Source organism: Crinia signifera, chromosome 3, assembly GCF_055691185.1.
Source record: "Crinia signifera chromosome 3, ASM5569118v1, whole genome shotgun sequence".
NCBI classification, from domain to species: Eukaryota; Metazoa; Chordata; class Amphibia; order Anura; family Myobatrachidae; genus Crinia; species Crinia signifera.
The window spans coordinates 37,059,394-37,111,324 of NC_139219.1; the positions used below are offsets into that span (position 1 = coordinate 37,059,394).

Here is a 51,931-nt window from a genome sequence, read left to right on the forward strand (position 1 = left end):
ACTATTGTTACCCACTGCTGCCTGCCAGGACCTGCCGCATTGGTCTGCGGTCCCGTCCTGGCTCTCCTGGCTCCAAGTCCTGCTGCTAATGAAAAATGACACACAGGAGGCCTCCTCTAGCATCCCTAAAAACGGTCTCCTGTATGGGGCAGCCATTTTGTGAGTGGCCCCTTTCATTAGCAGCAGGAAGCAGGAGCCAGGAGAGCCGGGACCGCAGACAAGACAGGAAGCGGACGCAGGAGGGTTAAGCGAGCAGGTGGTGGAGGGGGGGGGGTGTCGCTGCAAACTTTTTTTATTTGGGGGGGGGGTGTTGCTGCCAACATTTTTGGCAGAGGTCACGACACTAACTGCTCAGGGCAGTTTATCTTTTCAGCTAATTGAATCTGTCCCTTAATCGTGAGTGACGGAAACAATGACCATTTGCAGCCCTGATTAAAATGATATAGAAAATAAACTAAACACGGGTCATAGATGTGGAGGTCTAGAAGTTTAATAATACCTAATGATTTGTACATATGAATCTTGCCATATTCATTACAACAGCAGTAAGCCATAAGATGTATTTAATAGAAATATTTAATACAAGGAACCTATCACAAGTCATGTGGTGGACAAGTACCAGTTTGTTAATGCATTATGCTTATTAAAATGCTCTGCGTCACATTGTACATATAGGTAAATAAATGTCATGTACGTATATGTCATACGGGTTCTTCATTACCGTTATTATTGCATCTAATATATTTGCTATTAGTACATTAGAGGAGACAATTGTCACTATCAAAATACTGGTTGTTCATTGGGCCTAATTGAGCACGGATCGCTAACCAGAGCAAACGCAGTAGACTGCGAACAAAGAGCCACCACCCAGAAGGAAAGAGAGATGGCCGTTGCAAAATTGGGTACTTGTGTATTAGCAGGGCGCACAATTAGCATACATACGCTAGTGTAGGGAAATCGCATCGCGTGGGCCGTTTTAGTGCCGTGCCATGTGATGCGATTTTCCTATGTAATTTATTCAATGCTCTCTTGGCCCCGGCGGATCGCATCGCATGCGATCGCACCTCACGCAAAATCGCATGCGATTTTCTAGGCTGCGATGCCATTAAATTTACTATACACTTGTAGGCCATGCAATGAGGTTTTAGGCACCCCCCCTCTATCCACGCCACCCTGAAGCGTGGCGGAACATGTCCTCCCAACCTTTTCATACCCCCACTATCCACGGCGGTGTGCAGTTGATTTTATATAGTGTGGTGAGCGCAGCGAGCTCCCAAGCCCGAAGCATGGCAATCGCAGCGGATTATTTTACATGTATTCCGTGTCCGCTCACCACGCTTCGGGCTCGGTGGCACGCTGCGCTCGCCACACTATATAAAGTCAACTCCACGCCGACGTGGATAGTGGGGGAATGAAAAGGTCGGGAGGATGCGTTCCACCACCGCTCGCCACACTTCGGGGTGGCGTGGATAGTGGGGGGAGCGGGGTGCCTAAAACCTCAATGCATGTCATACTCTACAAGTGTATAGTAAATTTAATGGCATCACACCCTAGCAAATCGCATGCAGTTTTGCGTTAGGTGCGATCGCATGCATTGCGATTCGCCGGGGCCAAGAGAGCAGTGAATAAATTACATAGGAAAATCGCTTTGCACGCCACTAAAACGGCCCATGCGGTGCGATGCGATTTTCTTGCTCAGAATCCCCAATAAGCAATTTGCTTAGTGGCCGCCCTGCTAATACACAAGTACCCAAAATTGCAAATGCATCGCAAATCAATGTGCAGATCCATCGGAACATCGGAGAGCACCTTCCATCTGAGCAAATGTGAGGCAATCTGAGGATTCCAATAACCTGCGACTGAAAGAGGCTGGACGCGGTCAGCGATGATGTCAGAGGCCCGCCCTAAATAGGCCCAATGCCTCTAAGTCAGACATCCCAAACCTTGGTCAAGGCACACAGAGGGCCAGATGTAGCAAGCTTCTAAAAGTGATAAAATGGAGAGTGATTAAACAGCCAGCCAGTCAGCTCCTAACTGCCATGTTACAGGCTGGGTTTGAAAAATGACAGGTTGGAGCTGATTGGCTGGTGGTTTATCACTCTCCATTTTATCACTTTGAAGCTTTATACATCTGGCCCTATATGCAGATGGCTCACAGACAATGTGTAGGTAGACTGTCAATAGACCAAAACCAAAATGACGACATACACTAGGTCAGTGATGGCTAACCTTCACTGACACTCCAGCTGTTGAACTATACATCCCAGCATGCCCTGCATCAGTTTTAGCATTGCCAAAGAGCAAAACTGTAGCAGGGCATGCTGTGATGTGTAGTTCAGCAACATCTGGAGTGTCAAGGTTAGCCATCACTGCACTAGGTCAACACAAACAAAAGATTGACACCAGACACACATTTTTTTAATTGTTTTGACTTTTTCATGATTTGTCATCCACTTGGACTCCGATAGGGAAGTGACCTGAAACATGGCAAGGAAGCCTTGTTAGGACACGTGCTACGATAATTGGATGTCCACGTGCAGACATTTACACAAAAAAAACCCTGAAAAACTCATGTCGACATTTTCAAGTGTTCCATGTTGACATTTTGCTTGTGTAGACCTTTTGTCAATGTAGACACCTTTGGTGTTGAAATATTGACTGTCTACCTAGAGTCTAGGTATGTCCACATTATGGCCCTCCAACTGTTGTGAAACTACAAGTCCCATCATGCCTTGCCACAGTTTCACTATTAGGGAAATCTAAAACTATGGCAATCTAATCCACACCCCTTCAGCACAGATGATTAAATCAAAATAATTGAGGTACTAATAAAATCACCTGTGCTCAAGCATGGATATCATTAAAACCTGCACTGTTAAGAGGGAGTTCAATAAAGCGTGACATAGGGGGTTATTCTAGTTCACTCTTTCTGACAAAATCCTTCTTAGATGGACAAAACCATGTGCACTGCGGGTGGGGCAGATGTAACTTGTGCAGAGAGAATTAGATTTGGGTGGGGTTTTTCTTCAAAGTGAGATCTATATTGAAGTGTAAAATCATGCAGTCAGTATTTTCCCTGCACAGAAACAAAATAACTCACCCAAATCTAATTCTCTCTGCACATGTTACATCTGCCCCTCTGCAGTGCACATGGTTTTGTCCATCTATGAAGGATTTTGTCAGAAAGAATGAACTAGAATAAACCCCATAGTGAGGTAAAAATCCTTGATGCCTGGTCACGATATTTGCAGAATGACAAATAAGACAATGTGGGGTTTTCAGCTCAGGCCCATATTCTCCACTGTATATAAATATTTATCAGTAAATCTTTCATTGATTAGTGATCTACTAATTAACCAAATAATCAAAGTCCTAGCAAACAATCAAGTATTCCCAATAATAAATGTAATTATAACATCTCTTTAGGACCCCACGCTAGTGCAATTTCACCAAATTCCAACGTATCGGGCCGAGAAATCGCTCCGCTCCAACCTGATGTGTGGTCCTGTGAGCAACCGGTCGGAGGTTGGACATGCTGCACATAACATAAATTGTATGTGCAGCCGCCAGCGGCACATCGTGGGTGCTTTTTAACAACCACAATGTATCGCATCCGACTTCCCTTGAAGCTCCCTGGGAGTCCTTTTACATAAGATAAAACTGCATGTAAAAAATGGTGCTGAGTCAGGTGTTAGCCCTCCCGGGGAGCAGCCGGGGGAGTTCAAGGGAAATCGATTCAGACTTCAGACAAGTTGGACTAGTGTATGTGGTCCTTATCACCAAGATATTGCTATAAGTAACTTTAAAGTTGTTTTCTTACCATTAAAGTGTCTATGTTTTTTAGATAAGTAAGTCCCTTTTAGACCTGCCAATTACCTGGAATTTTGAATGCCAGGTAATTTTACTGGGTGCAATCTGACCCCCTTTACACTGAGCAGCAAATTACCAGGTTACAAATGTTAACCTGGTAATTTGCTGAATAACATGGGTATTTTTTCAGTGTAAAAGGGTCAACCCGGGTCGCAAATCCGACGGCACTGACCCTGGCAAACAGGGCGGCGACCTGGGATAAAGACCTGGGTTGACCCATTTACACTGAATAAATAGAACTAGAATAAAAGTAGAACTGCTTCACCTGGTAATTTGCAGTTCGGTGTAAAAGTTAGAACTTACTGATTATTGGTGCTGATAATTTTCCTCAGATATAATACTACCGTCAGATATGGACCCCTAATGACCCATTGCCTGCTGAATAACCCCCATGTTTTTATGCCTCAGTCACCTAAACGTATATTATTTTCAAATGAGGGTTCTTTCTACAGTCTACTTGCAGCCATGAAGGCTGATGTCTTTGAACTACGTTATGGTTATTACCATGTAACCTCCCAACATTTGTAAGGCAGAATTTGAAAAGGGGCAGAGCTACCGTGCAGGGCGTGTCTTTGTGTTGAGGGGTGGGGTCTAGCACCATGACCCCCATTTTCATCATTTTCGGGGGCGTTTCTATCGCTTCCCTAGCTGTAATCAGGACAGTTGGGAGGTATATCTAAAGTAACTCTCATGTAGTACTTACCTGAGGGTCGGCAGGAACACATTCAAGATCCTAATTCCTAACCCATGGAAACATTAGAGTGTTTCTATGGATTAGACCACATTATTTGAATGACAGTATATTAGTATAAAATCCCGTCTATAATAAATATGTATCCCGATAAAGTACACATCTATACTGCTGTGCCAGCCAGCCTCCCGGAGCTGTGACTGAAGGGACTGGCTGGAAGGTTTGATGATATCATTTGTATTGAATGGCATGAATGCAGCACCATGTCCCCACACATAAGGGACTCTCTCAGAGGTCAGAGGGGTTATAAATAAATGAGCAATCATGCACCCTGTTATGTAACACCAGTGCGATTTTGTCGATATAGTCAAAATGTCGTAGCAAGATAGTCAGAATTGCACAGTGTAAAAAGGGCTTGCGATAACGATGCGCAGCTCTGAGGTCGGTATCTCAAGTAAAAATACCCGGTACAGAGACAGCCTATTTTTACTATGGAGCAGATCATTAACGAGGGCCATGCTGCAGAATGCTCCCCTCCCGCCGTTGTTTCTTACCAGCCGGCAACAACAAGTGTGTATGCACTTGCCAATGCAGCACCCCAGTCAGGCTTTCTGATTCCCTTACCTCCTTCAAGCGCTCCCTCAAAACCCACTTTTTTCGACTTGCCTATCCCTCCTCCTAACCTCTTTTGACCCTCCTATCCTGCCTCCGTTCCCCTCCGTTCCTACTTATCCTGTTGTTTTTCGTTCGTCCACCCACCTATTTTTAGTATGTTAACTCTTATGAGTAGGGTCCTCCTGCCTCACGTACTCACCCTACCTCATTACCTCACCTGTGCTCCTGTCCTGTTCTTCCCTTCCTCTACTTCATCTTCAGTCTCCTCGACAATTTTGACAACTACTTCTGAACTGATGCTGATTTTATTTCTACCAGCTATATCCCTATTTATACTGTATTTTTCAACACACCCTGTACGTTACCCTGTCATTTGTTTTTTGTTTGCTATGTACGGCGCTGCGGACACTTTGCGGTGCCTTATAAATAAACGTACTACTACTACTACTAGGTCAATGCAGCGCACACCCCCCCCCCCCCATCCCCCCGGTCCTCTCTTTCCTGGACAGGGAAACCAGATGTGGAACCCAGACAGGGCTACTCACAGTCGGGAGGTCACTGGAGTCAGGTGTAGAGCCTACACATGGGGCGATTTAAGGGCATTTTCTAAGCGATCTCACTAGATAACATACAAAATGCCCCCCTACATTGCTCCGTGTGTAGGGGTCACAGCGATGCATCTATTGCTCGGCGATTAACATACAGCATCCTGGATAAATCTACTCAATCGCCGGTCAGGGTCAGTTTTCTCACCGGAGAACACTGGCCCTGACAGATCGCTCAGCACACAGCGCAGGCACATTGCTGTGCAGTGCTGTGTGCTGAGAGTTCTACATTGCTCAGATCGCTCCGCAGAATCTCCCCATGTCTAGGCCCCTTTAGGCTCCTCAATCCCTGCAATTGAATAGAGCCATCAGCATTCAGAAAACCAGGATGCTGCCTCCACACTTCAGGACATAGGGCAAGGGCGTAACTACCATAGGTGCAAGTGGTACAGCTGCTATGGGGCCCAGAGCTTAGTGGGCCCCACCTTTCATGTGTAAGTTACATGTGCTCTATATATTTGCAACCATTAGTTGGTACATACAAAAATTTTGCTATGGGGCCTATGGATGTCTAGTTACGCCCCTGAGAAGGGGTTATGTGGTCATCAGAAACAATGGCCTGCACTTTCAGACCCGGTTTAATTTGCTGTATTAACATTTACATTTTTTAGTTATAAATAGCCAAAATATTTGACATTGCCAAGTATAACAAAAGTTATGGATTTGCCCTAAAATGATGCACCAAAGGGATTTGCCCTTTAAAATATTGTATTCGTGCTGCTGAGCTGATATTATTATTATTGCTACTGATAAATGTTTCCATCTTTTATATCACGCTTTGTTTTATTCTTGCCCACAAACAGCACTATATAAATGAACAGAGAAGGGTCACTGTGCTGTAAGTGCCGAGGTTTTCTCCGTTAGATTTCTGTTGAATGGCATTTGGTAATTTTCAAAATCCACCTTATACGTATAACGTTCCCGCAGCTGTTCTCTCTTTCTTATTAGGCCGGCTGTCGTGGGCTCAGACACCCAAATCTAGGAAGACAGAAAATGCATCCAATGATTAGGAGATAATAATATTAATAATATTTCTATAGCACTTTCTCCCAATAGGACTTAATGGGTATTGTCACTCACCCGTTCAATGCTGCCGTCAACAACAGCATTGAAGGTTGCCAGATCCGACTTTTTTTTTTAAAGTCGGATCTGTTTTGTCAGAAATGGCCGCAGATTATTGAATTCACGTCTGTTTTCCGACAACCCTTGGACAATTCCGACAATTTATGGACTTTCTGACAGTCAAAACATAGCGTTCCGGCTGTCGAGTTAGTGTCGGATCAAAAGAAAACAGCCCAGGATTCCGACTGTCGGGAGTTCCAACAGTCGCAATCTCGGATTGAATACCCCCCCCCCCCCCCAAAGTGCTGTACTGTTGCATTAAATAAAACAACAAAATAATCTAAACATAAAAGAGAACAATAATTTGGTTGTATTTTATTTTAGGAACTAACAAGACATTATTGGAATTTTGGGGTAAAACAGGAAAGTCTTCAGTCTATTTTTGAAGCATTCAAAGTGGGGGCCTCTCGAACGGGGTGCGGCAGCGAATTCAATAGATTTGCACCAACAAAGCTAAAAGTTAAACCCCAAATGAATTTAGGGAGATCCTAGGTATTGATAATATGCCTTCATCTACACCAGGCATGTCCAATCTGTGGTCCTCCAGCTTATGTGAAACTACATATCCCAGCATGCCTTGCCATAGTTTTAGCATTCCCTAATAGCAAGACTGTGGAAAGGCATGATGGGACTTATAGTTTCACAATGGCTGGAGGGCGATAGTTTGGACATGCCTGATCTACACATTTGAGTAAGTATACTGGCAGTAAGGCATAAGAAGCTGCTTCAGGTAAACGTACTGTACGTTGGACCCTGGTCATGTAGGGCTTTGAAAGGCAGTAAGCCAACAGATACGTCATCTTACTAGCAGCTAGAGAAGGGAGTAGAGAATGGGTGTTATGTGGCTAGAATGGGGCTGGTTAGTTAACAGCCTGGCAGTTGCATTTTGTACCAGTTGCAAGCTGTGCCATTCATTTGCTGGAAGACCCAGGTAGAGGGCATTGTCGTAGTCTAAGCACAATGATAACAGAGATCATGAGTTAATCTCTGTAGGTTGATGGTATGATAGTAATTGTAAACATTTTGAGTGCAACTCTAACACCACTCAGAGGCAGAACTCTGGGATGCAATGGAGTCATCTGCCGCCGGGCTCCTGTTTCCAAGGGGGCACCTCTCCTCCCCATCAAGTTTGAATCAGTTCATTGAAAGCAGTTGTTATTGCTAATGTGGCTGAATCCCCCTTCTAACATCATTTTTGCAAGTATCACACCCTGTATTAGATTCCATGACCTTACTGGAGATAGACACCTTACTGATTGAGTTATTTGGGGGGGGGGGGGGGGGGGTCACCAGTACTTATCTTGCCTCCGGGCAACTTGGATGAACTTACGCCACTGACACTACTTTTTGGCAAATTTATAAAGCAATTTTATGTTTCTTACTGTTTTAGGGATAAATGTTATGTCCACTTTCTTTGTTTCACCGATCTCGATGAGATTGTTTATTTGCACAAGGTTGCTCTTCATCTTGTGGATCGGAGGAACTGATAACTGCCAAGTGGAAGTAAAAACAAACATTAGATGTTATATGTTGCTATCACATTGCTAATCATTGTTTAGAAGTATGTGCAGTTAGATACTATAGCTTAGGGGCATGGCCATAACTTGATAGGCCCAATGCTTCTAGAGAGACACCTCTCTGCAACAGTTGTTGATTTTATGCCCCCTAATAGTTCCCTAGTTTCTATTTCTGAACAGTAGTAGTGCCTTAATTAATACCATGCCCCATAGCCATGCCCTAATTCACATTATGCCACATTGTAGTGCTGCCAGTACACATTGGGCCTGATTCTGGTTCACTTGCAAAAGCAAATTCTCTTTCTAACGGACAAAACCATGTGCACTGCAGAGAGGGCAGATGTAACTTGGAGAGATAATTAGATTTGGATGTTATTTTGTTTCTTTGCAGAGTAAATACTGGCTGCTTTATTTTTACACTGAAGTATAGTTTGAAGTACAAACCCCACCCAAATCTAACTCTCTCCCCCGCTAATATTATGCTACCATATAGTACCTCCTTTTCATATTATACCACATTGGAAATTATAACAGTACATTGCAATATTGCATGTGTAAATGCTGGATTGGTTGATGTACATATTTGGAACAAATGTAAGAGAACTTTATCATCAAAATCACCATGGCCATTTAGACATCACGTTACTGGTAAAAGTGAATCACTGTGAAGAGATTTATATTAATCTTCTTGCTTTTTATGTTTTTAAAGATTTTTTTCATTAATAAATGATTGTTTTTCTTATTTTTTTAGCAATCAGGAGCCGCTAGGCAGCCAACAACGGCATTCAGGAGGAGGAGCCGCACGATGTAAACAAAGTCATTGTTAGTGCATGTGTGTCGGGTTTAGCGTTTTGTTAAGACCCGTGGATGCCTACATGGAACCAAGAGGACCAATCTATCCCGGAGGAGCCTTGTGAGTATAATTTCCTTCCACAGGTACTCTATGGATTTCTTTAGGACCGGATGGATGGATGGATGACACCTATCTACGGGCTCAAGATAGGTAAGTATCTGTGTGAAAGGGCTCTGTATGTAATAATTTTTTATTATTCTGGTGTGTGTGTGTTTATTTAACTATTTGTATTGCTGTGGAACTACAAGTTCCAGCAGGCCCTTTAATGTACCACATGCTGAGACTTGTGGTTCTTCAAGTCCCTGCATGCAGGGGAGGCTTGCTGGGACTCATAGTTCCACAGCAATATACAATAGTTTATTCTATTTTTTACACCACAATCAGCCCGGTACCCACAGCCCAGGGGTACCAGTGACAGCCCCAGGCTTCAGCCTAGGTAGGTAAATTCTGAAGGGGGGGACCCTTTCATTGGGGGGTCCCCATTCCCCCCAGGACACCTGCCCAGGCTGACTGGTTAGGGGGTTAATGCTTTGGCCGGGTTCTTAAAATCTTGTGCTGGTTCTTAAAATACGGGGGACCCCTACTCATTTTGTCCACCCTGTATTTTGGGAATCAGGACCGGCCCTTGGGCCTGGTGCTGGTTTTAAAAAAATACAGAGAACCCCGACTTGGTTTGTTCCCTGATTTTTTAAAACCAGGACGAGCTCTTTGAGCCTCGGGCTGGTTACGGCCATGGGGGGGGGGGGGCACATTTTTTTTACACTGAAGCCAGGCGTGTTTTACCGGCAATTAGCGGCCGTATCCCGATGGCATATACAGATGGGGCAGGTCCCATCTTGGCAGGGGATGGCGCTGGCGTCGCCAGCCGCCATCCCCCGCCAGCGCCATGGCGATGGTGAGAAGGGGACGCGCGCGCACGAGAGGAGCGCGCGTCCCCTTCCGACGGCGCTTCCATCCGTTCCCCCGGGTCCCCGCCGGCTTGCCGGCGGTAACCCGGGGTCCCCGCCGCCTGCCCGCATCCCCCCCTAACCCCCCCTAACCCTGTCCATCTCCCTGGAGGCGGAGACGGACAGGGTTTCCGTCGCGCTGGCGACGGAGACTGAGACGCGCGTGCGCGTGAGACGCACGCGCGTCTCAGTGTATTCGCTGGCGCGGCTGCTGGCGGGTCGCCAGGGCGGACGTTCTGGCGATCCGCCAGCCAGGATGGGACCTGCCCCATCTGTACATTTGTATTTGTAAATACAAATATGAATGTGCCATCAATACGATTACAAATTGGTGTATATTTGGCATATAAATGCCAAAAATATGAATATGCCTAAAAAATTTGTATTTACTCATACAAATACATAAAAATTTGTATTTACTCATACAAATTTGTATTTACTCATACAAATTTGTATTTACTCATACAAATGGCACTTTATCACCAGCCAATCAGCTTCTAACTGGCCCTTTTTAAACCCAGTCTATAACTTAACAGTCAGGAGCCCATTGGCCGGTGATAAAGTACCAGGCACTTTTTTTTTATCGCACATTTTGGTGCCCACACTCCCATAGTGACGCCACTGGGCCCAGCCTCATAAAGGGGAGGGGTTGTCAAAAACAAGACAAAATATTTGAATTACAATTTAAAGTTACTTCACCTCTTGCAGTACAGGCTTAGGTTCTGGGGCTGACGAAGTCTGAGGCCTAGATACCGCTCCCTGTTTTCCTTCCATTTTGCCTTTTCGCTTGCTGCCCTTCTTCTCTTTTGGTTTTGGCAAGCTGTCCATCTTTGCTTGAATCATGTCAATCAGCCTGCTGTCGGCGTATGCTTTTGCAACATCAAGAACATTTTCTCCTAAAATTGAATAGACCAAAAAAGTAGAAATGATAGTTCCCGAGGGTTCAGTAAGATTCCCTGACAGTTAAAATCACAGTGATCAAAATCCCGACAAGGTCAAAATCCCGACAGGTTCGAAATGCCGACATTTAAAATGCCGAAATGATCAAAATGATTAAAATGACTACAGGTCAAAAATTAGACATCTTTTAAATTTTTTGGTGTGTCTATGTCAACATAGGTCAACATAGACACCGAATAAATGTACAGTATGTGCAATCCTGACCACTACCAGCTTAATAAAGTACTAAGGGGTTTAAAGAAAGAAAGCTGCACTGGAAATTGAGATCTCTCTATAGACCTTAAATATGACACAGGTCTACTGATATATTATATTCGGTAGGGGGTCACTGTTTCCCAGTTGCATTCATTATATACTAATTCCATTGCAGTAGCGCATGCAGGGGGGGTTTCTGAGTACCCAGAAACCCCCCCAGGAATCTAAGTGTCTTAGTCTGAAAGCTGAGGGTCCCCTCTTTCCATGGGTACAAGAATTTTAAAAATCGGCCCTGGGGAACCAGAGATATCTGACTTCAAAGCAGTGGTCCCCATCCAAGCCTGTTAATTGCTCTCCCCAGTCAGATATTTCAGTTTCTGTCTGACTTAGAGTTTTTCTGAGAGTATATTCCAAAAGCTGGGACTCTCCCTCTCTGATGGACACTAGTAGCTTGTCTCTACTGTTCCCAGAACCAGAGATATCAGCCTTCCAGCAGCTGGTTACTGCTCCAGCTCAACAAACCTGGTATGTAGTTTTATATGCTCGTTGGCAGATTGCTCTGCCTCCTGAACTCTGATCCCCTAGTCCCCAATACCATTTGGTAGGTGGGATTCTTTAATTCCATTAAAAGCTAAGAAATCTAGTTCCAGGAACTGGAGATATCTGCAGTCAAGCAAGCTGTCCTCCCACCAGAAAATTATGAATAATAAGCCCACTCCACTATACACTCCTCCTCTGTGTATTAAACATCCTCTACCACCCTGGAAGTTATGTATCAGGGCCCCTTCATTCAGCCCAATGCCCCCTTCTCCCACCTCATCTCCCACCATCTGTGCAGTAAAGGGGTAATTAGTGGAAATTACTGAGTCCTACATGCTGAGCGGTTGATATAATACCCCTACCACCCGTGGGACATCAAAGCTTCTGCTCATAGCACCCCCCACCCCTACCACTGGAGGATAGGCAGGGGCCCCAATACATTGCTATGCCCAGGGGTCTACACTGCTGTTAAGTGTATATATATATATATATATATATATATAATAATTATTATTTATATACATTTGGTCTATCTATAATACTTTAACTGACCCAGCATATACTGGGTTCACCTAAGTGTCCATCTCTGTGCTTTGCTCCGCCCCTCTCTGGAAACCCCCTTCTGAAAATCCTGAGTTTGCCCCTGCACTGTTTCAACAATTCAGGCAATCAGTCCAAGAAATGCAATATATGATCAAAGAAAATTATCTATTTAATCCTAACTCATAGGAATGAATAAAACAAACATACAACACATCATATAAAATGGGGACATTCCTGCATCCCTCCCGCAGCCGGCAGTGTCCCTTATCTGTTGAGCAGAGCGAAAACAGGACAGGATTCTGACTGTCGGAACATTCCGACAGTCGTAATCCAGGGACGGGTTGGGAATCATATCCAGCCTGGGGGGGTGGGGGGTTTAATGCCTGCCAGGCCGGCAGAGGAGATTACATGTGCAGCCAGCAAGGGGTCCGGAGCAACGGAAGCGTACAGTGCTCACACAGCCGGCCAGCATTAATTATGTCATAGCCGGCTGCGGCCATCTTTAGTTTGGGCAGGAGTCAGACGGACGGCACGGCCGCTGACCGCTGCGCTAGCGCGGCCAAGCAAGGGGGAACAGCGGCGGCCCAGCCCCTAAATGTCACCCTAAACACACAAATTCTCATTATTAGTATCCAATGCTCAGTAATACCATTAGACAAGCTTTGTTCTGCAATTTACCTTTCTTGTTCACAATTTGCACTTTTGCTCCTGATTGTATTAAGAAGTGAGCACAGTCCAAGCTTCCGCTCTCTACAGCTCTCATCAGTGGCGTGGATCCGCTGAGGGCCACTGCATCTATCTTGGCTCCATGTTTAAGCAGCAGTTCAGCGATATCTCTCTCCCCCGCGTGGCAGGCATGATGCAGAGGAGTCCACATGAAATTATCCCTGACATTGATGTCAGCCCTGGGAACAAAATCACATGATATCAGAGAGTATTTCAGTGCATGAATCAAGCCACACATACTGTATGCAGCACTGTACATGTGGGGGTACAGTATCTATGAAAAAGATGACATTGGCTGAAATAGACGTGTGTGGACCCCTGTGTTTGTGTATTGGTTTTGACAAAACCACCCTCATGCGTTTTGATTGGGATTCCCATTGTTTTAAAATCGGGCAAATTAAATTCTATTTACTGATAAAAAATTTCAATCATGTCATTTTTATGATCCAAATCCCAAAATTTGGATTTTAAATCGGGAAGACCAATGCTCGGTTCCCATCGGATCCATGGTGGATTTATAGATTGTAAGCTCCACTGGGGCAGGGACTGATGTGAATGGTCAAATATTCTCTCTGTAAAGTGCTGCGGAATATGTGTGCGCTATATAAGAAACTGTTAATAAATAAATAAATAAATAAATATGGTTTTGGTTTGGTTTGGAACCACAAAATTCAGGCATTTTTACTACCGTAATTATAATTAGCGATGACTGCGTATTGCTTCAAAATTAAATATATTTATCGGGGCTGTTTATTAACATTTTCTAACCAGGCACAGAGGTTCTGTACCCAAGCTGTAATAACTGGAGAGGGATCCAAATGAGCAAAATATACCCCATAGACCACATGTACCCACCGATTGCTTTAAACATAGGTGCCGATTTATGTTTTTGCTGGTGGGTGCTCAAGCCAAAAATATAGGGGAGTGGCTTCATGGGAAAGGGGTGTGGCCACAACATAATACTGATTGCCATTACGCAGCACAGTTGTCTCCAATATTCCATTTATGGCAACAGTGCCAAATACATAAATGCCCCCACAGTGCCAAATACATAAATGCCCCCACAGTGCCAAATACATAAATGCCCCCACAGTGCCAAATACATAAATGCTCCCACAGTACCAAATACATAAATGCCCCCACAGTACCTGTGCCAGCAACGAGGGAGGGGGAGTGCAGTGGGACACGGGCGGGTGGGCCGCTGCTGAGCGGGTGGGTGCTCATCAATTTCCGTGGGTGCTCGGGCCCTCAAGCACCCCCAGAATCGGCACCTATGGCTTCAAGTATGTAATGAGTTCTACGATAGTGCTTTTTGTCCTATTGTATCGGATCTACATTTAGACAGTATTGTTTTCTTATTTTTAATTAACCTCTTGTATAATTCTTTCAGGATTAAATTCAATGTGAATTGGTAACATATTGTTCCAATTAGCTCCATTCAAACACATCTATGATCCATAATAGGGTATGAGATGCATGGAGCTCGCACCTGATTGGCTGAGGGGCTTTCCAATGACTTACATCAGTGGGATTCCCCTTCAGTTACACAGAGGAGCAGCATGTGTAAACACACATGCTGCTCCTCGGTCCTGTGGTACGGGTCAGCCGCAGCAGTCACTGCTGTGAATGGCAGCGGTAGCTGTGGAAGGGAAACCCTGGCAATCTGGGTGGGAAGTCGGGACTGGCTGGCGGTGAGCGACAGAGGGTGGGGTGGGGGCTGCCCCTAAGTTCTCTGGTGGGCTTTTCTGGAGCAGGACAAACCTGCCCTGGTAGTCCTGCCCCAGATAAACTCACACCTCAAGGGGATTATATTGCATTTTAAGTACATTTTAGTGATTATTCTTTTTATTTATTTTACAACAGAGAAAACAGTGTATCCCCCAATGTAAGAGGAAGGGGTTTGCAGCAGGTATCTCTCCCGCTGGCAGCCACAACCCCATAGGTTGCTATGAGGGATGCAATACTGGCTCATTTACTAATATCGGGAATGCAAAGTATTTCTGATATGGGTCCCCGCCTATGGGCCAGAGATTGTTAGATGTAGTCCAGGCAGGGCTTTCCAGGAACCCTCCACCAGAAATGGCCCCTGTGCATGGCTGTTGCAATGACCGCGCATATGCAGAAGTCTCAGTGGCCTTCAAAGGATGGGCTCCTTCGGAGCATTTGTCCCATTGGGTGCTAGGTGATACATTCACCCAATATGTAATCCAGGTGTTAAATGGGCCCCAAAGAGAGAGAGAGAGAGAGAGAGAGAGAGAGAGAGAGAGAGAGAAATAAAAAAATCAATTAACAAAAAGAAACAAAGAGAAAGAAAAAAATAAGGGAGCAAGAAAAAAGAAAACAAATAAGAAAGAAACAGCAAAAGAGAAAAACTAAGAAAGCAAAAGAAAAAGAAATAAATTAAAAAAACGAAAATAAAGATGGAAAGAAAAATAAAAAAGAAGGAAAGAAAGCTAAAGAATAAAGAAAAAGAAATATCAAACAATATTTCTGGCTGTCCCCAAAACAACCATTTTTTGGTTAGCTGAAAATGTTAGGTATCCCCCAAATGTATGAAGAGCATTGCAACAGGTAACTCAGATACCTGCTGCGATCTCTGGCAGCTGTATCCCCCATAGGTCCATATGGGGGATGTGGTACTGCCGATCTACCAATATTGGGAATGCAAAGCATTCCCGATATTGGCCCTTACTGCTACTGCAACCTGCAGATTGCAGCCACCCATTGTAGCCTATGGGCTACAGATCATGGGGTATACTGTCGTTTTAGCAGGGTTCCCCAGGAACATTTTACTGGAAATGTGCATGGCAGTTGCAATGACTGTGCATGCATAGAGACTTTGTCCCTGCGAGTGTCATGTGATACATTCACCCGATATGATTGCATTATGCAACGTGATCTGGGCATGATATTAGTGCCCAGGATGCAATCACTAATAAATGACCCGCAAAGAAAGAGAAAGCAAGAGAAAAGAAACAAAAAAGCAACAGAATACAAGAAAGAAAAATAGAAAGAAAGAAGAAAAAAGAAAACAAGAAAGGAATTAAACAAGAAAGATTTATATGCCCACTCCAGGTATACCTGTACCCAGTGCATCATGAAAAAAATCACAAAACAGAAGTGTTCTCTAGTGGATACCGGGGCCAGCAGCTTATGGCCATACACCGCAACCTCAGGTACCCATTTTGATCACATGTTTTGCACTACAGGCTGTTCATGCAACCCCTTATTTGTTTTAAATAAAGTTCTTGAAACTTATAAGTAAAACACCTTTGTTTCTGTTTTCAATACTATTGAGTTTTACGGAAACGGACTAAAAGTCACCCAATTGTTATATTGGCCAAAGATACCTTTATATGAAAGTCTCGGCTCTCAATATTGTTAGTACGCTACATTTGCTATCCTCATCTATGGTAGTTAGGGCACCCTTTTTATATGTTAAGAGGGGACCCCTAATAGGATTCTGAAGTGGATCCCTTCCCCCACAAGAGGTGACCCTATAAAGAAACCTTTACATGTGTCCCCACTTCCATCACATTGTGAGTGAGGGTACGTTCTTGGTATCCCATTGTTGATATAATCTTCATTTACGGATACCTATCCAAGTGACAATTGTTCTCCTTTTATTGTTTCCTTTTTTCTATGAGCATCGACCCAGTGGGCTGGTGATTTAAGACATTGGTGGGCCCACAGACTTGACGCCCTGACTGACGTTACCTCTTCCTTTTCTGACCTTCTAGAAGTGTTAGATAAATGATAAGTAGAATATGATTGGTTGCTATGGGCAACATCTAAACTTCTAAAAACCTGCACTTTAGTAAATATACCCTTTGGTGTTACTCATGTGAGTACACTGGAGGGACATTACGTGGTATTAAATTGTTACAGTTGTAATCTGCATCTTTTTGATAAGGTACAGGAATATATAATCTTGTTGGTAATTATCCATGTTATATATGTTATGTTGTGCTGTGTTGTACAGATGTCCCCACACTTAACGGTCGCGCCAAGGCAACCTGACTCGGCACATAGTTCACAGGGACACGTAAGCATCTCACATGCTCGTGCATCCATTCCTGCGAATGTGGTGCCGGAGCGTCTTACACACGCGCACGCTGAGTTGTGCTGAATGGCGTGTCGGTAGCCGCTCGCATGAGAACGGCTCCAGCTGTTATCTTCCCGCATTCTTCAATATTTGTTGATACTTGGACAAAACAAAAGTATATACTGCAACACTTTTACCCATGAAGGTTGGAAAATGTGGATGACTTTCCCTAGTTTAGTTTCTAATCAATTCATGTCCTGCACAATGCCATTGGCAAGTTCAAAAACGGAAACATAAAAAAAATAAGCTTACCCTTTATCTAGAAGAAATTTCACAACGTCCATTTTTCTGTGCGCGCATGCAGAAATCAAGGGTGTTTTATAAAAAGTGTCCATCACATCCACAGGGACTCCTTCTTCAAAAGCCCTCTTCAAGGACTCCAGGTCTCCAGCTTTGGTGGCAATATTTATATGCGTGTACACCTTTTCCAATTCATCAACGTACCATCCGGTGTCATCTATGACGGGATTTAGCGGTGGGTGGTCACAGTCAAATCGATTGACATCGGTAACATTATGAAAAGTCTTGATCATAAAATTGGGAAGCCCGGTATCTTCCCGATGTGAAATCAGGTCAGTTGGCATCATACATATTGGCATGGGTAGAGTACCCTTTCCTTTTTTCCCCTTCTTACCTTTTTTACCTTTTTTCTTTTTTGGACCATAAGAAGAGAGCAAAAATGCTTTTTGTAGGTACTTAGATCCTTTCAAAAACTCTTCGGTATTAATGTGACCTCCTCTGCCAATCTCATGACGACTAATAATAGTTTTAATGTCCTCTTCAGACACCGGGGCCCCTTTCTCTGTGAGGACCGATACAAAGTCATCTTTTGTGACAGTTCCCTCTCCGTTATCCAACAGAGCGAAAGATTTTCGAAGATCCACTTGGTGCTCAAATGACCAATCATGTAACGTTATGCACCACGATGGGTTGGGATTTGTCACTCCTGGCTTAGAATATTTTTTAAAAAGACGCATCGCTTTCCCCAATTCCTTCATTGCAGCTTTGAAACCACCCTCCTTTGCAACTGCCTTGGGTGTCAGAGTTTTTGTATTTTTCCAAGTAGGATTGCAACCTGATACAAATACAGTAATTCATTTAGATGGATGATGGCATTACAGAGAGCAGCAAACATGTAATTGACGTCTAGTTTCTAAAGTTGGGTACAGATATGCCACCTGATCGGACAGATCAGACTGGCATATCGTCAATCGCTCAGTGTGTGCGCTCCCACATGTGATGACGTCAGGTTTGATCTGGTGCACGTTAAACCGGACAAAGGGCCGGATTCAGATCTGCACCCAGGGCTATTCGCAGGCGTTCCTCGGCCGTTGGGAGGGAGGGCGGCTAACATCAGCAGTCTTCTTCTCCCCATGGTCTTCACAGCGCTGAGTAAGTCTAGACTGTATTATGCAGAGGCGCTTTAAGAGAGGAGGAGGCTCCATTCAGGCCCCCTCCTCTCTCCCGGCTGCAGCACCCCTTCCACAGTGCAACAGAGTTTGAGCACCAGAGCACCACGACCATTGTTTGGGGCTATTCCAGCAGCGCTGCTGCCTTCATGGCGGGACCCCGGAGGGTAAGTTTTAAAAAACTAGTACAGTGTGTGTTAAATGTGCCCCCCCCCCCTGCCCCAGGACTCAGGGGCCTGTGCGCACTGTGTACATTGCAACAAGTGGCGTAACAATAGCGCCTCAGACCCCACGGTGGCAGGGAGGCACCACTGCCACGACCTACCTAATCCTTGCGCATGCCGCCGCTGTGGCTTAACTTTACTGGAGGGGGGGCGCTGAAATTTTCTGGCGGAGGGCGCAAAGTTTGTTGTTACGCCACTGATTGCACCCATTATAAATACCCCACTGGTATTATGCCACCTACCTCTTTGTCCAAGGAACTTGCAGCAATCAGCAAACCCACCGCTAGCAGCATGGTGAAGGGCTGTGTTTCCATCCATAGAAATAATCCCCATGTCCGCTTTATATGCAGATAGCACCATTAGGATCTATAATGCAGAGGGAGTAATATCACTGAATGCAATGAAGAGGACAATACATCAAAAAGGATTTGCTGAACTTCTCTGAACAATTGTTGTTGTCTTTTTATTTCTCTCCCTACAGTATAAATTTTAAAAAAAGTCTGATTTTCCTCTATATTGCTAGAATTGCTAGAACGTCTGCAGCAAAATTACATTTAGGAAAGATTCCAAATCCATGCACAAGTGTAGCCACTATTTCACGTGTCCGCGCTCCTGTCAGGCACCACGCTTAGTGACAATAGGCCTCATTCACAGGCATATAATTGGCCGCAAGGTTTTGACCTAAGGAAATGATGCAAACCTTGCGGACAATTTTGGAAACCGTGGGTGTGTTCCCGACACCTGCAGTATCCAATTTTAAAATATTGGTTGCAGGGTTCTAAGCGGACAAAGGGCCCGATTCAGACCTGATCACTGCTGTGCAAATTCGCGCAGCAGCCAATGATCGATACGACACACATGGATATGGCCCGTAATGTCTGCTAGTGAAGAAATCCTGCTACGTTTTTCCTTCGCTAGCCATTTGCAAAGTGATTGAGAGGAAGTAGGTGCCTGGGGATGGTAACTGTCCATTTAGTGGGAGCGCTAAGAAGGTGTGACAGAAAAAAACCGGTTCATTTGGCTGCTCCGGCCACATTCCCCGGACTGGCTTTGGCTGGATGGGAATACGGCCATTAGGTTGACCTTATTAAGGTCGACAAGCACTGGTCGACATCTGAAATAGGTCAGCATGGCTAATGTTGATGGTTGGACGGTCGACACAATGACCGATACCCACTGGCAGCTGCACAGGCTTCCACCCAGACTAACACACTGAATGTGGTCACAGGGTTACACACGCGATAGGCACATGGCAGAGGAGTCACACTCAAATACACACACAGATACTGACGGGCTGACAGAGGTCTCACACTCTGCAGAAGTCAGAGGAAAAACTTCAGCATGCCAGAACAGCACTGCCTAAAGGTGAGTAATAAAGCTGGGAAAAATCAAAACTTTGGGGTCGTGGCCTTGCAGCCGGGGGGCATGACCTATGATAGGTGTACTCCCATGAGACCACGCCCCCATTTCCTCTGCTATGGGAGCATGGTCAATGCTCTGTGAGCTACTGCCCCCAGCCCAACTGTCTTCCTGAATAGATGCTGTGCACAGCAGAGCAGTGTGTGACAGGGGAGACTCACAACTGCCCCCAGCCTACCACAGGACACTGCGTGTGGTGAATAGTGTAAGGGGCAGGACCAGCCTCTATATCTATAAGTAAGTACTCACATGGAGATAAGAGATGTATGTTGGTGTAGTTTGGTTTATGACCTTATACACACTCCTCCGTCCACTCCTCACCAATAACTGGCACTTATCAGGGAATATGCTGCGCATGGAATATAAATAATCTGCAGAATATGGCTCAGGTTGGAGTATACTGTATGTTTCCTTTGTATATTTGTTTTCAGGTAGAAGTCCTATTAATTTATAGTGCAGATTAGTTTTAAGTAGGAAAATTATTTTTGGTTGGTGTTATCCTCAACACTATACCGCGTCACAGGCTGGGATTGGTAAACTTGGTATAGTATACCAATGGTACAAATTAGGGATGCCAATCCCGGGGCATTTTTTCAATCCCGGGAATCAGGATTGAAAAATGCTCAATCCCGGGATTCCCGGGATTGGCATCCCCAAAAGAAAACCGCCCTTGTCCCCCTTACTTTAGTGGAGACATACTGCCGTGGAGCGGGGCAGGCAGCGGCTGTGACCCTGGATGGAGGGGATTGCTGTGTACGCGAGTGAGGTCAAGCGCCGCAAACGGGTTTCGGCACCGGAGGTGCAGTACTGAGGCCTGCACAGTGTGACCCATAGGTCACGCTGCGCAGGCCACAGAGCTGCATCTCCGGCGCTGGAACCCACTCACCGCCTGACCTCTCCAGTGTCAGAAGTCAGAGGCCAGAATCGCTGCCACGGCACCCAGTGAAGCCGGAGCTCACTCGACCGCCTGACCTCTCCCGGCCACACGCCGGGTCAGGAACAGCCGGGCAGCGTCTGAGTGGGTACTCAGACGCTGTCCGGCAATAGATAGCGAAATCCCGGACATTTTGGGGCTAAATCCCGAGATTCTGCCGATCCCGAGATTGGCCACCCTAGTACAAATTATGTAAAAACGTGACTTCCAGCTACAGATCCAGGAATCAGAACAGTAACAGAAAGTGGACATAGAAAACCTACCTCCAAAAAGCCACCTTTAGCAGCAAAATGGACAGAGTGATATCTTTGTTTGTCAAAAGCATTGACATCTCCTCCTTTCTCCAAAATACTCCGGACGACATCTAAGGCGCCTTCTCTTGCTGCTTCCATCAGCGCCGTGCGACTCGTTAACTAAAAGGAACAATGAGTCGGTACAATGGTTCTACAACACATACACCTGTACTACTGCTTATACAACAATGCGTGTTTTGATTTAATATTTTCATTAGTAATTAGTCAAAGGACAGGTTATAAATGCTATCTTTAAAAAGTAAGAAGAACCACGTATTCTGTCAGGATTGGTTTGAAAATCTTATTAATGCCCCATACACACTGTTCGATACTGACTAGCTTTCTATTTGATTTTGCTTACACTGTATAGGCAAAATCTAATCGAAATCAAGTGGTTTACAGACTCATTTCGGTACCGATAGGATCACGATGCGCAAATGAGCATTCAGAATGACAGCAAAATGTTCTGAATGTCAAGATGGACAAGAGGTCAATGTGTCATATGTCGACGTTCAAACTACCTGCAATGTCAATGTTGTCAGCCAGCATAGCGAACATGCGGCTGTCCATTCTGAAAGAGAGTATGATTTATCCTAACCCTAATCACAGCCTAACCCCACATATCTTTAATCCAAATGTAATCCTAACTATGCCTAATCACAGCCTAACCCTAACACTACCTATCCCTAATCACAGCCTAACCCTACCTATTCATAATAACATCCTAACCCTACTTATCCCTAATCACAGCCTAACCCTAACACTACGTATCCATAATCACAGCCTAACCCTACCTATCCCTAATCACAGCCTAACCCTACCTATTCATAATAACATCCTAACCCTACTTATCCCTAATCACAGCCTAACCCTAACACTACGTATCCATAATCACATCCTAACCCTACCTATTCATAATAACATCCTAATCCTACCTATCACTAATCACAGCCTAACCCTACCTATCCCTAATCACAGCCTAACCCTACTTATCCCTAATCAGAGCCTAACCCTACATATCCCTAATCACAGCCTAACCCTACTTATCCATAATCACATCCTAACCCTACCTATCCATAATCACATCCTAACCCTACCTATCCATAATCACATCCTAACCCTACCTATCCATAATCACAGCCTAACCCTACCTATCCATAATCACATCCTAACCCTACCTATCCATAATCACAGCCTAACCCTACCTATCCATAATCACATCCTAACACTACCTATCCATAATCACAGCCTAACCCTACTTATCCATAATCACAACCTAACCCTACTTATCCATAATCACAGCCTAACCCTACCTATCCATAATCACAGCCTAACCCTACCTATCCATAATCACATCCTAATCCTACATATCCCTGATCACAGCCTAACCCTACCTATCCATGATAACATCCTAACCCTACTTATCCATAATCACATCCTAACCCTACCTATCCATAGTCACATCCTAACCCCACGTAGCCATAATCACATCCTAACCCTACCTATCCATAGTCACATCCTAACCCCACATAGCCATAATCACATCCTAACCCTACTTATCCATAATAACATCCTAACCCTACCTATCACTAATCACAGCCTAACCCTACCTATCCATAATCACAGCCTAACCATACCTATCCATAATCACATCCTAACCCTACCTATCCATAATCACAACCTAACCCTACCTATCCATAATCACATCCTAACCCTACCTATCCATAATCACAGCCTAACCCTACCTATTCCTCATCACAGCCTAACACTACCTATCCATTATCACATCCTAACCCTACCTATCCCTCATCACAGCCTAACCCAACTTATCCATAATCACATCCTAACCCTACCTATCCATAATCACATCCTATCCCTAACCACAGCCTAACCCTACTTAGCCCTAATCACAGCCTAACCCTACCTATCCCTAATCACAGCCTAACCCTACCTATCCCTAATCACAGCCTAACACTACCTATCCCTAAACACAGCCTAACCCTACATATCCCTAATCACAGCCTAACCCTACCTATCCCTAATCACAGCTTAACACTACCAATCCCTAATCACAGCCTAACCCTACCTATCCCTAATCACCGCCTAACACTACCTATCCCTAATCACAGCCTAACCCTACCTATCCATAACCACATCCTAACCCTATCTATGCATAATCCCATCCTAACACTACCTATCCATGATAACATCCTAACCCTACCTATCCATAATCACAACCTAACCCTACCTATCCATAATCACATCCTAACCCTACCTATCCATAATCACAGCCTAACACTACGTATCCATAATCACATACTAACTGTACTGATCCATAATCAAAGCCTAACCCTACCTATCCCTAATCACAGCCTAACCCTACCTATCCCTAATCACAGCCAAACACTACCTATACCTAATCACAGCCTAACCCTACCTATCCCTCATCACAGCCTAACCCTACCTATCCCTCATCACAGCCTAACCCTACCTATCCCTCATCACAGCCTAACACTACCTATCCCTAATCACAGCCTAACCCTACCTATCCCTCATCACAGCCTAACCCTACCTATCCCTCATCACAGCCTAACCCTACCTATCCCTCATCACAGCCTAACCCTACCTATCCCTCATCACAGCCTAACACTACCTATCCCTAATCACAGCCTAACCCTACCTATCCCTCATCACAGCCTAACCCTACCTATCCCTCATCACAGCCTAACCCTACCTATCCCTCATCACAGCCTAACACTACCTATCCCTAATCACAGCCTAGCCCTAACACTACCTAATCACACCCTACCCTAACCCTACCTATCCATAATCGCAGCCTAACTCTACCTATACCTAATCACAGCCTAACACTACCTATCCCTAATCACACCCTACCCTAACACTACAGTACTTATCCCCAATCACAGCCTAACACTACCTATTCATAATCACACCCTATCAGCGCGGCACTACCCGCGGATTACCATGCTCCGGGGAGGGGGGTGCCGCACGGGGATTGCAGGTGGGTGCCGTACGGGGATTGGCTTTCCGATCACTAGCTGGGGGGAGCACTAGATTGCCGGTAATGAACACCGGAGGGAGGGGGGGTCCTATCACTTAACTCAGTGGCCCTGAGTGGCCACTGAGTTAAGTGATAAGTGGCCCTCCAGTGGCCGGCGCCCTAGGCAAATGCCTAGAGCTGCCTAGTGGTGGCGCCGGCCCTGCACCCTACCCTTACACTACCTATCCTAATCACACCCTACCCTTACACTACCTATCCCTAATCACACCCTACCCTTACACTACCTATCCCTAATCACACCCTACCCTTACACTACCTATACCTAATCACACCCTACCCTTACACTACCTATCCCTAATCACACCCTACCCTTACACTACCTATCCCTAATCACTGCCTAAACCTATCTCTAATTGCAGAATATTTAACTTTTTAAGGTTGTCTGAGACAGAGGGAGGAATTGAATTATCAGCAGTAAATTACTGAGACTAATTGATCCCTGGTGGGCAGATTAATTAATGCCATTTTTTCCAGAACAAATTACCCCTATCTGCGTGAAAAATACATGGATCTGCGACAATGGGAACTATCAGGGATTTTGCTTGACCTGGTTGACCGAATTAATAACATTATTGTGCATTTGTGTAGTGTGTACACACTATATACCCCCCGCCGTTTGAACATGCAATCAAATCAGCCTATACCGTCAATGACTGCATGTTCAGCACGTGGCTGGGTGACAGTACTAAACATTAACGATATTGTTCAGTCTGTATGCATACCTCCCAACTGTCCCGTTAAACGCGGGAACGTCCAGGTTTTTGGGGACGTTCCTGCGTCCCTCCCGCGGCCGGCGGTGTCCCGCTACGGGGGGGGGGGCAGTTGGGTGTCCCCCCCAATCGGACAGAACAGACGCTGTGCGCATATTCAGCGGCCTGTTCGGGCTTCGCCGTGCGAGTGTCCCTATTCTTCAATTGAAAACGTTGGGAGGTATGTGTATGCCTTGTATTGGTCATCCAGGAGCATCACCGATATCATTAATCAACGCCGATATCATTAATGATCATTCAGCATTAATGATTTCGGCGGTGCCACAAATCGTCTAGTGTGTAGCCAGCTTAAATGACACATCTCTATGCCAATGGAAATTCTTACAGGATGGAACGCGTTGGGATTCGCCCCTCTTTCCAATAGCATCAGACACATCTCTTTGCACCCCTGAGCCTGTTCACACGCTGCCAGCAGCACCGACATCCCATCTGCTGCTCTGTTATGGACATCGGCTCCGCAATCCAGAACTATCTGAAAACAACGCAGATGTCTCTTGGTGGGGGAGATGCAGTAAAATAAGACTCCTGGGGAAAAGAAACACAGACCAACATTATTCTAAAGCTACAATCTGGTCACGCACATCTGTCAGCAGGCAGTAGGCTCGCAGCCTAGCCAACAGGTGAGCGCCACCCGCCGAATGGCGTTCACTCTGGGGTTTGCACATGAGCATGTGCAAACCCCAAACATCAGATGGGGGGGTAGAAATTGCCCCCTATGTCTGAGAGTTTGTTTGAAAATTACCAAATTCAAACATGAAATCGGCACAGATGTACGTCAGGCCTTCAGCATCATTTGTGTGTATTCATTTACGCGTGTCCTTTCACTCATTCTGTATAAGCTCCATCTAGTGGTCAACTTGATAGTAGATTTATTATACATTTCGTTGTACTCTTCCCAATGCACCCTGGGTAGGAGATAGTGGAGGTCTAATTATAGATATCACATGGTCTCAGGAAAAGGGTCATTATATCCTCCTCTCAGCACTTATTTGCTACAGTTTAGAATTTCAGTTTAGGTATGGCTATCGGTGCACTAACCGTCAATGGTTACCATGGGCGGATTGGGAACTAAAAGTGGTCCAGAAACAAGTTCTAGGACTAGCCTCATGTGGGCGGCACCACATCAAATGTAGGTGGAACCAACACCAAAACAGGCGGGATTAATATATAACTACACCTGTGTGGAAGCCGTTGATTTCAACATGCTTGGCAGTCTAGTTGCCTCTAGAATTTTAAGCTGCTGCGACAAACCACAACCTTCTACATTTCAAATAATACCCCCCCCCCCACACACACACACACACACACACACACACCTGGGAATGAACAGACCCCAAAACCTCCTTCAAGCAGAAAAAAGATTACCACACTCATCCAAATATCGGAAATACCCCCACCCTTCACCCAGTGGAGCCCAGAAACACCCCAGATAGCACCCATTCCTGTCCCTATAACAGATGTTACAATGGATATAGATAGGTGCCTGCCATACATGAGTATTTACAGCATTGAGTACTATACTCTGTGCACCGCCAAAGGTTGTTTGTTTGGGAGACAGGAGGGGTTGGGGCCACTACCCTGAGCAGGGCCACATCTTAAAAAAAAAATCACTGACTGAGAGGTGGCCTCATGGGTGCACCGGCCTACCAAAGATCTTCCCTGTGAGGACTACGGCCAACCCGGCCCATTGGTTACTATTGACGGTGAAACTCCGAGTGACCATCGATGTTAGCGAACTAAGCAATGGAAGACCATTGATAGTGGTCATCCCTGCTCTTTCACTTAGGCCAATTAGAACTTGTGGGTGGAGCTTCACAGGTACATAGGGGGGTGTTCAGAGATAGGCTCTGTGTCCTGGCACCAATTGGGAAGCAGGAATTATTGGGGGGGGGTATTGATGGTGGAGAGCCATCTAATACTGGCATTAAACCATCAATGGTATGTCAAACCCTTAACGATTTACATTTTTAGGTTTGCATCGTATCTCTTCAGATTGTAGTTGCATTCTGCAATGTTTTTATTACACTCTTACCATATAAATGATACTATTACAAATAAAATCATTATTATAATCTTCACATCTAGCCTGAATTATTAACCCTTTGAGTGCCAAGATCTCTATGACAGATGTTCAAAATATCTGCTAAAATTGCCAGCGTCGCTCACATTTGTTATATAAATTCAAATAAAAAAAGTTGTGTCAAAAATATTATATTTCCTATATAAGTTAAGCATTACACGTCATTATGATGAATAAAAATGTTTGCTTGGCAATTTTCACACCAATTTTGATAAATTCACTTGGCACTCAAAGGGTTAAAAAGTAGGAGAGACTACAGGTATGCTGTATTTCTTAATTTAATCAGGCTTAAGGGAAGATTATAGAAATGTTATCTACTATATTTAGGGCAGACAGGATCGGATGGGTCCACGTGGTTATAGGGGAAACCCCAAGGGAACCCTCTGCCTGAGGTCCCACTCATTCCTCTAGAGATCACAAGCTGTGCTCTATATTATACATAGATTCTGTTATCTGTCCTTGCACAGGACAATGGTGTATTCTCTACAGTGCATTGCTGCTATTAATCTGGTACATTATCACGCATGTACTACAGTATTTACATTTTTATCAGGGAAACAGACCATGTGCTCTCTAATGCTTAGCCAAGCCTCTGTAATGGTTGGCCACACCCCCTCTGCAGACTTGTCACACCCCTAAGCATGGGTCCCCACCCAAGGCCATCACTAGGCAGCTTTAGGCCTTTGCCTAGAGCGCCGGCCACTGGAGGGCGAAAGTTGGAAGCAGGTTCCCCCGCCTGGATGAAGGTGAGCGGCAACTCTCCCCCTCTCTCCCTCCCATGGAGCGACTCGGCGATCACCACCACCACATCACCCACCCCGCCTGGAGTGACTCGGCGGCCCGTGCCGCATCACCTGGCTCCACTGCCCCCCCCCCCCACGTGGAGAAATTTAATGCAATTACTCATGATGGTCAAAATACTCGTAGAAGACTTTTACCTTTTCCTTCTGCATTCACAACGGTCATGTCGGCTTTGGCTTTGGCGAGAACTTCTAGAACCAAGTCATGTCCTAACTCTGCGGCCTTCATAGCCGGAGTGCGCCCTTTCATGTCTTGTATATTAGGATGGGCTCCGATGTGAAGAAGGAAGCTACACATGTCAACATTATTTTCCACGGCGGCGATGTGCAGCGCTCCATCTCCGCGACGTGGTTCGGTGAGGTTTATAAGGTCCGGGATACCAAGTTTGACCAGTTTCTCTATCTGTGCTTTGTCTTGATCATGGACACACTGAAGAACCTTGTAGATCTGTAGGGTTTCCAGTCTTCCATCCGCTAAAAATGTATTTGAAGCCATTTGCTGTTGAAACTTTTGTATTCTGGTAGCCCTTGTGCATTGCAAAGATGTTCAAACAGATGGAATCTTACATGTGCACTACAATACAAAAGTAGATTATTAATATAAGGTTGATTTGTGTTAAGAACATTGTTTAATTCATATTACGGGCGGTATCCAATCTAAAATGGTAATTTAGCGTCACCTGGATCTATACTAGTAGGTCTCACTTTGAAGTAAAACCCCATCCAAATCTAATTCCCTCTGCACAAGTTACATCTGCCCCACCTGCAGTGCACGTGGTTTTGAGAAGGAATTTGCCTTTGCGAGTGAACCAGAATAAGGGCCATTGTCCATGCAGTGTAGGGCGGGCAGTGAGCCAACCAGCTCGTCCTAAAACATACAGAAGAAGGCACTTAAACCAAGGTCCTTTTTCTATACAGATTTTTCCCTCTGCCATCCTTTGGCATGGTAACCACAGTGTGCATCTGTTGGCATGTGCTGCCTATGGCCTTTTGGTCATTGTCAGTTCCCCATAACCACCATAGCCCAAGTAGAACATGCCGCATATCACCATGGAGACGGAGACACTAAACTGCAGACGCTTCTTAGTGCATTGTCTTTGCTGATCTTTGCTCCCTTTGATGAATTTCACAGAATTGTAGATGAATAAAATGAAATTAAAATTTGCCTCCTGACTTTGACTTGTAAATAAACCTTCTAGTTTGTCTTCTGGTGGCCTATTTACAAAGCAGTGATGACCTCTGTTCTCATGAAGGAATGAGTTATGTCTGCTTCAGGGCCGGTGCTAGGGTGTTCGGCGCCTCCCTGCAAATTATAAATTTGCGCCCTCCCATATTTTACATAGAGGTGCATGCTGAAGGCACACAATAAAAAAAGGGTGTATAATGCCCGTAGTAGCAGCACCTCTTATACACATAATTTGCCCAGTAGCAGCAATGCTGTAACTAGACATTTTCATGAACCATGCCAAAAAAAGAATTAGTGCCCCAAACACAAACAAATACAGGGACCGTGCGCACCCGAAGGCGCTTACAATTAAGGGTGTGACTTCCTGGGAAAGGGCAGTGTCCACATAATAGTACCAATGCACATTACACCACATGTTACTCAACACACGTTACTCACATTACACCACTTATATACATTGCACCAGCTAGGCACAGTGCACCAGGTAGTGTCCCTTAGACGTACTGCACCAGGTAGTGTCCCTTAGACATACTGCTCCAGGTAGTGCCCCTTAGACACACTGCGCCAGGTAGAGCCCCTTAGACATACTGCACCAGGTAGTGCCCCTTAGACACACTGCGCCAGGTAGAGCCCCTTGGACACACTGTGGGAAATTTACTAAGATGGGAGTTCTATTTCAAATGGGAGGTTGCTATGGACAGCCAATCAAATATGATGTATTATCTTCTAGGTGTCATAAAATAAATAAGACGTAGATTTTGATTGGTTGCCCATAGCAACATCACATGTGAAACTCCCATCTTAGTAAATTTTGTCCACTGTGCCAGGTTACGCACACCGTAATGCCTATTACACTTTATATGCTCATTCCCAGGTGGTTACATGCTCGGTATCATAGGAGGTTACATGCTTGTTGGCATAGGGGATTACTGTACATGCTGATTGTCACAGTGCATTTACATGTTTGTTGCCCAGGGGGAATTACATGCTTGTTGGCCAAGGGGGATTACAAACTCATGCCGAGGGTGATTACATGCTCGTTGCCTCAGTGGATTACATGCTTGTGGCCCAGGGGGGATAACATGCTCACTCACAGGAGCTTTAGAGGCACAGCGCTAGTGCTCCAGGTGCCAGCACTCTGGGTAGCAATGGGCACCCTGACAGACGCTAGACATACAGGGGGACTATTAGTGTCTGTCTCCTGTAAGACTGCGTACATTATTGGAGGGTTGCAGGGTCTCTGTATGTGGACAAAGACACTGAGGCATCGTCCTGCCCACTCATTTATCCCAGCTTTTTTTTTTTTTTATGTAAACTGGATGCATCAGGGGATAGCTGAACGTGGGGAGCAACTCCATGCCACCCCAAGTGGCTCTGCCCACTGTAATAGTTCCACCTATAATTTGCGCTTCCCTCACCCCAAACACTACATACACACACACTTTATTACCCTATATTTCTGGCTGGCAGCTCGTACTCAGCCTTGCTCCTTCAGTGTAGCTCTGCCCCCGGAGCTCCGTGTAGTCACGCCCTCTTTCAGGTCCTGTTCGGCTGTATCATTTAACTGAGGTGAGGGGACTTTCATCCTGCCTTTTGCTGCCTGTCAGATAGTGTGACTGGCGCAGCAGCCGACAGCAACAGCAGCCATCAGCTGGGATGCACAGCAGATAGAGCGCCTCTCTTGCCCGGCGCCTCCCTGCTGTGCATCCTTTGCTGAGCGGGTAGCACCGGCTCTGGTCTGCTTGCTAATGCACAGCAGCAATATGGGTGTGGAACAGGGAGAAAACAGATACTTGTCTTGTAGTACACTTGATACCATTGACCCTTATTCTGGTTCACTTGCAAGGGCAAATTCCTTCTCAAATGGACAAAACCATGTGCGCTGCAGCAGGGCAGATGTAATTTGTGCAGAGAGAATTTGATTTGTATATGGACACCATGTACCGCGTCCACTATTATAATCTCCCACCATGTCGTAGCGGATGGTAGGGTATAAAATACCGCCTGTCGGCATAAGTCAGCTAAAAAAGAAAGAGAAAAACTCATATCAATCTGTTGACTGTCGACCTTCCCATTGTCAACCGACCCTGTTGGCCTTCAGTGACCAACCTATTGTATATCGACCTACATAGGGTCGACCTACTGTGGTTACCATATGCCACCTGTCCTGGGTAACTCAGACATAAGGGACCTTCTGATTAGTTTGTAAGCTTGCGAGCAGGGCCCTCCAACTTCTATGTCTGTCTGTAATCACCCAGTTTGTCTTATCACTGTTTGTGCAAATTGTAAAGCACAACGGAATTTGCTGCTCTATATAACAAACTGTAAATAAAGTGTAATAGAATATGCTGCGCTATATAACAAACTGTAAATAAAGCGCAACGGAATATGCTGCTCTATATAACAAACTGTAAATAAAGCGCAACGGAATATGCTGCGCTATATAACAAACTGTAAATAAAGCGCAAAGGAATATGCTGCTCTATATAACAAACTGTAAATAAAGCGCAACGGAATATGCTGCGCTATATAACAAACTGTAAATAAAGCGCAACGGAATATTCTGCACTATATAACAAACTGTAAATAAAGCGCAACGGAATATGCTGCTCTATATAACAAACTGTAAATAAAGTGTAATAGAATATGCTGCGCTATATAACAAACTGTAAATAAAGCGCAAAGGAATATGCTGCTCTATATAACAAACTGTAAATAAAGCGCAACGGAATATGCTGCGCTATATAACAAACTGTAAATAAAGCGCAACGGAATATTCTGCACTATATAACAAACTGTAAATAAAGCGCAACGGAATATGCTGCTCTATATAACAAACTGTAAATAAAGTGTAATAGAATATGCTGCACTATATAACAAACTGTAAATAAAGCGCAACGGAATATTCTGCACTATATAACAAACTGTAAATAAAGCGCAACGGAATATGCTGCTCTATATAACAAACTGTAAATAAAGTGTAATAGAATATGCTGCACTATATAACAAACTGTAAATAAAGCGCAACGGAATATTCTGCACTATATAACAAACTGTAAATAAAGCGCAACGGAATATGCTGCTCTATATAACAAACTGTAAATAAAGCGCAACATAATATGCTGCTCTATATAACAAACTGTAAATAAAGCGCAACGGAATATGCTGCACTATATAACAAACTGTAAATAAAGCGCAACAGAATATGCTGCTCTATATAACAAACTGTAAATAAAGTGCAACATAATATGCTGCTCTATATAACAAACTGTAAATAAAGCGAAACGAAATATGCTGCACTATGGCCCTTATTCTGATCGGTGCGTATATATCCGCGTGCGTTCGGCCCGCCGATGTTTTGTGTCTGCGCATGTGCAGAGGCGTCTCTGCGCATGTGTGAGCGGGGCGTACGGCCAAATCCCGCATGATATGTGAACACTCCGAACAGGGGGTGGAGATGGGCGTGAAGGGCTATTTGGGCTCATTACCATATGCATACGCCCCGCGTTTCATGGGAGTTCCCATGAAAACGCTGGGCGTACGTATGGTAATGCGGCCGTGATGCACGTGTAGGGGGCGGACATATGACATCGCCGGATGTCAGCTGCCCGCCCAGATCCCTGCTTTTGCACGGAAAAATGTCCGTGTGGTCTGAGGTTGCGGGTGCTGGTGGAGCACTCGGACCATCGAATGATGGGGGAGGTTCCCTTAGATGGAGGAGGCGTATTCCGTGAAAAATACACGTGCGGTCCGTTCGCCCAGCTTCTTACCGCATACGGACGGAGTTGGCGATCCGTATGGAAGGCGGGGTTTCGCACGCACGGTCCTGGCCGCATAATCGGCTCTGGCCGCACCGATCAGAATAAGGGCCTATATAACAAACTGTAAATAAAGCGCAACGGAATATGCTGCTCTATATAACAAACTGTAAATAAAGCGCAACGGAATATGCTGCACTATATAACAAACTGTTAATAAAGTGCAACGGAATATGCTGCACTATACAACAAACTGTAAATAAAGCGCAACGGAATATTCTGCTCTATATAACAAACTGTAAATAAAGCGCAACATAATATGCTGCTCTATATAACAAACTGTAAATAAAGCCGGAATATTCTGCTCTATATAACAAACTGTAAATAAAGCGCAACGGAATATGCTGCACTATATAACAAACTGTAAATAAAGCGCAACGGAATATGCTGCACTATATAGGAAACTGCAAATAAATAATTAAATTAGTAATTTTGCTTCAAAGGATTTCATATAAAGTTATTTATAAAGCAGAGAGATGCGTGGCACGATGCGCGGTATGATGCGTGGCACAATACGTGACATTGCAGTACCAACCCTCCACACAATGGCCCTTATTCTGGTTGGTCCTTATATGTCCGCGTGCGTTCGTTCCACCGATGTTTTGTATTTGCGCATGTGCAAAGGCATATCTGCGCATGTGCGAAAGGGACATACGTCCAAATTCCGCATGAATTGTTTACACTACGAACAGGGGGAGGAGAGGGGCGTGAAGGGCTGTTTGGCCTCATTAACATATGCATACGCTGGGCGTACGTATGGTAATGCGGCCGTGACGCACGTGTAGGGGGCGGACATATGACATTGCCGGATGTCAGCTGCCCGCCCAGATCCCTGCTTTTGCACGGAGAAATGCCCGAGTGGTCTGCGCTCGCGGGAGCTGCCTGACCACTCGGTCCTGCATTCGATGGTATGCGACCATCGAATGATGGGGGAGGTTCCCTGAGATGGAGGAGGTGTATACATGAGAACAGAGCCGGCCCTAGCCTAAATGACGCCCTAGGCAAGATTTTGGCTGGTGCCCCCTAGCACCACCACTAGTTCCGTTTCTGACCCTGCTCCCCTTTCCCAGCACCATCAACCCTCATCATAGCAGTCATCATTTTGGTGCTCCTACCCACAATATTTTAAATAGAAAGAGTGCACGCATTTGGTGCGCAGCCCAAACAGGGGTGTGTTCTTGCTGGGAAGGGGCATGACCACACAATTTTACCCCCAATTCAAATTATGCCACACAGTAGTGCAACTTTATTCACATTATATCATGCGATGGTGTCCCTTATTCACATTACATCACGCTGTAGTACCACTTTACCTTATATACATTACTCCGCACATTATTCACATTATACCCTTAGAAAAAAATCCTGAGAAAATATTGTATGTTAACCATCTCCATGGCCACACTGCAACCCAGCACAAAGCAGCGTGTGCTGGGCAGAGGAGAAGAGCTGCAGCTGCTGCTGTCACTTAAGGGGAGGGGGCCCGGAGCCCCCACTGTGCCCTCCCATCAGACTTTGGCCTGGGTAATTTGTACCCCCTACCCCTTTCTCTCGGCACCCCTGAAAATACAACACAGTAATGCCCCTTACACATGACACACATTATTAATGTCCTTATAACCATAATGCCCCTTACACATTATGCCAACCTTTATTAATGCCCTTCATACACATAATGACACACATAATTCCCCTTACACATATGTTGCACATTATTAATGCCCTTATACACATGACACACATAATGCCCATTACACATACTGTATGTTGCACATTATTAATGCCCTTATACACATGACACACATAATGCCCCTTACACATATGCCCCTTACACATATGCCGAACACTATTGCACAACCAACCCACCCGCAGACAGCACTTGCACAGCTGCTAACACTGTGACCTCTGCCTCTGCTTGGATACAGATGTTTCCTCATACATCTTGTCTCAATAGGCCATGCAGCTCCTGGCCAGTTCTGCTAACGTTGGGTGCCTTTCTTGCTGAAAATTCGTCTTATTTGCATTGTTATGCGACCAGGACACACAAGGAGCTTCCAATGATTAAAATGATATGTGGCATGCCTATATTTTGTGTGCGACTGTGGCTGTACCTGCATACGGAATGCTATGTTACAGTGATTTCCATGAATACACTATTTCATATGCAGATGCTGTATCTCACACACAGAATATAGGCATGCTGCATATCATTTTAATCAGCAGAAGCTGCTGATGCCCATAGGCATTCCAAATGCCCTAGGCAATTGCCTAGTTTTCCTATGCCTAAGGCCGGCCCTGCATGAGAAATCCACTCGTGCTCCGTGCGGTCAGCGGCTTACCGCATTCGGACGGAGTGAGCAATCCGTACGGAAGGCGGGGTTTAGGACGCACTGTCCTGGGCGCATATACGGCTCCGGCCGCACAGACCAGAATAAGGCCCAATGTTATTTTGTCAAATTAGTGATGCCAGTTAGCTGCAAAGTCTGTGAAGCACCAAATGGGGCTATTATTTGGCGCAATTGAAGGACAGGTATATGTGAAATATAGGGCAGTAAAATGATAACTACATATCCACAACTTTATAGATATGAAAACCAAATTGAGAGACTTTTGAAGTGATAATAAAATGTAAAGCAAAAACAAAAAAAGAACCAATGTACCCAGTCATTTTCCTGTGTAGTGTTTACGGCTGCATTATTCCTAGTGACCAGCAGGTGGCGACACTGTATAAGTATCTAAAACATAAAGTGCCACAAATCATTACCAATTACTTTTTTAGAAAAGAAAATGATGATTCACCCCCTTATACATTACTGCCCACATCACTGTTATACAAAAGTAAAATAAATAACAAAAAATATAAATAGAAGTCCATACAGTACAGGTACAAGCTACAACATGTGTAAACCAACTCTTTAAGACACAACCATTGCATTTTAGTTACTATAATGGTTCCCTGTAACTGTATGTATGTTGCTATGTATAGTTGGAGTGACTTGTGACAGTGTCTAATTAATCAGCATGGCAAACCTATGCAGCGCTTTATCCCGCTATGTACTAATGTAAGAGGGACTGCCAGCGTCAGTAGGAAGAAGTACCGTACTTGGTCAGGCGTAGATTTAGTCCGTGAGCCGGTCCATGTCCCCCCGGGCTCCCACTGCCAGGACTCCCTGCACCCAGCGGCTTCTGACTCATCAGGAAGGACGCGGAATTCCGTCTCCATGGTAACCGTACACTGCGGCTTCTACGTGTCTCTTGTGAGCATGTGCGCCTACAGCCTGTCCTGCGCATGTGCGTGCAAACAATGTGCTCTAGCAATGAAAACTGTATTTTATATAATCCTGGTATCTACCCCCTAATGCAGTTTACCACCCCTTACAAGCTTGTTCCTGTTGTGTAAAAGCATGTCTCTGTAGGGCATAATAAATAGCTACTATCTACCCACTGCTTTGAAGTCAGATATCTCCGGTTCCCATGGGCCGATTTTTAAAATTCTTGTACCCATGGAAAGAGGGGACCCTCAGCTTTCAGTCTAGGGCCCTTAGACTCCTGGGGGGGTTTCTGGGTACTCAGAACCCCCCCCCCCCCTGCGTGCGCTACTGCTATATATCTATATATCTATATTTATCTATCTATTAGAGATGAGCGGGTCCGGATTCCCGAGATCCGTCAGATCCGAATATCGGGGATCCGGGTCAGATCCGAGTCGGCTCGGGAGTTCCCGCAAATTTCCGGACCAATAACGAGCCCGAACGTCATCATCGCGCTGTCGGATTCTCGCGGGATCTTATAAAAGACGCACGCGCGCCCCGCCATCTTCACTCCAATCTTGGAGAGGGAAGAGGGTGGTTGGGAAGCTCCGTGTGCCCTGTGCTGTGCTCCGTGCCATGTGCTCCGTACCATGTGCTCCGTGACCTGCCTTGTGCCCTCACTGCCCTGTGCTGTGCTCCCTGACCTGCCCTGTGCTCTGACTGCCCTGTGCTGTGCTCCGTGACCTGCCCTGTGCTGTGCTGTACTCTGTGACCTGCTCCGTGACCTGTGCTGTGCTGTACTCCGACCGTGACCTGTCCTGTGCCCTCACTGCCCTGTGTTGTAGACTTGAGCCATTTAACTAAGGGCTGCAGTGCTCCCAAGCAGGGGCTGCAGTGTCCACTGTCCAGGGGCTCTCTTGTGGCCCGTGACCTGCCCTGTCCCCTCACTGCCCTGTGCTGTAATGTACTCAGTGACCTGCCCTGTGCTGTGCTATACTCCGTGACCTGCCCTGTGCTGTGCTGTACTCCGTGACCTGCCCTGTGCTGTGCTGTACTCAGTGACCTGCCCTGTGCTGTGCTGTACTCCGTGACCTGCCCTGCCCTGTGCTGTACTCCGTGACCTGTGCTGTGCTGTACTCAGTGACCTGCCCTGTGCTGTGCTGTACTCAGTGACCTGCCCTGTGCTGTACTCCGTGACCTGTGCTGTGCTGTACTCAATGACCTGCCCTGTGCTGTGCTGTACTCAGTGACCTGCCCTGTGCTGTGCTGTACTCAGTGACCTGCCCTGTGCTGTGTTGTACTCCATGACCTGTGCTGTGCTGTACTCAGTGACCTGCCCTGTGCTGTGCTGTACTGTACTCCGTGACCTGCCCTGTGCTGTACTCAGTGACCTGCCCTGTGCTGTGCTGTACTCAGTGACCTGCCCTGTGCTGTGCTGTACTCAGTGACCTGCCCTGTGCTGTGCTGTACTCAGTGACCTGCCCTGTGCTGTGCTGTACTCAGTGACCTGCCCTGTGTTGTGCTGTACTCAGTGACCTGCCCTGTGCTGTGCTGTACTCCGTGACCTGCCCTGTGCTGTACTCCGTGACCTGCCCTGCCCTGTGCTGTACTCCGTGACCTGTGCTGTGCTGTACTCAGTGACCTGCCCTGTGCTGTGCTGTACTCAGTGACCTGCCCTGTGCTGTGCTGTACTCAGTGACCTGCCCTGTGCTGTGCTGTACTCCGTGACCTGCCCTGTGCTGTGCTGTACTCCGTGACCTGCCCTGCCCTGTGCTGTACTCCGTGACCTGTGCTGTGCTGTACTCAGTGACCTGCCCTGTGCTGTGCTGTACTCAGTGACCTGCCCTGTGCTGTGCTGTACTCCGTGACCTGCCCTGTGCTGTGCTGTACTCCGTGACCTGCCCTGCCCTGTGCTGTACTCCGTGACCTGTGCTGTGCTGTACTCAGTGACCTGCCCTGTGCTGTACTCAGTGACCTGCCCTGTGCTGTGCTGTACTCAGTGACCTGCCCTGTGCTGTGTTGTACTCCGTGACCTGTGCTGTGCTGTACTCAGTGACCTGCCCTGTGCTGTACTCCGTGACCTGTCCTGTGCTGTACTCAGTGACCTGCCCTGTGCTGTGCTGTACTCAGTGACCTGCCCTGTGCTGTGCTGTACTCCGTGGCCTGTCCTGTGCTGTGCTGTACTTAGTAACCTGCCCTGTGCTGTACTCAGTGTCCTGCCCTGTGCTGTGCTGTACTCCGTGACCTGTCCTGTGCTGTGCTGTACTCAGTGACCTGCCCTGTGCTGTACTCAGTGACCTGCCCTGTGCTGTGCTGTACTCAGTGACCTGCCCTGTGCTGTGCTGTACTCCGTGACCTGTCCTGTGCTGTGCTGTACTTAGTGACCTGCCCTGTGCTGTGCTGTACTCAGTGACCTGCCCTGTGCTGTGCTGTACTCAGTGACCTGCCCTGTGCTGTGCTGTACTCAGTGACCTGCCCTGTGCTGTGCTGTACTCCGTGACCTGCCCTGTGCCCTCACTGCCCTGTGCTGTGCTCCGTGACCTGTCCTGTGCCCTCACTGCCCTGTGTTGTAGACTCAAGTCATTTAACTAACTAGGTGCTGCAGTGCTCCCAAGCAGGGGCTGCAGTGACCACTGTCCAGGGGCTCACTTATTTACTGCAAGCAGAGGCGGATTAATCTTTCGAGGATGTAATACATAAATAACAAACTTTTGCAGCACTAAACATCACTATCTAATAGTAGGATCATTGTGACCAATGCAAAAAAACCCACATCTTGCACTACAGTAAGCGATGACAAGCGATTCATACCTTACAAACAGTTCTCAATAACTTAAGTGATTTTACTGTAATGGGAGCTCCCTCCCAATAGTCTGAGTATTAATAAGCAACAACTTTAATAATAAGCAACAACCCACCTCCCCTCCACCAATTAGGTGATAAATGAAGAGGCGACTGGAAATGTTCCCAGAGTTCACTAATCAGTTTATTATATTATCAATTAATAATTAATCAGAAAATCAGGCCAGATAGGGGTCTTATTAGATTTTAAAGTGATACAAACAGATACTAAATATATCTTTTACATATTCTCGCCTGTTATTTTTTTTACTTGAATTGACAAGCGCTTTGCTTTCCTTTTGTGGTGAGTCTTTCGTAGGACTCTTGTACAGAATTTTTTGCAGGACTTTTTTTTTACAGGACTTTGGTCGATACGTTGGAAAGCAGTTGGTGATTTTGCACTTAATCGACGTTTCACCCTGGTTTCCTCACTTTTCTTTTCGGAAGACTTTTCTGAAGACTTCATCACCTTTTGCTTTTTGGGCGTGGAGTAAGTTGTACTCTCTGCAGAGGTTCCATTGCAGATCCTTTTCCTGGGAGACTGATCATTTGGTAGATTTTTCTGTTGCATTTCTGTACTATGGCTTGGTCATTTTTCTTTCTGTTTTGTACAATCGGGCTGTAAATGTCAGGCTGGGTGGTAGGGCCCTACCTCGTCTTTTGGTGCCTTTTGGCTCTTTGGAGCAGAGACATCCGTGGTCTTCGCCATTCCTCTAATTATCATATATATTTATTGGATGGGATGTCCCGGATGTCGGGCTGGGTGGGAGGGCCCCAGCCAATCTTTTTCTACCTCGTCTTTTGGTGTCTTTTGGCTCTTCGGAGCAAGAGTAAATATTTGGCCATCTGATGGATGAATGGTGGGGAGATGGGTGATTCGCTCTCCATCATCATCCATTATGGATGACAATATGTCCTCAGAGACATCCGTGGTCTTCGCCATTCCTCTAATTATTATATATATATTTATTGGGTGGGGGGGCCACAGCCAATCTTTTTCTTCCTCGTCTTTTTGCGTCTTTTTTGGCTCTTCGGAGCACGAAATACTTTTTGGGCATCTGATGGATGAATGGTGGGGAGATGGGTGATTCGCTCTCCACCTCATCCATAATGGATGAAAAATGTCCTCATGCACATCCATGGTCTTATCCATACCTAGACCGAGTTCCTGGCTTTGGGAGGAACACACTTGAATTGGTCATATCATTGGGATATGATGGATGGATTGATGGATGGTTGGGTAGAAGAAGGCTCAACAGCTGCTGATGATCAGCATACTAGACCAAGCGCGTGGCTTCGGGAGGAACACACGTCAAGTGGTGAAGTGGTGGAATGCACGCCTATCCACTCTGATCTAGCTTGATAAGGAGGCAACTGGTAATGCTCCCAGCATCCAGAAACCACTTGACCTCACGCCAGGGGTCTTATTAAATATTAAACTGATACAAACAGATATGAACTTGCAGACACGGTCAATGCTGCACCAAACGCCCACTGCTCCTTGGCTGCACATGCCAAACTGCAAAATCAATCCACATTGGGCTCTTGGTACTTGTGTGGAGGTTCTAACAGAGGAGCGCAGCTACAAGGACAATTTAAACTGCCACCCTGTCTGCCCCTGCAGTGCTGCTCTGCTTCCAACATGTGCCAGGTTGGAAGTGTAAGGTCTACCTGTATGTGATGCCCACTGCTGTCGCCTAGCCTAGACATCCAGCTACCTCGGGATAACCTTTTGGCCCTACTACACTAAATGAAAATGATTTTGTGAGCTGTGAAGTGATCAAAATTGACTAGAAATTAGTGGAAACTAATGTTATTGAGCTTAATAACACTTTAGGGGCAAAAACAGGCCCGAAATCTATTATTTTAGCAAATTTTAGCAATTTTCCCAAAAGATCCAGATCCAAAACCAAAACCAAAACCCGCAAGGGTGGTTTTGCCAAAACCAATCCAGATCCAAAACACGAAGGGAGATCCAAAACCAAAACCAAAACCCGAAAAAGTGCCCGCCGCACATCTCTACTATCTATCTAGATTCTGCTATGGCAGTAAAGACATTCCATCAGAAGTTTATGTCATGATTATTATTTTTGTTTTCGCCACATGGGGTCGCCAGCGCCTTACATAGTACAGAGAGAAACCGTCTGATCACACAACAGAGAAGAGAATTACAGTACAGAACATGACATGGACAAGGTTTATAAATATTGCTGTATCACCCATATGAGCAGCTACAGCTGAACCAAGAGGATTGGTGCCGTTGTTAGCAGCAGGCAGGAGATGATGGTATGAGTCAGGGAAGTAAGGGCACTCGAGGGACGAGGGCCCTGCTTGTTCTAAAGCACCTCATCTATAAGTCACTTGCTGTCCAGTTAACTTCATATTGGACCGAATGTAATGTATGAGTCCGATGGACGTACGGGATGCCGGCTGTACTCAGAGGTTTTTTAAAGGGGCAATCATTTACAAGGCAAAACAATGCCTTGTAACAATGGCAGCTGCAGCGCCGACCATGAATATTGGCACAGGATACGATCCCTGTTCCTACTTTACCATCCATGTGGGCATGAACTTAGATGCGAGGGGATGTGACACACTTACACCGTGTGCATGCCGACCTATGTCAACATAGACACCAAAAGACAAGAAAAACCCATGTCGACCTTTTTCCACTACAGTACAACCTTTTTCATGCAGACCTTTTGATTGTGTCGACCAAGACACTGTATACTTAATATACCATAACCTCCTACTCTCCTCTATCTCCACAAATTAAGACGAGTTGTTCGGGACTATGTAAAAACCGGACCCGGACTAAACCCCGGACCACCGGACCAGACATCAAAATCTGCAGTCCGGAGTTTAAGGTGTCCCATCCAGGGGGGTCCCTGTGATAGCTATCATTAGGGACATGGGGAAGGGGAGATTACAGCCTCCCTGTGTGGTCCGGACTGTCCGTTTTTTGCTATACCATACAGGGAGGCTTTATTCTCCCCCTCCTCCTCTCCCTGGTGGCAGGTGTCACAGGCAGCCCCCCTGGACAGCACACCCCTGGACAGGACACCCCCCGGACCGGACCCTACAAGCTCCGGACTGCAGATTTTGATGTCCGGTCCGGTGGTCCGGGGTCTTGTCCTGGTCCGGTTTTTAACTATACCCGAGTTGTTCCGTTTGAAGCTCACAGGAGTAAAAGTTACGATATCCATTCATCAAGACACAAAGGGGGAGATTCTCTAAGCGAAAAATGCGGTAAAAACCCAGTTATTGGGGTTTTTACCGCATTTTGGGATGCTGTAAGCATCCCCCGCCGGGTTACCGCGGCGGGGGGCATCGCCAGAAAAATCTGGCGATGCCCCATAGAACCAATGGGCTTCTACCGCAACCCTCCGCCGCCCCGCGCCGACCCCCGCCGACCCGCATCGCCCCCTCACCTGTGTCCGGGCAGCACAGCGCTGTGCTGCCCGGACCTCTGACCTCCTCCCTGCACTGATCCTCTTCCGGGTGCAGGGAGGAGGAGAGCCCGGCGCAGCAGCAGCAGCGCCGGGTGTGTGAGGGAGGGGGGAGCCGCCGGGACCTGCTGGGACCCGGCGACTCTCACCGCAAAGGACAGCTCTTAACGCAAGAGCTGTCCTTTGCCTTAATTATCGCATATGTTACAACATATGCGATTATTAAATATGCGATGGGTGGCGAAGGGGGCGGAGATTCTTAGAGAATCTCCCCCAAGAGTTTTTGTTATGCTCGATTTGTGCAGAACACGGCCATTGGCACCACTCTTTCCACTTCCCATCCTTTTGAGCCCTGCTCCCATATGTCTTTGGACTTTATTTGTGGAACTAACCTTATCTAATGAATGTAATCCTAGCTGAGTAGTAATCAATAGATTCGTTTAAATGTTTTTTTTTCCTCTGTCCTTTCTTACATTTACTCAGCGTGCTCAGTGAGAGGGGCGCTATGCAACCTGCCCATGTCCTTATCGGCACCACTATCTTTGAGTTAGCATGCCAATATGCAGGGCAATGTGTGAACGGTCAGTAGCACTGACTGTTCTGACACCTGCAGTTATCGATCTCGGTAAAGATGGGAAGCAGGAAGAGCTACAGCACCACCTAGGGGCGGATCCAGGATAAAATGACAGGGGGGGCACCATGATAAAAGAGGGTTTGGGTGGGGGAGGGGAGGTGTTAGTGGTGCCAGTGTACATGCTAAGAGAGCGGCAGAGAGAGGGTGGGAATGGGATTAAAAATAGGCCCTGGCATTTAAAGTACTAAGGCCCACCAATGGCGACAAAAGTGAAGGATGTAGTTATGCCCATGCCGAAGGCGTGCTCCGGAAAAGGGTGTGTGGCCATTCAACAGGGGGTGTGTCCTTGAGTGTAGTGTACAACACCATATACAACTTCTACACATTACAAAATACTAGACACCATTATACTTGCCCCTTACACATGATGCCAAGTGGAATGAGCCAAAATTCACATACTGTAATGCCACATGGATTGAGCCAAAATTCAAATAATGGCACACGGATTGAGCCAAAATTTACATATGCCAAATGGATTGAGCCAAAATTCACATAATGCCACACGGATTGAGCCAAAATTCACATAATGCCACACGGATTGAGCCAAAATTCACATTATGCCACACGGATTGAGCCAAAATTCACATAATGCCACATGGATTGAGCCAGAATTCACATAATGCCACACAGATTAAGCCAACATTCACAATACGCTTCATAAACAGGGACATTGTCCACCAAAGGCGCGCATTAAACATTTACACCATAATGTCCATTACACGTTAAGTTACAGGCCATTATGTCCATTATGTATTATGCCAAACACCATAATGCCTTTTAAAAATTATGCTACATAAGTGCTGCTTATCTACATGCTCATTGCCAAGGGTTCCATGCTCATTGCCAGAGGTTCCATGCTCGTTGCCATGTGGAATTACATGCTCATTGCCAAGGGGGAATACATGCTCACGGGAAATGGGGGACAGCTGCCGCCAGGCAGAAGTGATAGCCACTGACAGTGGCAGAGCCTGGCTGTATTCAGAGCACTGCAGGTCCCGGCTATTTGAAATAATACCTATTTCACACCAGAAATTGCATTCCCAGGTTGGCCCCTTTTACACCAGCCTAGTCCCTGCATTTTCTGGTGTGAGGGGGAGAGAAAACCACCCCCCCCCCCTTTAACCAGTTATCTCATTTAATCGGCTATATCTTCAGAACCAACTTACCTATTTACATGAGACAAGTATCATATTGAAGAACTTTTGAGTGGGCTTTGAATGATTTTGGTCCAGTGAAACTGGAACATTTAGTTCCAGAGTAATCTGCCCTCAAAGAACATGAACAGCCATGAAATTACATTTCAAAAATAAAAAAATTGGTTTACACGCAATATCTCTGGAACCGATTGACCGATATGGACCAACCTGATATGATATTGAAGGCCCAGCAATTTGGAATTTAATGAAATCAACAAGCTTCTGTGATGCCAGGGGGATAACTGGTAGCCGTCGGAACCGGGTGGGGGTCGGAATTGACGGGTCCCATATTATCCTATGGGGAAAAAACGTTACAGCTTTGCCAGGTGATATCTCCGGTTTCCGGGGGCTAGAGACACGGGGCTGGTCTCGTTGGAAAGCCCTGGTCCTCAGCTACAAAATCAAAGGACAGGGGGCACATGCCCGGGTGCCCCCCCCCCCCCCCGTAATCCGCTGATGGCACCACCATCTGTACCACTGGAGTACATTTGACAGGAGAACACAGTTCATAGCTAATTTCGGGAGGTTCTTTGTGCTGTCTCTGAAGTCTCAGTTTCTTGTCAGCCTCCCATACTCTAATAAAGGATTCCTCCTTGGAAGGCTAGATAATTCCCCTAAACTAATTGTGCCTAGTGCAGGAGAAACCTTACTCTCATTGACCTTTCAATAAATAATCCACAGAATGCAGTAACAAATGGACCTGGACGATCTGTATTACTCAGTATTGGTAGAAGGAGGCTTGTGTCATTAAGGCATGTGGCTTTATGTGTAATGGTATTATGGTGGGTATTTGTGTATTTTCACGGCGCCCAGTACGCTCTTAGTGTACTGGGCTATTCTGTGTAGAAAAATCGCATTGCATGCAATTTGCGATGCGATTCCCTTAGTTAATGTTTCATTCACCCCTGCCCGCGGATCGCATCGCATGCAATTTGCGGTGCGATGCGATTTTCATTTTCTAAGCACCCATGCGATGAGATATGATCCTAGTTCATTATAAAAGCACCCATGCAATGTTATTCAATGCTATGCGATTTTACACCCCCCCCCCACTATCCACGCCAGCCCGAACCGTGGCGAGCGCAGCGAGCCCTGCGAGAGGACGCGGTTACGTCCACTATCCCCGTAGGCGTGGAGTCGATTTTGTAAAGTGTGGCGAGCGCAGCGAGCCACCGAGCCCGAAGCATGGCGCAGTGGACAGCAGACGCAGAATACAGGAGAAGTAATCCACTGCGCTCACCATACTTCTGGCTCGTTTCACGCGGCCCCACGCGGGGCTTGCTGCGCTCACCACGCTTCGGGCTCGGTGGCTCGCTGCGCTCGCCACACTTTATAAAATCACACTTTATAAGACACCGTTGCACCTAGCTACACCACTGGGTAGAGCAGCTTTCAATGCTGTCATTAAGAAACCAGCAATGACCCAGTGTTCTCTAAAGTCTATGATATTACAGTGAAAAGTTGGCAAAGCATATAAACTCACTGCATCCCGAATTCCCAGCATGGGAACTACTGTTAGTCACCAGTGTTAATGAGTAGTTCTGGAGTAATAGTGCCTACATAGCAAAATAGTTTCCTATGCAGAAAAAGGGTGTTTAATAATTCATGTTAAAAATAGAAGTAATAGCGGTGGTTTATTTTAGTCCAGCTATTGTACAGTAGTTAAGAAGAACAGTAAGTAACAAAACAAGTGAACAGAGTGTTGAGTACCTGATATAAAATGGGTCATTTTAGAATATATGATCTTTTACACTGTGCTGTGATACAGAGGATACGTTTACTGTCTCTGGGTATCTGGTATTGTCTGTTGCTCATAGAAACTGCAGTAATACCCGTGTTACAATCAATACCCAACAACTGGGCATTTTGTGTTATTGATATGCTGAAAGATTCTACTGCAGTCCAGTAATGTCATCTGATTATGGGTGCACTGGAACTCATTCTGGTCACAAAAATGTAATAGTTCTGTAAACAGAAAAATAATGACTCTAGTATTGTTATATTCCTACAACGATTTTGTGTAAAGTGAACACTGTATATCCCTATACTTGTAAATACTAGCTACTGTAATTATATTTTGCCGTAACTTCCTGCCACTAATTGTGTACCAGTAACTGTGTGATTAATTTAAAGCACCAAAGAAGCACCGTCTGTTTCTCAAAGGGCTTACAGTATTTAAAAAAACAAATAGGTTAATGTGAATCCAATGCAAAAAAACAACCAGAAGCGGTTCCCCACAACTCGCTGCTTTTTCCATGCTGGAGGTGGAGGCGGCAACCTCATCTCCGCAAGCAGGGAGGTGTGACAATTGGCTGTTACATCATAGCATAGCAGCCTACCCTCCTGCATTCTGCAGGAGACTCCCTGAAATAGCAGCAATCTCCCTCTCTCCCTCATTAGTCTACCAATCTCCCTCGTGTCACCTAGCCCACATTACACTGTTACATTTTTTGGGAAAAAAAGAATGAGAGATAGATACATTTGCATTGAATCATCAGCACCATTTCCCAGCACTTGACCATGTATAGTAGCTCTTACTAACTGCTTTGGGGATCATCTACATTTGGATATGTCATTTTAAAAGATTCCTCTCGGATGTAGCAGTACACACCCACGCTTCTAGGTGCCACAATCTCTTTTCCGATATATGGAACTCAGGGACGTGCAGTCAGGGGAGGCATATTAATGTTTAATATAATAATACAATACAAAGAAAATACTTATGACACATATTATGTGTCATAAGTATATGCTTTGTATTATTACAATCATTTTTACTGTTTTTTTAATTTTTTTATTAGCTTAGGAGGCACCAAGAGCGGTGCCTCCCGCTGTCCATATTAAAGTAACAAACACAGGGGCGGGCAGTGGGCAGGGCTGAGAACCTAGCTCAGTTAAAAGCTCGTTTAAAAAAGATGCATAGGCAGCACCTATAGCAGTGCCTCGGTGACTGGGACGTGCATTCTGCCTATATGAAAGCACGCCCCTGTCACTGAGGCAGAAGTGATTGGACACAGTGGCGCTGTCTCAGTGACAGGGGCAGCTTTCATAAAGGCAGAAAGCACGTCCCTGAACCATGGCTCCTATAGGTGAGGTGCCGCTTATAGCACAGTGTTTTTAAAGGTGGACGAGCCGTGCAACCGCTGCACAGCTCGTCTGCTGCCTTGTATTGCCGGGTGTGGGGGGGCGAAGCTGGGCTGAGCCGAGCCGAGCCGCCAGCTCCCGCTGTTATCTGGCCACCAGGCACCGGCACCTGCTCTGCTCCTCATTACTGACCGTCCGGGGACTCACTGCCGGGCGCTCGGTCCGGTGCCTGGGTGCCTGTCCCAGGACGGGACGCTGCCGTCACTGCTGCCGTGCAGTCTGCTGCCTGCCTGGGTATCCATAAGCGGTGCCTGGGCTGCCGCTAAACGGTAATTTGTGTTTGTGTTTGGAGGGTGGGGGCTGTGTTTTTTTTCTAAAGTGGCATACTGTAGGTTTATTTGTGTTTGGAGGGTGGGGGCTGTGTTTTTTTTTTAAGTGGCATACTGTAGGTTTATTTGTGTTTGGAGGGTGGGGGCTGTGTTTTTTTTTTAAGTGGCATACTGTAGGTTTATTTGTGTTTGTGTTATGAGACAGACATGTGTGTTTGTGTTGTGACAGAGGTGTGCATCTGTATGTATTTGTGTAAAGTGACAGGTGTGTGTTTGTGTAAAGTGACAGAGGTGTGCACTGTTTCTGTGTGTTTTTTAAATTAAGTATATTGGCCCAATGTACTGGCCTCTGAGTTTATTGGCTGTGCGGGGTGCTGGCTGAACTCAGAGGTTCTATTAAAGAGGCAGACATTTACAAGGCAAAACCATGCATTGATTAAAAAAAACTCAGAGTTCGGCCATCACCCCGCACAGCCACTGAACTCAGACGCTAGTACTTCATTTAAAAATATACCTATTTTACACAAACACACAGAAACCGTACACACCTCTGTCACTTTACACAAACACACACCTCTGTCACAACACAAACACACACAAGTCTGTCCCTTAAGAGGATAGCGCTAGTTAGTACATTTGGCTGCATGTTTTTTTTTTTTTAAGTGAAAAGGTATGTGGGCATATCCCATGGAGGCTTGGTGGAGCCAGCGACGACGGGTCTGTGCCGAGCACTGGGTCCAGGAGCTGCTCTGCCAGGTCTCTGCTGCTTATGCAGGGGGCAGCTACCGCACCTGCCTGTCAGTGCAGAAACAGCCCGAACCCAATGCTCCCCACAGAGCCTGGTGGCACGGGCTCCACCAAGCCAGTGCCTCACCAACCACAAACCTCACTGCACGTCACTGATGGAACTAGACACGCCCTTTGGGTGGAGCCTCAATGGGGTGCTTTGCAAAATTCTATTACCATCTATAATCTCCCTGAAACTAGTATTCAAAAGTAGGCAAGTATGCATCATAGTCAAGCAACCCACTCCCATCATAACAGTGACAAAGAAGCAGAATTTGATTGTAGTGTTATTTGGGCCTGAGGCTGAGAATGGACTATTGTGAGAAGCATTGACGATGTGACCAATGCAGTGTGGGTGTGGCCTAATCTATGTAGGTGTGTGTACAGCCCCTACTCTGACCAATGCTGTGTGGGTGTGGCCAAATCCAGATGGGCTTGTACAGCCCCTGCACTGACCAATGCTGTGTGGGTGTGACCACATCTATGTGAACGTGTACAGCCCCTCAAGGTAGAAAAATTGCATAATTTTGTGAGGAAAAAGAGCGCAATACAATTTCTACAGTGATTACAGTGGGTAAATACGAAATATATACAAGATACATATGTATTAGGGGATACAGTCATTAGGTCTACAGTAACTAGGTCGACAAGCATTGGGTCGACACCACTAGGTCGACATGCAGCAAGGTCGACATGGGTTAAGGTTGACATGGGTCAAGGTCGACATGGGTCTAGGTGGCCATGCCATTAGGTCGACACTAGCGTTGGGTCGACCACGGCTAGGTCGACAGTCAAAAGGTCGACATGGGGTTTTTCACTGTTTTTTGAGGCGACATGTACCGACAGGCGGTACTTCATGCACTAGGGCGTGGTGGGAGAATAAACTTATGTGCAGAGCATAGCGAGGCACCGTGCCCGAAGCATCGGGCATAGGGAAGTGTACATGATGTGTTGTTGTATAAAGGGATTAGAGACAATCTCAATGATCTTCAGTGTTTACCACAGGCAAATAACCCTGATCTTAAATGCCCGGAGCTATTTCTTTTTAATCCCATTTCCTCCTGGGGTAAGATCATGACCCTTGTCAACCCATAGATTCTGATTTCAGTGCTCTGAGCTACAAATTAACACACTTGCATTACCATACCTCCCAACTTCTGTGCTTCAGAAATAGGGACACTCGCGCAGCGTCCGAAAAGGGGCGGGGCATATGCAAATGAGGTCGCGGCTTATGCTAATTAGCCGCGACCTCATTTTCATACGAGAATAGACGCTGTGCGCATGCGCACAGCGTCTATTCTATTAGATTGGGGGGTCTCCCAACTGCCACCCCCCGCAGCGGGACAATGCCTGCCGCGGGTGGGACAGAGGGACAGGACCCGAAAATCGGGACTGTCCCTCTAAAATCGTGACAGTTGGGAGGTATGCATTACAGTGGTAAGGGACTGGAAACAGCTACAGTATGATTTTACCTGCCCGCTGATCCTTCCACCTCTTCCCAGAGTTTACAGACATTGAACACTAAGGACCTGATGCTTGTGTAGCTGTTATCAGCTTCTGTTAATAATGCCCTTACTGTACAAATAACATGTAGTGACAGTTGGCATGAACTCTGACCCCAGCCACCAGGATCACTTCCAGAGAGTTCTGCCATGAGGCCCATCTACAGTCTCCAAACACTTCTGTTATCCATACTTACCCATCAACAGCAGCATTATCCCAAACTAAAAATGTAGAATGGTATTAAAGAAAAGAAAAAGGCACACAGCGGTTGGTAACCTACCGATGGAGAATAAAAAGCGAGAAAGTCCCAAATATACAATGGTAAAGGTGAAACAGAAAAAGTAAGGCTAAGGACCCATTATATAAACCACTAAGATTATTAGGAGGTTATTCTGGTTGCGGCGGCCAAACGTACGTACGTTCCGTATCAGCGTACATTTCCCGTTCGCGGCCGGTGTGCGAAAGTCCACCCACAAAACATCCGCATACGGACGCTCACAAACACCGACAAAGGGGAGTGGCGTACACTTGAGCGTACGCCACCGTACACGGACGGATCACCGCTTAGACTCCGAGAACTGGCGTACAACAGAGCGTACGCCACCGTTTACGGACATCTCTCGTCCGTTTTACCACCGACATCTTGCGGCTATCTGAGCGTACGCCACCGTGCACAGACGGCTCTCTATTGTTTTCAATGGAAAACTCAGCGTCTGTCACCGATCGTGAGAGTGAGCGTACGTCCGTGCACGCTGGCATACCCTTCACATATATGGACCTGCTAATCTAGCCTTTCAACTATGATTAAGACAATTAAATGAATTATTCTAATTGTTATTCAATTATTGTTTTATATTACCTCAATTGTCTACCTTAATGAACACCTTAATAAAAATAAATTTTACTCCTCCTTACATGTATATTTATTATGTTCTAATGTTGCATTTTAATCACTATCTATGTGTCCCCACATTGCTTATACTTTTAAATAAAATCATGGTGTTTGTGTGTGTGTACTGAATTACAGTATGTCCATAATTAGTTTGTTCCGATTTTTTTACATGTATACCTACCCTGATGTTATGTGTGATGATTTCATCTAACAACATTAAACATTCATGCATTTTCACTATGTGTTTATTTACTCAAAAACACACACATTCACACATCAATCGTTACCCCTCACCTCAAAATACAAATATAACTGACATTACACATCTGTATGTACCTGCCCTTACAAACCCTCAAACATATTTTGGATTAACAACACAGGCAACTTAACTGTCCCTTATTTTTTTTTTTTTTTTACAAACGTTAAAACTTAAAAAAAAAATTAAATGAGGGCCTCAAGTTGGGCATAAAGTATATTTAAATACAGGAGGGTCAGGAATATCTCCCTCATGATCCGTGCCACCTCCTCCTGGTGCTGTTCAGTGTCTGTAGTGAAGGGGAAAAAACATAATAATATATAATATACACAAATATTTGTTGTATTTTAACATAATTCTAAGTTGTGAGTTAAGTGTGAAGGCCACATACATTTTTCAACTACAT

At 45.8% G+C, this 51,931-nt stretch overlaps 1 protein-coding gene across 1 annotated transcript; it reads right to left on the minus strand.

Moving 5' to 3' along the window:
* Positions 1 to 5,722: 5,722 nt before the first annotated feature.
* ANKEF1 (ankyrin repeat and EF-hand domain containing 1) lies at positions 5,723 to 36,533 on the minus strand. The gene is made up of 10 exons (XM_083175646.1): positions 36,408 to 36,533; positions 28,439 to 28,874; positions 25,746 to 25,945; positions 21,539 to 21,688; positions 19,165 to 19,288; positions 17,542 to 18,364; positions 13,137 to 13,363; positions 10,920 to 11,116; positions 8,286 to 8,393; positions 5,723 to 6,759 (listed from the first exon to the last, which is right to left on the minus strand). The coding sequence occupies exons 2-10, from the start codon at positions 28,794 to 28,796 to the stop codon at positions 6,610 to 6,612; spliced, it is 2,337 nt and encodes a 778-aa protein (XP_083031772.1). The 5' UTR covers positions 28,797 to 28,874; positions 36,408 to 36,533; the 3' UTR covers positions 5,723 to 6,609.
* Positions 36,534 to 51,931: the final 15,398 nt, after the last annotated feature.

Excerpts from the sequence above, each read along its gene's own strand:
- ANKEF1 (XM_083175646.1), bottom strand. The coding sequence starts at position 28,796 with ATGGCTTCAAATACATTTTTAGCGGATGGAAGACTGGAAACCCTACAG. Across the intron at positions 21,689-25,745 it reads ATCCCAACGCGTTCCATCCT|TTAACGAGTCGCACGGCGCT; the intron begins GTAAGAATTTCC and ends TGTTCCTTTTAG. Across the intron at positions 18,365-19,164 it reads CAAGTTCCTTGGACAAAGAG|GTTGCAATCCTACTTGGAAA; the intron begins GTAGGTGGCATA and ends TATTTGTATCAG.